Raw genomic sequence first — 71,940 nt, 5'->3', positions numbered from 1 at the left:
GTGGCTGCCCTAATTTTATGCGTTATTTCTAGACGGATTTATCTTCCATGCATACCCTTAGTAAATAAACACTTCCTTTACTCCCCAGTCCTTTTCCCCCAACCTGAAGCCCTGGCCTCCACACTGTCTCCTGGCTACCTCTCTTCTCCCTACTTCCCACTCCTTCAAAGTTTGGGCCAAAGTAACTTCCTGACATAGTTCCCACAATTCTGTAAGTGGCCTTCGTTTCTGCCAGAGTAGATGGGAGAAAGGCCGGCGTTCTTCCCTTCCTTTCCACCCCTGTTCTCCAGCCATGGCTGCTGGCATCCATCCTTGGTGCCACCATCCCCCACCATAGTTGTTGAGGCTCGGCTCAGAGGACACTTTCTCTGTCACCCTCCCCTGGTCACCCACCCCTCCCCGGTGTGGCCTCTGTCACATCCTGCCTAGGACGGTATGCGCATGCGCATATGCACATGCGCGGTACCACAACGAATAGTAAACTTCGGTCCTGAAACGGTGTCCGAATTTATCTGGGCGTCTTTCTCAGTGCCTGGCGCAGGTAGGCCTGCTATAACGGTCTGCTGAACGAATGAATATAGGAAAGAATGACGAATGACTGCCTTGACCCTTCAATTCAATTTGGTCCCTTTTCCTGATCCTCTGTCTTTATTTCTTGTCTTTTGGCCTTGTTAACGCAAATTGAGGTGATCAAAGATTTCAAACACACACTTCTCTCCCCCCACTAAACTTTGTGCTGCTTCTTTAATTCTCCTACAAGTGCAAAATAATAAATTACTTGAAATTCCGAACTGTTACGATTTGGTGGAGAGTAAGGTAGGAGATGGCAGTGAATAAGGAGCGCTCGTGCTAGTCTCAGCTGCAAGACTGGTGTGGTGTGAACTTGGAGAAGTCGCCTAACCTTATTGGGTCTCTGTTTCCACTTCCGTACAATGAGGGGATTGGACTGCCGCAAAGTGATTCTCGGGCATGGACCTTGGACCCCTCAGGTTGCGTCCCCAGTCAGATTTCTGCTTTTATCTATATTCCAGTTGCTCAGAGCACTGTAAGATTTCGATAGGTTTAATAGAAGAAAAAAAAAGCAGAGGTGGTTCCACTACTAAAAAAAAAAAAAAAAAAAAAATGTTTGGATACTATACTACATTATCTCTAAGGTTCCATACAGAATTCTAAAACTGTGTGATTTTAAGAGCGCATGAGAAAAGCTTTACAAAAATTAAAATGAAAGCCTGAAAGAGAATTATTACAGGAATTTTTTAACCAGAACTATTTATGGTACTTCAGAATATAAAACGTTGAGGCTCTTTTTAAATTGTTCTTTATTATTTTGCAAAAACAGATGAGCTTATTTGAAAATAATGTATATTCTTGAGCTGTCATCTTTCCAGGCATGCTAGGTTTTTTCCCTTCATCCATTTCAGCTACAAAGACAAAACCTCCCTACCTACAGAAGGCTGGGTATGGACTTGCTAGTTTCGTGTGATAAATTTAGTACAAAGTTACACCTTCAAAAACATATGAGTCAGTACTTAGGTGATTTCAGTCATTCATCTTTTCTCTTTTCTTGAGGGAAAATAAAGCAAACCAGTATACTCACACCTAAGCTATTGAGAGAAACACTTTGCCCAAGTTACAAATGAAAACATTTTTAAAAAGTCACGTCCTTAAAGAATTGTATACTTTTCATTCTTATAATCCAATGATAAATTGTACTTAGAAAAAAATTTATAAAACTATATTTGGAAGAGGTAAACTCATAAAGTCTTTACATCAGATTGGGTGGTTTTCCTGCGATACCTGTAGTGTTGTATCAGTTTTCAAAAAAAAAAATTCTTCTGGAAAATTCAGATTTCATCTGTCATAAGACCACAATGCTGTCTATTCAGTTTGTGTATTCTTTGCACTTAAAACCTTTGGGCCCAACTGAAGAGAAACTTAAGAAAGGTCAGAAAGCAAAAAAGTTCCCTTAATTATACCTGGGAGTAAAAAGCATGGTAACAAGAAAATGTGACATGTAATATGGCCCTTGTTAATCGTTAACTCTTTGAGTTGGACCTGGCTCCTTAAACAAACATAACCACGGTGGGATGGGTCCTCTTTCCCCTGTAGACCCAGGCTTAAGAACTAAGCTGGAGGATAGAGGCGGCCTCTTCCCCAGACTTAGAGAGTGGACTCGCAGCAGGAGGGCTTTCACTGTCTCTTCAAACAGGAAGGGAAGGGATCATGTTACTTCAACTGCTATTTTCACATAAAGAAGGCAGAGAAGGGGGACCGGTTCTGTAAATGTCTTTCAGATCAGAGGGTAGCTGACCTGGCTTTCTCAGCTGTTACTTTGCTTGTTTAACTGACCCGTTGTCTGAACAGGTGTGTGGTACAGCAAAGTGTTGCTTAGGATAGCTGGCATAACTTTCTTTTCCGGGCTAGAAGTAGACCACAACATGGCTTGTCCAGGAAGATTCTGGAGTCTGAACTCTTGAAGGGGGAAATGATGCTGAAACCTGAATTTTTTTTATAGAAGGCAAAAATTATTTTTGAAAAGGTGAGTGGGTGGCCTCTGATGGTTGTACTGTATTTTGGGAATGATGTAGCCTTTAGAGTTTCCAAATAACAAGTTTTTTTCTTTTTTTTAATATATAAATTGGATAATTAAGATTTACATTTTTAAGAAAATTAACATTATGCTAAGTGAAATAAGCCAGACACAAAAGGACAAATATTGTATGATTCCACTTATGTGAGGTACCTAGAATAGTCCAATTCACAGAGACATTAAGTAGAATGGGGGTTACCGAGGACTGGGGCTGGGAAGGAATGGCGAGTTGGTGTTTAGTGGGTTTGAGGATCATGAAAAAGTTGTGGAGATGGATAGCAGTGATAGTTGCACAACAGCGTGAATATATTTAATGCCACTGAACTGTGCACTTAAAAATGGTTAAAATGATAAATGTTATGTATATTTTGCCCAATTTTTTAAAAAAAATTAGCTATCATAAATATTGTTCAAAGACATTTTTATTATAAGATATACCAAAGGAAGCCTGTAGAAATTTGGTTCAGTTGACTTGGAGATTAGCATGACTAAGACAAAACCAGTGGCTTGGTTTTGTTTTGCTTTTTAAGTGAACTGAGTCTTCGGGTAATATTTTTTACTTCATAGAAGCTTTTCCACGTCCCATGTGTTCGAGGCATTGTCTCCTTGAATTTCTAGTGAACCAGATGCCTTTTATCTCTTTTATGCTTTATGTGCTTTACATTTAATTAACACTTCTAAAAATAATTATCAACTTGACGTTAATCATATATACTTTACCTCATCAGACCATCACAGCAAAATATCCAACGTATTAAATTCAATAGTTATTTTGGATCCATGGTTGGAAGACAGACTGTCTCCTGCCTGTTAGCCATTGATGACGATTTGGGGGGATGGCAGATTTACACCCAAAGACTTCTTAACTAGCTGTGTTTAAATCATATAACTTTAAAAATTCATAGTGATCATCTAGAGGTTATTAAAACCTAAACATTTGAACATATTATTATTTTCTACAAATTTACACCTTAATTTAAAGGGATTGTTTTGAGTGAAACTTTATTTTAATTAAATTTGAGTTTTAGAACAAATGTATTCTTTTATTTTCTTCAGTTTAGGCAAACTGGACCCAATTTCCCTTCCTGCTTCCCCTGGTGATTTTATATACACCAGTTTTAAGAGCATGGAGACTCCCTTCTTCTGTCCTCTTCCTCCCTCCCCAATTAAGAAAAAGCTTTTTGCAGTCTAGGATCAAATAATCTAATTTCAATTTGTAGTCAAAACATCTTTGAACCTGACAGAGGTAAGATCTCTTCCTAAAAACTAAAACTCGCTTCGAAAATTAAAATTAAGACAACCAAATTCGAAGGAAGCAGAAATGCTAAGTCGTAAGTAATTTCTTTTGAGGAGCAGTCTCCCCTTTATATGTATTTTTCCCCCTGTGTTTTATTTACAATTTAAAAAATAGAGAACACTGTTGCAACCCAGACTATACATATATATTCTGTTCTATCGTATCCTGATTCCTTTAACCCTTTTAAATACACTTTTAATGAGCACCGAAGGATGCTGACAAAGGTTGAAAACGCTAGCGCTCTAAAGAGGTTTGCTTGTTTTCACTGAGACCTAGCTCTTGAGTAAAAGGGTTGAAGTTGAAATTGGGTTCCCTGAACTGAGAGAGGCTCCCTGAATAAAAGTGTCTTGGCTAATGTCCTTTTTTATGGTTTATTTTAGCAGTAGCACCAGGCCTCCCCCAAATGTTTACAATCCCCTGTTTGGGTAGAAAGTTCATGCCTTCGAGCATCCTTAGCCCCTGGTTTACAGAGTGGTGAGGTAGTTTGAATGAGTGTCTAGAGTACAAAGGTTATGAACTACTTGTAACAACTTCCAGAATAAAAGCCCCTCTTTGGTTTCACTGCAGAGCTTGATCATTGGGTTGGTCTCTTTTTTTTTCATGGAGACTAAATTCTTGGATCACAGGTCATCTGCTGGAAGCATCAGTCTGCCTACTGCTTGGTGAAGTGGCCCGAAGACTGATAGTGTTTCAGGTAGCTGTCATTATTCGATTGCAGCAGACAAATACAGAACAAGAGCATCTAAAAGTTTTTACACAAACAATTATGTATAGAGAAAACTGAAGGAAGACACAAACTCAGATATTTTACAGAAAGGTTTTTAAATGTTTTTTGACCAAGTAGATGATTTGCCTCTTATTCTTCTTATAAATAATTTAAGATCTTTTGTGTGTATGCCTGGTTATATTTTTGCTCTAAACTGAAAATCAAATTGCTACTTGTTCCCTTCTATCTGTCTGTCTCTCACTTAAAACTAATTCTGAATTGTGCTAGTGGGAGGGGAGTGTGTCTTCAGTTCTTCAGTGGTATTCAGTTTTCTTTCAAGATATTCTTCCAAGAATATGTTAAGTATTTAAAAGACTATTAAGTGAATAATAAGCATAGCTCTTCAACTTCTGTGCTTTGCAAACCAGTATATGAAAGACTTGGACATTTCAGCCTAAGAAGATAAGTGTCAGATTAATATATAAGCTTTAAGAAGATAAGGACCACGTGCATTTTAACTTCTTCAGGTAGAGCTAAGAATAGCTACACGAAGCTTAATCAATTATTTTATGCTAATTGTAATGAATCATACCTGTAGTTTCTAAGGAGAAAGGAGAGAGAAGCTTAGTTTAATGCTTTTCAAACTTTTCTATGCCAAGAAAAGGTATACATTTCTTTTGTCTTTATGGGACGAGTGTTTATGTGTTCCTTTATAAGCAAAAACACACTACTTACTGATCTTTTCACAGAGGAGACATATATTTTGAATTCGTAGTGAAGATAGGGTTCTGACATCTCCATACACACCATTTTACTTAAGATACTACCATAAATATTGGCACGTGGTTTATACGCTTAGAACAAAATATACTGAAATGATCCCTACTTCTTTTGGATTTGTGACCTGGGCTTCATCAGCTAACCAGCACTTCTCAGTCCTGGATTATCTGAGCCAAGGAAGGAAACCATTCACATCCAGGATGGCTCTGCCAGGGCTTCCCAACAATGAATGGGTTAGGACTTGGTTCACCGCACCCAAACTGCTCACCCTCCCCTGGGCGTGGGTACCTTTGCAGAAGGGGTTGTCGTGAAGGATGATCTTCCCACTCAGCACTTCTTGGTTCAAAACATGCCATGGAGTACTGTTCAACAGTTATAAATCACCGCCAGTTGAACTTTCCTAGTACTCTGGCGGGTAGGAGACTGGGCGGACAGCCTTAAATATATATCAAGTAATACCCTACTCTGCAGTTTGCTGAAACAAACTGTTTTTCAAAAGAATTTTTTTTCATTTAGGTATATTTTTGTGAACAAAATGCTATTGTTACATTGGGAGGGTACATACACACATGTCCTGCATTATTATATATATGGGATGTTTTATTAATCTGGTTAGCAACCTGGTTCACAATTATGAGTAGTTGTCTATACATCTTTTATATTTTATTTACTTGTTAGAACATTTTAAGTGCAAAATGTTTGTCATTAGGATGTCTGAAATCTTAAAAAAGAAAAGAAAAGAGAAGAAATATGTGTCCCTTTGAAAATCCTACAGATTAGATTATCAGCACAGCTAATACTTCAGGGACCTTGTGTCTCCCTAACTTGCCAATATCTATTTGTTGAGTGTTGCAAGAGTTTGCTAATTAAACAATTCAGGAGGTGTTTTGAGTGGAGTTTGTGGACATTTCACCAATTAAACAATTTATTGCTGCAGTTGAAAAAAGTTAGCTGGTGTTTATTAACTAACTTTCTTGCCATGTTTATGGAGAATCATTAGTGCAACTTCTGGTCCCCTGACTCGCTTTTAAAGGGTTCATAGTCATTATTGACACTTTAGTTGCCAAGGTGCCTGTTATCATTCCAAGCACAGCCAACACTTTGCTGAATTTGCAAATTTAAGTTAGGTCATAAGACTCTTTTGACTGAGAGGCCAAATAAAATTAAATCTGTATATATGAGAAGAGGATTGGGTGAGGGTCATTCTTAAGAACAAACATCAAATTTTTCACTCAGGGAAAAAACTCGATGTTTCCGATATAAAGGTAGAAATTGTATTTAAGATGAAAAGAAGACCCTTTCAAGCTAGGAATGTCCATATCATAATTCTTAACAGATGAAGCTACCAAGCAGTTTTGTTTCATTAGTTAAGTGCAAACTTCCATCACCAACTCTGTTGTCACAGCCCAGCAGGATTTAGGACGTTGGCTTCCTACTCCAATGTCCAGTGAGGGCTCAGCAGTCACGTGGAGAAAGCACAGGGCATTTGGACTGGCCCACAGACCCCTAAGGGTTTAAGGGTGGTTTCTCGTCTCTACCTTCCTGCCGCCACTCCTATACAGGTGACTGAACTCTAACTAATTGGCCATTCCTAAAATGCAATTAGTAGGAATATTAATCCAGGCTTGACAAGAGTGGAAAAACTGTCTCATTCAGCAGATACCATATCTAATCTGCTCCAAGGTGTATAAACTTGCTTGGGCTTGAATCCCTTAGACCTAATAGCCCGTTTTATCAGCCGTACATGAACCGCTCAGAAGCAACAAGAGAAGCTCCTGCAAAGGAAGTGGGTTTGAGTCTACTTGCCCTTTGTTGTGGTCAGTAAAGGAACTACTTGTGCTTTTTAATTAGAAGGGTGGGACCAGAGTCTTCTTAATTGCAATTTGAGCTATAATGTAAAACATTTAAAGAAGAATAATTTTTTTTTTAAGAAATTCATTTACATTCTCTCTTTTCTTTGAGTGACTTCTCATTTTACATGTTTTACTTAACCCCTCCACCAGAATATATTCAGCTTTCTCACCTCGGAATACATTTGTGAAGCTGCAACGCTGCTCGTGTTGCTTATTTAGTTTGTGAAGGTGCCCAAAGCGTGCAAAGCCCTGGCTGGTAAGAATGCAGAAACGCTGGGTGTGCCCTTTGTTCTTGGAATGGGGATTCAAAAGTGCCCACAAAGTATGAATTCAGCAGTGCACATTTGGAATAGTCAGAAAGGGTTCATCAAAAATTGCAGACAGCTGCTTGTGCTAAGTAGGATTTATCCTTAGAACTAGACAAGGAAATTTGTATTTCCTGTTTTAATTAGAAGGGACTTTCACAACATAAGAATAAAAGGCATGGTTTACCCCAGAGACACGCATCTGCTTTATATAAAAATAAATGCATTATAAGTGTGAGAAATTGCTTGAAGATGGCCATGATGTTGAGAATATGCTGTGTATTTACTTTATAGTCATCTGAGGTTTTCTTTTCCAGTAAGGTTAAGAACCTCAAGAATTTTTATGAGTGGTTTAGAGAAAAGCATGTTCAAGCACTCTTGTTAAAGTTATATTTGCACAGAAAGGTGAAAAGAAGCTTTTTACCTCATACACCTGCCAAATATATTCACATAAAGGCAGCTTTTTCTTGTAGACCTTGAGAGGAGGCAGTGGTTCTTAATTTTTCACCACAATTGTTGGTTTGGGATGCATACTGAATAGAGTATAAGTCGATAGGAATGTGTGTGTGTGTGTTCTGATTTTGTAGGATGATTTACTGGTTTGTTGCACAATATTGATTTTTCTTTTTAATAAATCAGCTTTACATATATCTATGCCAAATTCACTGTGTTACAAAGAAAAACATGTCAAAGAACCATTTAAAATCATTTGGAGTGACAGGATTCCTACCAGAACCATAAATCGTCTTTTAAAATGAAACTAGATATAATAATCATTTGGTCCTTGGTTCCTGCTCTATATAAAACCCAGTTTTCGTCTCTGTGCTTCTCTTACTCTAAGAAAATATGCCTTAAACCTTAGATAATTTGTTTTCTTTTTAAGTAAACAAATATAAAGGAGATGGGAGGGGCAGAGTGTGCTGAGGCCCCAGGATGGACCTTGGATGGTCATGCCTGGGAGGGCTCTCACAGTCCTTTCCCCAACTCCATCCTTGGGAGTGATGCGGCCGTGGTCCACACACAGGGATGCCAGTGGTAGGGGCACCTGGGGTAAGCTCCTCCCACAGTCATGCATCAGCCTTGGACCAGCGTCCTTCTCTCACGTGAGCCCCTTCCCCTCTTTCTTGCTGCATTCTACCCCAGCCCCAATTCAGAACCAGAAATTCCAGAAACTCTGAAATTCTTTGTTCAGCCCTTGCTGTTAAAAGTAGGTAGAACATGATGCAAATTAATTTATAGTCTTCCTCTCTTGCCGCATGCTGGTTCCTCCTTGGGCAGCAGCACTTCTGGGTTGTATAGGTTTACATTCTTAAAATGCCTTGTGACTTTTCCTCGCCTTGGCCCCTCCTTACATTACATACCGTCGTGCAGCAATATCTGGCAAAAGTTCTTTCCCACTCTCAGATGCACTTCTTAGAACAGCCTCAGGGCAAGTGATGCTGGCCTCCGTTTGCTTCCGTCTCAAGTGAGTAGCTAACCCATCTCTAACTCCATCTCCATCACGTCACTGTTCCTGCTCAAGAGATCACCACGCTCAAAAATCACTTAGTGAACAAAATTTAAATTTATAGCATTCAACTTCTCCATCCACTCATTCAGTAATTCTCTTGTCCAACAAATATTTCTTGAGTACCTACAAGTACCAAGCATAGTTCTAAGTGCTGAGGACTAGAGGTAAAAAGACAAAGAACAAAAGCAAAAAATACATTCTGTAACTTTAATGGGGATTACATTCTAGTGGGATAGACAGATAAATCAATAAACAAACAAATTAATTAATGCAATTCCAGATTTTAATGAGACAGTGATCATGACAGTAGAATTAAAACAGTGCAAAGTGCTAGAGAATGATGAGTTAGGGTGCTATTTCTAGACAAAGGTAGATAAGAAAGCTCTCCCTGAGGAGGTGGCATCTGAGTATAGACTGCAATGAAATGAGTGAGCGATCCATACAAGGTCTGGTGAGAGAAGAGCACAGATTCAAAGGTGAGAATGATTTTGTTTGTTAGAGAAACGGCAAAAAGACAGTGTGGCTAGAGCCTGGAGAACCAGTGGGAGAGTGAAAGGAGATGAGATTTGAGAGCTAGAACGTGGAAGGTCTTGACTATCATGGTAAGTAAGTAGTTTAATTTCATTCTGAGGATGATGGAAAGCCCTTGGCAAGTTTTATCATTGGAATGACATGATCTGATTTATGCTTTACGAGCTCTCTGAATGTTGGGTAAAGAGTGGATGGTGGAGGACAAGACGGGGAGAAGACCATCTAGTAGACTCTTTCAATAGTCCAGGCAAGAGATGATAGTGTCTGGGGCTAGGGTAGTGCTGCTGGAGGTGGTGAGATGTGGTTGAAGGATTTGGGATATATTTGGAGGGTAGAGCTAGTGAGACAGGCTGATGGACTGGATGTGGAAGGAGGGGATAGAGAGAAATAGGGAAGCATAAATGATTGATGATTCCTAAATTTGATCTTGGTGGATGGAGGTGCCACTCACTGAGACTGGAAGATAGGGAGAAGAGTGATTTGGGGAGGGGAAAATCTATTCTATTTTGGTTTGTTAAGAAGGAGACGTCCATAAAACATCAAAGTAAAGATGTCAAGTAGGTTGCTGGTTAGAGAAGTCTGGTGCTCAGTGGAGTGTTCCCAGCTAGAGATCTAAAATTGGGAGTTGTCAGCACGTAGATGGTTATTTAAATCCAAGCATTAGATGCTGCAGCTGAACCCTAGTTCACGCCACCTCTTAAAGGAGGAAGATGAGAATCCAACAAAGAAGACTAGAAGCAGTGGCTAGTGAAGAAAACAGGAGAGTGTAGTGCTTAGAAGTCAAATGAAGAATTTCCTCAAGAAGGAGTGCACCATTGTGTCAAGTGATGCTCATAGATAAACACGATGAGAACAGAGAATTGCCCACTCATTTGGCAAGATGGAAGCCATTGGTGAACATGTGATTTCAAGTGCAATTGTGGGAGTGAAAACTTGATTGCAGTGGATTGGGGAGAAATTGGGATGAAAGAAAGTAGAGTCTGAAGACACAGATGACTCTCTTGTGTACTGGTAATTATGACAGAAGTGGAACTATATAATTGAAAACGATATGCAAGGGAGGCCAGATCATAGACTCAAAATTGGGTGATAAGGGAAGTCAGAACAGGAGATAAATATCAGAGAGTGAAAAAGTAGGGCAACTCATCATTGGGCTAAAAGATCTGATGTGATTTGAGAAATTTTTGGAGTCAGGATAGTAAAGTCAATATCCTGGGAAGACCGGAGAGGAGGAGATTGAGACAGACGCTTGGAGGAAGGATGCTTCTCGGTTATTCATGATGTGATGCCATTAAGTGGACTGGGAATGGGTGGCTGGGGTAGGAATGAAGGCGAGAAAAGATCAGATGATGTCGGAAGTAACAAGAAGTAACTAGCAAGGAAGAAGGGAGCCAGGTGTGAAAGTCAGTAAGAGGGGGATAGACCAGGGGGTCTGTGGATAATGGCAGCGAGCAGAGGTGTGGCATATGCATGTCGTGTCCTTCAACAGAAGGGATTGGGGGTGGGGAGAAATGATCTAGACGCAGTCACGAGAAGCAAGAAGAATCCCAGACTCAATGCCGTAACTGCCCCTCTCTCCCTACCGCCCCAATTCCTTTTTTTGGTTTTCAGCCAGCGTCCTGAGATTTAGCCAGAACGGTTAACTCGTTCGACTAACCTGGACTGATTGCATTCCAGCAATTCATATCCACCTTGTCCTTCAGAACCTGACTCAAGAGTTATCGCCCCAGCCAGATGTCTGAATTCATCTGCCTTGGGTATGATAATTGTGTCCCTCAGCTCAGTGTTATTTCAAATCTATTTTCCATTATGCAGTTAGATTCTGAGTTCCTCCACTTCATCTCAGTCATCTCTAGCAACAAGCACTGTGGTATAAAGACACACTATTTCTTGTTTGAGTTGAGGGTCTTAATAAGGAAATTGAGGCTCAGAGACATTGACTGATGGGCTTGAAGCTTTCAGCTAATTAGGGGCAGAGGTCTTTGTACATTTCAGAGGCATTGGGAGACTTTAATGATGTCTAACAGGCCAATTCAGCCCTGGCCCATCCATGATCCGTTTCTACTTTTTAGAGAATGGACTTAGAATATAGACCTGTCAAAGAAGAAGTGAAGTGGACAGGCTTTAAAGCAGTTTCAAGATATGGTCAGGAGGTGATCGATCTATCCTGATGTACAACTAACCATCCCATGTCATTTTGCTTATCGGATTGACAAAGATGATAGCTGAAAAATGCCAGTATAGGCAAGGGTGAGGGAAAAACAACTATTGGTGAAGTTGTAAATACATTCATCAGTGTTGGAAAGCAAGTGGGACATATATATTACAATTTAAAAGAAAAAAAAAAACTCCTGGCTCCACTGTCTACATATCTTGTTCTTACAACTCGGGCTATTTATAAAGAGGTTCTTGATCATTTCAGATTTAGAGCTAGCTATAGAATCTTAAAAATATATTTTTGCTCCATCTATTGGGACACATCTCTGTAATGCAGTGTTTCTTTTTATTCTTAAGATCTAAGCAGTATCAAGAGTAATTTTCTATGTCTTTTTGTCCTATAGCATTCATTTTCAATCTATTTTTCTTTTCATAGGGAAGGAGGTTTTCATGAGGTTACTCTGTAGCACAAAAGTTCATATCTTGAAACTGATTTTTCCACAGATTTATACTGCAGAACAGTTTGAGATGCATTTCCAGTCCTCCAGATACCACTGCCAGCACAGTTGCTGTTGGGAGTACAAAAAAGCAGAATCTCAACAATGTATTTGTAATGTGATATGTACCAAAAACCTTGGCCAAATCCGGCCATTTCTAAGAGTGGACTAGCTTTTATATGGACTTGCTCTAACAGAAGTTATTCCTGATAGAAGAAGTTAGGAAGCGCTTTCAAGACCGTTTACACCTCCCCACCTCCAACACACATATCTTTTCTAATTATGGGTTTTGACTAAGTTGTGGCTTGCTGTGGTTAATAGGACGGCTGCTAATGTGTTGGGCCATGTTGATTCTTCCCCAGTTGCCTATGAGGGTTTGGTGGGGGGCACTGGGTGGAAATGAATAATCACTGTTGGCTTCTGTTTTTCAAAGTCAAAGGAAATGGCAGGCCTCCTCCTTCCACCCCCCCAAAAAAACCTAATGAAGATGGATGGATTCCCTCCCACCCAAAGGGCGAAGAGGATGCCCTCCGTCCACAATAAGAATGGCAGGGTGATTCTTGGGTCCCGGCAAATGCAGCCCTTTCCTTGTGCTGTTTTCCTGACTGTGGCCGCTGCTCAGCCCCTAAAACCTCTACCTCCAGGTCAGGCTGAGGTTAATGTAAACTAACTCAACACCTCCTTTCCAGATCATTCTTCAAATGGCAAAAAAAAATTACCAGGGGAAATAACATGCTTGGATTTTCCAACGCTGCCTTGTACACCGAGGATTTCACCTCTTGGTTACAGAGCAGGTAGTCTTGGCACCAACTAGAATGATCTAAAGTTGGTAGAGTTTACCTGATCTTAATCTATATTCTGTCTATAAATGTCACGCAACCCCACCTCTGAAAAATGAGCAGTCACATCTCAAAACAAGAACATTAATTGTGGCTGGCATGAGTTTTCTCCTCATTTTCGGGTATTTAAGAATCAGGTTTGATTACCTGCTCTGTGTGATACGTTTTTTCTCTAAAGCGTTACTTATTGCATAAAGATAATATATCCATTTAGTAATTCCTGGTTCCTTGAAAAATAATTTCTAAAAAATAGAAAAAGATGTGAAAGAGTGGCATTATGATCAATCCCAAAAATATTTTTTTGTCGACTCTGGAAATTCCATTTTAAGTGTACTACGTATTGAATCAAGTTCTTGATCAAGTCATTTGTTAGCCTGAGATTAAAAAGATGGAGTGAGGATAGTGGTTGAGAATGGTAGAAGGCAGAAATATGTCAAGAAGCTTTTGTTATGTTGGTTAATTTCCCCCTTGTGTACTAGTCTTATTTAAAATAAATGATCTTTCATCATTGTGGCAAGAGTGTGGCTTGTAGGGATTTAGCCTATACTCTGTTGACTTTCACATTTTAAAAGAGTTCAGTATAGAGGGTATGGCTTTGGATTTAAAACTGTTTGAGAGAATTCTAAGCTCACTCACTTTGTAATAATGCCCTCATATTAAAATTTTACCCCAAATCCAGCATCTGGGAGGGACCCGAATGCAAGAGGATGTACATATCTCATAGATGAAAGGGAGAATTCACTGTCCTATCTAAAAATAGTATTGTGTCTTCCACCAGTTACTATCAGCTGGAGGTAGGATTAAACAGTAGTTGTCTAGGAGGAAAAGACAATAACTGAGTGTGACCATTTCTTCTGTAAGGCTAGCCCAGGTGGTGAAAGTTAAGTATTGTCCTTTGTCCTCCAGAGTTTGCCTCCATGTCTGTTTGGCTCTTCTGCAAAATGTCCTCTGTGGGTGTTGAGCCGTAGACAGACACAATCCAGACCTGTTCGCGGGGCTCCCAGGTTCTTGGTGAGGGGCTCAGCTGGCAGGGAAGCTGCCAGACGGTTAAAACACACAGGTGGTTGTTTTTGCGATGGGTCCAAGTCCAGAGACTTGAAGAGTATTTGCCAAGTGACTTGAATCTGATATTTTAAGGAACATCTGAACATCTGAGTGAACATCTGAACATCTGAGTGAAACTGGAGAAAGGAAGCAGTACTTGAGGGCTTGTCTTCTGAGAGCAGGCAAAGCAGCGTCCATTTATCCTGACCTCTATGAGCAGGAAAATTCTCTCTAGTTTTCCTGGCAGTGGAAGCTTAAGTCGGGTCCTGATGTTTCAGATGTTCCCAGAGCTGGTTCTCCTTAGTGAGAAGGAAAGAATGCTCATTTAGCCTGAGTTCCCACCAATGCAGAATTAAAGCTAGCATTGATCAGGGAACTTCCCGCTGGGGTGGGGTGAGAGGGACAGCAGAGGGAAATAGCCCGTGGTACCTCACAGATTCCAGTGGGTTCTCACTCAGCCCGGTCTCTGAATTGCTCTTTGAACTTGGGACAGTTGCTTAATTGAGTCAGTGTTTCCTCACCTGTGGAAGAGAACTAATGCTTCTTGCTATTGGCCTACCTGGTCCTCAGTAGGACTTCAGCCAGCCAGAGCTGTGTTAATGTGACAAACCTCGCACAGGCTGCAGGGATGGTCCAGGACACCCATCAAACTTATTCTCATCTCCACAGTGCCTGGAGGATGTCCATGGCTTTAAAGTTTTCTGTCCATCTTGTCTATTATTTATTCAACAAGTATTTCTTGAGTATCTACTGTGTTTAGACCTGCCCCTACACAAATCAATCCACAAGAGCTAGACCCTAGAAGGCAGTACATTTTCAGAGAGCATCCTGTAACTTAGCTTCTTTGACAATGCCCTGTGTAGTTAATAAGCTGAAATGAACAGTGGCTAAAAGTCTCGAAGGAGGAGATGGTAACCAACAGTTCATTTCCTATGTGTATCGTTAGCATCCTGCGTCATTGGTAATGTTCAGGTTATTGTGATTATCTATGAAGAGGGCTACACTTCTGCTATGCAAATAGTTTTCAAAAGTCTGTTTTTAATTACTGCACAAAAGTTCATATGTGACTAGGCTGCCTGCCCAATAATATCATGTCACTATGTATTGTAGGAAATGATTACAATGTCATCTGTAGTTTATCAGTTTATTTTAAATAAAAACTGGGTCAATAGGCCTTCAGATAAGAGGTTAGGGTAAAAGAAGATTGAGACTTCATTGCTTCCATAGATTGAGCCTATGACTTCCAAAATCGGGGGCTGCCTGGTAATCCTAATGGATTGACTTCCAAAATTCCTTGTATTTGCCCTGCTGGACTTGTCTCTCTGGGGCTAAGCTGGATCTTAGCTGCAGATAGATATTATGGTTTATATACAGTAATTCCACTTAGTCCAGCTGTAAATTTAAGTCTTTTGTATTACTACAGCATTGAAAGGCAGCCTCACTCATGTCCGTGGAAGGGGTCCTGTCTTGCAGACATGTTTAACAGAAAATCAAGGATTTTCAATTAGTTGGTTGAGAGACCCTTGGAGAAACAGCCTCCCTGCCTAACCACACGTTGGTTGTGGTTTCCGCCTGTCCCTTCCAAAGGGGGCAAATGAAGAGATTCTGTTCGTGGTCATTAGTAGGCAAGCTTTGGTGGGGGCTTTGTTCTTAAATGGGGGCTTTATCTTATCCCTGCTGGTTAAGCCCCTCCATGCACTCCTCACCTGTCATATCTGTCATACATTTAATTCATCACGCTGGGAACAAGAGCTAGCTGATCATGTCAAAAGGCGGGAGGGAGCTGAAGGAGGGGGGCTTGGTCAAGTCAGTCTTAAAACTTTACCGTCAAAGATGATTACCAGATTTTAATAAAGATTTTTAAATAAAATTTTAATCGTAGGCAGTTTTGTAAGGGAGAATTTTCTGCTTCATGATTCTTCCTTCAAAGCGGGTTTTAGGATCTAGAATTTCTGAAACTAGGACATCAAACTCTGTTTAATTTTAGGAATCCAAATTAAAAATGTGATGGGTATTCAAAAAACAGCTCCTCTATCCAATATTTTTAACTTGCTTTTCGATTACCAAAGTAATATTCATTCTTAAAGATTTGAAAAATCTTGAAAAAATGCAGGAAAAAAATGAATTGTATTTCCACCACTTAGTTATAATTAATATTTTGTGTATCTATTTCCAATTTTTTGGATATATATGCAGATTTCCACCCAAAATCATTATAGTAATGTCAGCTATAAATCCAAGTATTTTCTCCATCTTTACACATATTCTGCAACAATTATTTATTATAAAATTAGGGCATGCTTATTGTAGAGTATTCTAACCACACATATGGACACTTACTAAGCACATTCTATGTGCCAGGCTCTTGTATACATGAATGTTCCATGTATATATTAACTGGGTTAGTCTTTACAACCTCTCAATGAACATAGTACAATTATTATTTCCATTTTGCTTATGAAGAATATGAGAAGTAGAAAAGGTAATTACCTTGCCTAAAGTCAGACAGCATGTAGATAGTGGAGACAAGATCTTAACCCAGGCAGGAAGACCTCAGAGCCACTTCTCTTTACCACTACCCCGAACAACCTCGTGGACTTTGCTTGTATAAATAATACATTTAATCTATCCTATATCACTTAATCATTTGGCTTGCTTCTAGTTTTTCAATTTTATAAACAGTGCTTATGTTCAGTAACCTGGTAGGTAATTATCTGGGAACACCTACAATTACTTCCCTAGAATAAATTCCTACAATTATCATTTCTGTGTTAAAATGTATGTGAGTTTGCTTCCTCAAAAAGCTGAACAGAATTACCATATGACAGAACATTTCTACTCCTAGATATACCCAAAAGAATTGAAAACAGGGACTCAGATATTTGTATGTTGATGTTCATAGCAGCATTGTTCTCAATAGCCCAAAGAGGAAAATAATGTGTCCATCATCAGATGAGTAAACAAAATGGCGTATATAAATGGTATATACAGACAGAAAAACAAAATGGAATATTAGTCAGCCATGAACAGGAATGAAGTTCTGACACACACTATATGTGGATAAACCCTGAAAACCCTATGGTAAGTGAAATAAGCTAGACACAGAAAGGCAAATACTGTATGTTTTCACTTATATGGGAAATTGGAATAGGCAAATTCATAGAGACAGAAAGTAGAATAGAGGTTACCAGAGGCTGGGAAGGGGAAGAGTTGGAGGGCGGGTGGGGAATGAGGAGTTATTGTCTAATAGATACAGAGTTTCTGTTTCAGGTGACGCAAATTGTTGGAAATAGCGGTAGTTGTTATACAATTGTGTGAATATAATCAATGCCACTGAATTATACACTTAAATGATTAAATAACCAAGTTGTGGGCTTCCCTGGTGGCGCAGTGGTGGAGAATCCGCCTGCCAATGCAGGGGACACGAGTTCGAGCCCTGATCCGGGAAGATCCCACATGCCGCAGAGCAACTAAGCCCGTGCGGCACAACTACTGAGCCTGTGCTCTAGAGCCCACGAGCCACAACTACTGAGCTCACACGCCTAGAGCCTGTGCTCTGCAACAGAAGAAGCCACCGCAACGAGAAGCCCACGCACCACAACAAAGAGTAGCCCCCGCTCACCGCAACTAGAGAAAGCCCACGCACCGCAACTAGTGAAAGCCCGCACACAGCAATGAAAACCCAACACAGCCAAAAATAAATAAATAAAATTACCAAGTTATTTTATATATTTACCACAATTTTAAAAATGTATGATAAGTTTGTCAAATTGCTCTGAATCACGATTTAGCATATCTTCAGCAACATTATTTTTTAAATTGAAAGCAATACATATATATATACATATATATAAATTATATTTGATTTATTTTGCGTGGGTAAACACACATGGTTCAGAATTCAAAAGGTGCCAAAGATATACAATGAAAACTCTACGCACATGACTAGCCACCCCGTTCTCCTCCCCAGAGGTAATGACTCTTTTCAGCCTCTTGTGTAGCCTTCCCTATGTATATGTGCAGTATATCTTCTCCCTTCCTTTTCACATAAATTGTATCTCATAAAACATTCATGTTAAATTGGTATCTATAGAAACCTCTCCCACTTCATTCACTTTTTAAAAGCCTGGTTAAATTTCCCCTCTCCCATCCATAGTCATACAATTGAACATTGTTATTTAACAGGCTGTATTGAGCTGGGGGTTTGGGCCAAGAGATAGAACCCCCCCACACACCTTGTCTGGAGACGTGGTTCAGTCTCGGGGTAATCTTTCCAACTCTAGATACGATGACAGCCTGATGGGCACCTCCTGAAAAGAGAAGGCAAACAGGCATTTTCTTTCCTCACTTAAAGAGATGAACGTTATCCTCTCTTGTTTGTTTTCTGAGAATAAACAAGTTCTTTAGGAATTGGTGCTTGATGAACGTTCTTTATTTGGCGGCTGTGGGACGTCCTCCGCCTTTGGCCACTGTTATGTCAGCATAGACAGAGCCTTCCTCGACTACAAGGGACTTCCCGTCACTCGCTGATCTTTGTGCCAAATGGGCTGGTGGCACGAGGTTGCCAAAAGCACACAGGAACATGGGTGTACAGATTTCAGATCTGGTACCACCCCTTCCTGTGCTAGCCGAGCATCTAGCCTTTCTCATAAAATGAGGGAGGTGACAGTAGATTCACTTCTGACAGCTAGAGTCTGTTAAGTGTAGAGTTGCTTAGCACAGGATCGGACCAATTAAAAAACGTAAGTCAGGGACTTGATTGTATATAACTCCCAATGATGTCTATATTTAACAAATAAAATAAAGTAACAGTTCCTCAGAATGCATAGATGAGGGTGTTAAAACTGCCTTGTGATGCAGAGCTGTTTTTTTGAAATCACAGTTATCAAAAATTGTTTATAGACTCATACAACTCCGAAGTGGTGTTAAGAGGAAAGAAATGGAAGCATCTTTAGAATTTAGGAAAAATATTACATGTTTCTTCTTACAATGGTGATAGATAGCTAGGCTAACCTTTTTTTATGGTATCAGTCATGGAAAAAAAGCAAACTGGAAGCTGAGCAAAATGCCCCACTTATAAATTCAGATCATGCTCTATCTTACTACTTAGCAGTGACACTACTCCTCCGATGGTTTGACAGCCCTCTCCACTGTTCGAATGCCATGGAGAAAGAGAGACCAGCTTCTCAGATACTCCAAATGACACGTGCCAAACACGTGGAAGGTAAATCCCCTAATTCAGTCGTTCTTCCAGCATTCTCTGGCAGACAGCCAAGCTAAATATTTCTGCTGGATAAAAAATACACTTGTGAGCTACACTTTTTTTTTTTTTTTTTTTTTTGAGCTACACTCTTAACTAGTTGCCTGACTTCAGTGGAAGGGGTTGCCTTAGTGAGGACGATGGGGAATAAGGAATTGGCTTCCAATGCCCTGTGTATGTTTTTTTCACCTTAAAAATTTTTTCTAAACTATTTATGAGCTGTGATTAGATTAACTTATGCTTGAAGGAAGGAGGAAAATTGGAAAATAGATTTAATGCAATTCTTCCTTCTCCCCTCCCTCCAACTCCCCCTCAATTTGCTTTTAACCATTATCTTTTCAGGTTTCCTAGGTGGCTGTCATTTTGTGTCTGTTGCATGTTTTTTAGCTACATAAATTTTCAAAGGCTCTTACGTTTGGTTTACTAAGAGGCCCAACATATGGACCAGCGGGTGCGTGTCAGATGGGGATTATAGTTAATTGTAATTTATGACAACACTGCTGACTTCATTAAGACTAATTAGAGGAGTAGAATTGGGAATCAACTTTCATATATACCCTTCTAATTGTTTTAGATGTTTTTATTTTACATAAAAGATAGGACATTTTTAGTAGCTATAAAAAGGAATACGAATGGAATCATATCATAGTACAGTTTTGTATCCTCCTTTTTTCATCCAGTGGTATATCATGAGCATTCTCTCATGTTGCATTTATTTAAAACCTTTTTATAATGGCCACATCATGTGGCTGTATCATAACCTATCTGGCAATTTCTATAGATATGAATATTCAGGCTGTTTCCATTTTGTCATTATTCTAAACAACATTGCAACTAATATGTTGATATAAATCTGACTCCTCAAATTATTTTCTTGTCGGTATATCTCCATCAGTGTAATCATTTGACCAAAGCTTATAAATCTTTAAAGCTCTTGGTGTATACTGCTGAATCTCTTTCCAGAAGAGTTATACTATCAAAGTATAGTTTGCAAATATCTGGACATTTAGATTTAACTTAAAATGTCAAGAATCTCCATGTTTTTATATTGTTCTCTATGTAAATATTGGTGGCTTTAGCAATATTTGAAAAATTGTTCTATGGCATAGCACTTCTACCATTTGTATTTAGGTCTTCCGCCCATTTTGGGATTGGGTTGTTTGTTTTTTTGATATGGAGCTGCACGAGCTGCTTGTATATTTTGGAGATTAACCCTTTGTCCGTTGCTTCGTTTGCAAATATTTTCTCCCTTTCCGAGGGTTGTCTTTTCATCTTGTTTATGGTTTCCTTTGCTGTGCAAAAGCTTTTAAGTTTCATTAGGTCCTATTTGTTTATTTTTGTTTTTATTTCCATTTCTCTAGGAGGTGGGTCAAAAAGGATCTTGCTATGATTTATGTCATAGAGTGTTCTACCTATGTTTTCCTCTAATAGTTTTCTTTGTTGCTGCATGCAGGCTTTCTCCAGTTGTGAAGAAGTAGCAGGGGCTACTCTTCATTGCAGTGTACAGGCTTCTCATTGCCGTGGCTTCTCTTGTTGCAGAGTACGGGCTTTAAGTGCATGGGCTTCAGTAGTTGTGGCATGCGGGCTCAGTAGTTGTGGCTTGCAGGCTCTGGAGCACAGGCTTAGTAGTTGTGGCTGACAGGCTTAGTTGTCCGTGGCATGTGGGATCTTCCCAGAGCAGGGATCGAACCCATGTTCCCTGCATTGGCAGGCAGATTCTTATCCACTGCGCCACCAGGGAAGTCCCAAATATTTATTCTTAAAACAATCTTCCAGGCTGTTTCTTTGAACAATCATGACTTATATCAATAGGTTCAAACCATCTACATTAAGAATGCATCTTGGGGCTTCCCTGGTGGCACCGTTGTTGAGAGTCTGCCTGCAGATGCAGGGGACGCGGGTTCGTGCCCCGGTCCGGGAGGATCCCACATGCCGCGGAGCGGCTGGGCCCGTGAGCCATGGCCGCTGAGCCTGCGCATCTGGAGCCTGTGCTCCGCAACGGGAGAGGCCACAACAGTGAGAGGCCCACGTACCGCAAAAAAAACAAAAAAACAAAAAAAGAATGCATCTTGCCATCACCATCCATTCATCTTTTAATTCAGACTATGATCAGAATCCAGTCTGGTAAGAGCAATAACATAAAGGCCAACAAATAATTGATACACAAAGATGACACTCCTGACCCATTTTCAGTAGAATGTAGAATTCTGAGTTGATTTTCTGGTATTGGGTATTGCATTGGCATTTACTCATCCACACTCTTGGTGGTGGTTTCCTTTTCCAGGCACAATATTCCTCCATAACTGTAATTAGGGACACAACCTACGGCCACAGACCCAAGCCAGCCTAAGGGACCCCGGTGGTCCTTGGCCTTGCTGCCCCAGTTCTTTGCTAATCTCAGAGGCAGATTGCCTATTACCTGGTGATCAACCCAAGCCATATATTCAGATGCCATTCCTGTGAATGTTCCACAGCCACAGTACATTTCCTTAGCCAGGGGACGATGGGGTAAGACAGTATTTCAAGTGCAGATTTAATCTAAAAGGTGGGCATCTAATTAAGTAAATCATTTGCTTCCCAAACTTGGCAGCACAAGATCTTTAAAACCTAGCTTGCTGGCTCCCATGCCAGTATTCTGATTTAACTGGTGTGAGGTGCGACCTGGCCATCAGAATTTTTTATTGTTCCCCAGGCCATTCTAATATTCAGAAAAGTTTGAGGACCACTGAGGGAAGGCTTTTGTGGGGCATATTATAATGACCTGCTGTCAGTGTGTTCCATTCACTGATGCCTTTGCCTGGGCTTTTGCATTTATGTCCACACCAAGTCATAGACATCTATCTTCTTTACCTACCGTGATGAAAAGCTCGCCTTCATTCTTCTTAGTTATTTCTTTGGGGGAGGAAAAGGGGAGAAAAGTGAGGAGTAAATTCATAGTCTAAAAGGCAGCAGAATAATGCAGGCATATTTTGGGGAGTAATATTTGAGTCTTAAGCAGAAATGCAGATTATAAAGGAGGCGGTTCTGGGAATCGTGACCTTCTCTGCCCTCTCTACACTAAAGTATAGCACACAATTGGGTGTGCCTCGTCTGCCACTAAGGTATTTCAAATTCTCCACGCCCAGCTCTCTGCTTCTCTGTTGTAGAGTTTGAGTATTGGTCCAATGCCAACGGGAAGAGCAGGGGGGAAGCAGAGAGATGGAACAATTCCCTCTTCTTTCCCACAGTTAGTCCCACAGTGAGTCTTTCCTCTGTAACCCAGTTCTAATGAAACTCAAGACCGGATAACCAGATCTCAGTGTGTCCTATTTGGAAACCTCTGCCCAGATGTGTGTGCAGCTTCTCCTGCCGTCTGCAGTGCCGTCTGCGCCGGGGAGCTTCGGGACAACCTTCTAACCATTTATGTCATGAGCCCTGAGGAAACGAGAGCAGAAACATGGTGGGGCACATTTAGCTCTTCCCTGGAAAGGGGATGGTTTCAATACTCTCATCCCAGACAGAATTCCAGGGTATGCTTTGAAGGGAACCTTATGCCAGCAGGCCTTTGAGCTTCCCCGGAAGACTGGGCTTGTGTTGTGTGCAGATTCAACTCCGGTGGGCCGGGGAAGGGGAAGCAGGGCTGGCACAAGGGTGTAGAGGAAGGGAGGAGAACTGGCTGCTGGCTGTTCTCTTCACCATGAGGCAACCAGGAGTAGGCATGCAGAATCCCAGTGGTCAGTGAATTTCTGCATCTGTGTGCATGTGTATCATTCTAAACCCACTGTATCTCTCAGTATCCTTTGGATTGCGTATATTAAGGGCAATATTATAGCCTAGCATATGATCTTCTTCAGTCTAAAAAATTGACGAGGCCATTTTATTGTCCCTGTCTTCAAATCAGCTGAACAGTATTAAGGAACTACTATTTTCATTTATTGTTCTGCCTAGATAACAGGTGGCTACATATCTTACTATTGTTTAAAAATTACTTGTGACTTTTAAGTTTGTATAAGAAGAGAAGAGATTAAAACTTTGTAACTCATTTCAGCCAGGATCTTTGTTTTTTTTAATTTTTGACTTTTTTTTTTTTTTTTTTTTGCTGTGTTGGGTCTTGCTGCTGCCCGCGGGCTTTCTCTAGTTGCGGCGAGCAGGGGCTGCTCTTCGTTGTGGTGCGCGGGCTTCTCATTGCGGTGGCTCCTCTTGTTGTAGAGCACGGGCTCTAGGTGCGCTGACTCAGTAGTTGTGGCTCGTGTCCTAGAGCGCAGGCTCAGTAGTTGTGGCGCACGGACTTGGTTGCTCCGCGGCATGTGGGATCTTCCCGGATCAGGGATCAAACCCGTGTCCCCTGCATTGGCGGGAGGATTCTTAATCACTGCGCCACCAGGGAAGTCCCTCAACCAGTATCTTTGTTAGGCCACCATCAGTCATTGTATACGGAGTCGCAGCCCCAGTGACCAATTGAGAAACGTGACCTGGCCCTTGAATTGACCCTGATGCAAGTCCTACTCCTTTGTCTGCATCCCTCAGGGCCAGGTGTGACTTAGACTTTGGAACTTCTGAGAATTTAGGGTGGTAATATTGATGCATATCCACCCAGTGAGGTGTTCTTATTCAAACATTAGTGTTTCTGAAGCAGAAAACAGCATGACATTTCACTAATTGAGGCAAAGACAACAGGCTGTCTTGGGTCAGCAGGGGTGGGGGCCATGCAAGCGTTTGGGGGAGGGAAGGGCCATGGGCAGGCTGTGATTCAGAGCAATAATTCCAGTAGCAGTGATGTTGATGAAATCCTGGTGGAACTGGAAATGGAGAAAACAATTCGAAGACCATTGTAGTATCTTGGTGATGAGAGTGGATGCATGGTGGTAGGAATAAAAAAGTGAAACAACTTTCAATTTTCAGAGCTTTTTGGATTGGGGGCTGGTAGATAAGATACTATAGGCCTTATACCAGTAACTAGACCAAAAGAAAATTACCCTCTCTGTCTGTGTCAGCTTTTTTCCCCTCTGAAATTAAAAAGTTAGATAAGATCTCTAGGGATTGTAACTTTTCATGGACCGAATGCTCCTAAACTTCAGACTCAAATTACTAATTGCCCACAGCATTCTGTATAATAGTTTAAAAATATATTAATGATGTAAGTTTGATGATTAATAAAGCATGGTATGATATATGCACTTTGGAATACTTCATAGCAATTTAAAATGATGCAGACATGGGCAGATGTTTTCAGTAATAGGTGAAAAAAAGTGGGTTATAAAACTATTTACAATAGGATGTTATTTTAAAAATGATACTTGGATAAACTCAATAATCTACACCATAATGGTTAACAACAATTGTTTTGTTAGGGTTCACTTGGTAGCAAGGAATAATAAACCCACTTAAACTATCTCAGGTATAAAGCCTTTTGTTGAAGATTTATGAACGGGGCACAGCAGATAATCTCATGGCCATCTATCAAAAGCAAATGCAATAAAGCTGCTGTGATATTGTATAAAATATTCATTTCTTTTTTAATTTAACCATGAGTACTGATTCCTTGTGTATTAAAATAAATGGGTAATTTATTTTTAAGTGTAAGTTTTTCTAAATTTCTGAATACTTCCTTTATCAGTATCACTGTTGATTCAATTCTCAAATAGAACCTTAAGAAACATCTTGCTTCTGCTTTGAGTTCTGTTAGTAACGATTTGTTGTTAAATTCAATGAAGGCATCTCATAACTCTACCTCTACCTATGAAAAAAAGGACATATTTTTGTGTGATGCTTTCTTAACTAAGCATAGGTTTTATAGTTTTGTATTATATAATAAATATCCTTTTACCTTTTAGATCAGAATGCTTATTTTATGGAGTCAATATTTCCAGTTTACTAATTATTAAAAATTATTTTTCATAGTTCAGAAGAAATGTGGACAATAAGAAAAAAAAGAATAATGTTTTTAAACCGCAGCATCTTCTTGGTTATACTTTACAGTATCAGCTGCTTCAAAACAATTTATTATCCCAAGAGTGGTGATTTAGAAGAATTCAGTTATTGGCTGATCACCTAGAAATGCTATTAACTCATCTCACTAAATAACTTGCTGGGTGTTTTTATATTCTCTGTGCCCTCTGTAAACACACTGACTTTTTACTCTCATGCTTCCCTCATCAACCCCTCTCTAACATTCCTTGAGCATTTCTGCTCTGTATTTTTTTTTTAAATATTTATTTATTTATTTATTTTTGGCTGGTTGGGTCTTCGTTGTTGCATGCAGGCTTTCTCTAGTTGCAGCGAGCGGGGGCTACTCTTTGTTGCGGTGCGCAGGCTTCTCATTGCAGTGGCTTCTCTTGTTGCGGATCATGGGCTCTAGGCGTGCAGGCTTCAGTAGTTGTGGCACGTGGGCTCAGTAGTTGTGGCTCACGGGCTCAGTAGTTGTGGCTTGTGGGCTCTAGAGCGCAGGCTCAGTAGTGTGGCACACGGGCTTAGTTGCTCCGTGGCATGTGGGATCTTCCCGGACCAGGGCTTGAACCCGTGTCCCCTGCATTGGCAGGCGGATTCTTAACCACTGCGCCACCAGGGAAGTCCTCTGCTCTGTATTTTCTGATTTGTATGCTTACCAAGAGATACTTGTATGTGTTCCCAAACTTGATGATGTTAGTTGTAATTATGTAATTTAATTAAATATTGTATAAACCAATGAAATATAAGTATTAAGACTTGGTTCCATTAAAACCCAGTAGAAATCTTTGGAAAGACTCGATAAATACTAGTTGAAAAAATTCCTATAATTGAAATAGATGTGGATGAAACAATTATAAAATATTGGGGAGGGGATAAATCTAGGAGGATTTTTGCCCTCAGGTTTCTTGGACTGAAAGGCATTGAAGTATGAGAGGGTTTATGCAGGAAAGACACTGGGGACTTCAGAAGGAAGAGGTTCATTCTCAGACAGAGGCCTTGGCCCTGCATCAAAGACAGTAAAATTGACATTCATTGATATATTATCAAATACAATGTTTAAGGTTAGTATTTATTGTTTTTTGTGAGTCTCTGGTTTAACTCTTTATATAATTTTTAAAAATTGGGGAGGCGCAAGATAGAGGTAGGAGGTTAAGGGGAACAAACTACTATGTATAAAATAAATAGGCTATAAGGATATATTGTGCAGCACAGGGAATATAACCAATATGTTATAATAACTATAAATGGAGTATAATCTTTAAAAATTATGAATCACTATGTTGCACACCTAAAACTTATATAATATTGTAAATCAACCATACCTCAATTTAAAAAAATTGATAGAAAAAAATCTGATCTTAGTTGCACTGAATAAGAAACATCAACTGTATTGACTAGCAACTAAATTGGAAAAATAAGTAATTTTGACCATCGTAATAGAACTTGGTTTGAATTATCAGTATCTCTTACTATATCAACAGATCTCATTTGCAAAATTTGTACAAAACAAAATTTTTATAAATTGAGCCATACTTTTAAAGCAAGAACAATTTACTATTTAGAGGAATCCTTCAGTGGCTTCCTTTCTCAAGCAAACTAATTTTCACAAACTCTTCACTTCCTACACTAAATTAGATTTTTAGAAGCTAAAGTAATATTCTAGCCATTCTTTTAGCTCTAGCTCTTCACCACTTCTATATATTTTGAGACAAATGGATTTTTATTTCCAGTGATCTGTTTCTTTCAGAATAAAGACATAATACTTAGCAACAATGACTTCTTGGGAAATCCAAGAGATAAAAAAAGCTTTACAAAGCCTTATATTAACTATTAAATATCCCTGGTTCTGATGTCTCTTCCTTGGCCCTCAGAGGCTATTGTGTTTGTTTTCCTGTAGGATTATCCCCGTTTTAACACACTGAGAATTCTATTACTGTCAGATGCTCATGCAGACTTCTAGTGGAAAGAAGACTATACTTTTAATCAAGTGTAGGCTTTCCCTTTGCAGGTGTAGTTGCAGAAAGCTTCTTTTTCCTTCATCGCCATGCTCCTATTCCAAAAGTCAAGGGAGTTGGTGTAAGACTATGATAAAAATCACTACGGGTAAAATCAAATTAAAGTATATAGAACTCCCAGGCTTCCCTGGTGGCGTAGTGGTTGAGAGTTCGCCTGCCGATGCAGGGGACACGGGCTCGTGCCCCGGTCCAGGAGGATCCCACATGCCGCGGAGCCTGTGCGTCTGGAGCCTGTGCTCCGCAATGGGAGAGGCCACAACAGTGAGAGGCCTGCGTACTGCAAAAAAAAAAAAAAAAAAAAAAAAAAAAAGTATATAGAACTCCAAATGTACGCTTGAAATCTTATGTGACACTAGTATTGAATAATAAGCAAAACATTGGAATTTTGCCACATTTTTGGTGTACAGAGAAAAGATTTTACAACGATAGTGACAGAAAAAAATTAGAAATCATAGTATTTTGTGTAATTTGGAATTAATATTGACAGGACCTGGTGAGGTTGAGTGGTAAAGGAATGAAAGGTTCTAGGTGGTAGTGTTGTTTAGTGGACCTAGCTTGGGTGTCTAGGTCGAAGGCAAAATCATAACCACAACTTGAAATAGTCTACCCCTCACTGATCCCTTTCAAATTAAGATGGCACACAAGTATTTTGTGTAGAAGCATTCAGGAAATTGGATGGTGTTGATTATGTTTACATCAATCTTCCTTTTAAAAAACACAGAAGATGGGACTTCCCTGGTGGTGCAGTGGTTAAGAATCCGCCTGCCAATGCAGGGGACACGGGTTCGAGCCCTGGTCCGGGAAGATCCCACATGCCGCGGAGCAACTAAGCCCGTGCGCCACAGCTACTGAGCCTGCACTCTAGAGCCCGGAAGCCACAACTACTGAGGCTGCGAGCCATAACTACTGAAGCCTGCGCGCCTAGAGCCCGTGCTCCGCAACAGGAGAAGCCACCGCAATGAGAAGCCCGCGCACCTCAATGAAGAGTAGTGCCTGCTCGCTGCAGCTTAAGTCCACCACATACACAGTAAAGACCCAACACAGCCAAAAATAAATTAATTAATTTTTAAAAAACCACACACAGAGAAGGGCTATTTACTTATTAATAGGAAAAAACGAGGCCTTTGTGTCAGAAGCATTTAAAACTCTGTAACACTGGAAAAAATAATCCTAATTAGATTCTTTAGGTCTGAATTAATATTATTTGAAGAAGGCATAATGCTTAGTGAACTATAGTTGAAATGTAATGGTAATTTTAGACTGCATGTTTAAGACGTCAAAGTGTGTTTCCTACACACAATTGATGATATGCAAAATGGCTGCATAACTTATTTATCTTTGTTTTAAACTGCTTGCACATCCTAAAACAATTTTGCAATCAGAATTATCAGCCCACTAAGCAGCAAGGAGTTTGTTTTGTTAATTGCTCTTGTTAAACCTAATTACCATGGGGTGGAATGGCTGTGAAGGGGAGGAAGGCCCAAAGACTGGCAGGGGAAGATTTTAGGGAGAGGTCCAGTGCTGTATGAGCGCACGAAAGCAGACCCCACAAAAGCAGACCCCACAAGGACTAGGTAAATTACTTAGGCCTGGGAAACTGTTACATTTGTTTTTAGCTGGTGAAGTTATTTTCAAGCTCTATTGTCAGAGGTAGGTTCCTCCCTTCTCTCATAAATATGCACATTTCTATGCCTGTGGCTTCTATCCAGAAACATTTTTTCAAGTTCCATGAACAAGGGCTGAGCAGCAGTATATACCTTCTCTAGACAAAGAGAAAGTATCTCCAGAGCCTCTGGCAATGCCTCATTCACAGGTGGGACCCGAGAGCCATTTTTTATCCGTTCATGCAGCGCACATTAGTCAACCATCCAACACACGCCAGGCACTGTGCTGCGTGTTGGGTGCTCAAAGATGCCTGGGATTGCTCGTGGGCCAGTAGGTAGCAGACTGCAGAGACAGGTCCTCACTCAGTGCATGGATTCATTGGTAGAGTAGGAGCAAAAAAGTGGTACACACGAGGAAATGGAGCCTGGAGGCACAGCCCGGCCTGGAAGCCAGGCGTCCTGGCCATGCCTGCCACGGTTACCATCTTCCAGCAGCTCTTTAGCAAAGCGTGTACTTCAATAACCCAATATCGTGTATTGACTGTCGTGCTGGTCTTTGCTGGTTGCGGCCTCTGAAATGAAAAATGTTTCAAAGAATGTCTAAAATTATATGAATGAATGTGTGTGTTTAATATGCATCACAACTTGAAGAATAGAAAAACGCAGTGTTTTTATTTCTAATGGTATTTTGGACAAAGTTCACTCCTAAGGAACAGAGGGACATTATCACTGGAGAAAACTTTCGTCTGGCAGAACCTTTTTATATTAGTGTAAACTAGATGTTAATGAAATAGAGGTCAATAAGGAGATAAACCTTTGATTTGTTTAAATATATTCTGAGTAGAACATCGAGACGAATTGGTGTCACTTGTCTGATGAGTGAAAAGCTTCGGGAGAACGTTGAGTTAAGCAGCGAGGTACTCGTGATTAGTCCTTTCTTGCTGGGTAAATGTGTTTACTTTTTCCACTGGTATTTATACTAGTTAATGTGTTGCACCAGATAAATCTACTTCCTGAGTCCATCTTTCAGCTTGTTCTCCTCCCTTTACAGCTAACAAATGATTTGACTTTGACACAGTTTATCAGTTGAGCCCCTGCTGGGCGCTCCCAGCTGCTGGCTCAGAATACTGCAGAGAAAAAGTGAGTTAGCGGCCATATTTTATTCCCGGTCCCTCTATCCGGAGGAGGGTGCATGACTCAGGGACCGATTCTGATGGCTATGAGTTGTTTGTTTTACCCTCCTGTTTTCAGCCCAAGACGGGCTCGTAATCATTTCCTAGTGGGGTCACTGTAAAACAGCACCCAGTGAGGCAGAATTTTCAATTTTATCAGAAGGGCGAAATTAAACATATTTGGTGACTGTTATACCTCTCATGCTGAAGGGCACTAAAGATGGCTTACATCTGCCAAACACTAAAAAAACTTGTCCCCCAACATGACTGCAATCCCAGAGACTGCTTCTTTTCGCAGGGGCGGGATAGCAAGCAGGTGTCTCCTTCACTTTGTATCAATGCTTCTCAACGTGCCTTCCCACTAACAGAAGGTGATAAACTTGAGTTCAACAGCGTGGGCCAGTCAGGCAGAAATTTAAAGTTTTAATTTTTCACCTTTTTAATATAAAATTTTATTTACAATACTGAAGAACATGATATAATGCACCCTATGACCCAGTTCAACAATTATCAACTCAAGACCTGGATTATTTCATCTGTACCCCAACCTGAGGAGTTTTGAAGCAAATCCCAGAAAGCATGATTTCACCCATAAGTATTTCAGTATGTATATCTGAAATACAAGGATTTCTTTTAAAAACAATCAAAAAATTATTGTATTTTTTAAGGACTGATCACAACGTACTCTTTAGGATACTGACTGGGGAAGGAATAGATGGCTCTAATAAAGATTTTTCAACATAAAAAATAAACCCTAGGGCTTCCCTGGTGGAGCAGTGGTTGAGAGTCCGCCTGCCGATGCAGGGGACACGGGTTCGTGCCCCGGTCCGGGAAGATCCCACGTGCCGCGGAGCGGCTGGGCCCGTGAGCCACGGCCGCTGAGCCTGCACGTCTGGAGCCCGTGCTCCGCAGCGGGAGAGGCCACAACAGTGAGAGGCCCGCATAACGCAAAAAAAAAAAAAAAAAAGCAAAAAAAAGAAACCCCTAAGGGCCAAAATTGTATTGCAAAGATAGTTTTGCTCCTTTCCTAAGTTTCTGGAAGGAGAGCACACACATGCAGGCAGACACCAAACTGGCATTTGAAGCTCTGTTGCTGAGATAGAGTTATATGCTTTGGAGCGCTGGGTGAGAAATGAATGCTTTGCTCTGAGTAGCTGGTGGTGGCAGCATAATTAGTGAGATGTCAGCTACAAATAGAATCACCGAGGCATATGCTCAGCACACATGAGCACTCGCAGATTTGGCAGCCAGCAGTGATCTAACAGTTGGATCCTCCGGGTGCCCCGTGCCACTCGTTGAGTCTAATGCGAAGTGCAGTCTAGTCACTGGTGTGTCCGCGAGCATGATTAGCTGTTACCGATTAGTGAACTGTCTGAGGCCCCAGGGGTATTGATTTGGAGGCAGCCCTCTGTTCCGACACCCCCTCCCCACCCTTCCTCAAGCTATGAGGAAGAGGAGAAAAGTAGAAGAGAAAAAGGGGTCCAGATGGGAAGACAAGAATGCTGAAAAGATCCTGTAGGAAGTAGGTCAGGTACTTTGGAGATTAGAGGAGCGCGCTTCATCCCTGAATGCTGGAACCAGGGACAAGTGCATACAATTAAGAGGCATTAGAACAGCAACAAGTAGCTTGGATTTATCAGCTTTAATTGTCTATTGTCAGGACAGAGCTCTCCTCCCGAGGATCATGGCGGTGGTCTACATCCTAATACTTTTAATGGACCTCCATTGTGGGATTATCTCTCCTAAAGACTGTGCCTGTTCTTTTAAAAGGAGCTGTTGGGAAGCCAGCCTGAAAAACACGAAGCCCTGGCTTTCCCTGTGATTGGTCCCATTCTAGGGTAATGCTGGGTTGCCCTTCTGTCCCCAGGGGCACACCTTAAGGGGGAAGATGCCTATTGAACATTAACCCCTCAGCCCCAGCTTCCCCTGTGTATTTGCAGGAAACAATGGGCTGTAGATGGAGATCAGATAAGCCAGGGCTGCCGGCTTCACAATCTCCACACTATCTTCTTGTTGAAAGGTTTCCTGGCGTATTCTTAGTATTCTTCTGTCAACATCGGAGAGTTTTTCAAAAGATAAGATGTCTATTAAATTAGGTTTGTCATTGTATTGCCTTCCCTTTCCTCCATCACCTCTCAACTCAGGTGGAGAAGAAAGCATTTAAAGGACCACTCACCAGTCTCCAAACCCAGGCACCGAATTAGGCAGGTTTAATTTTATTCCTGTCACCACCAGTTTAGCATTTAAAAGATTCTACAATAGGTGAGTCTCCCCCCTCCCCCTTTCCTAGCCCACCTGTACTTTAGGCCTCACAGGTGCTAAAGCATCCAGGAGGATGAGGATACGACACTCAACAGAGCCAGGTTCTGGTTTTGCTCTCTGTGGGAGCTGAGGCCTGCCTGGGGGCTGGCATCTATCTGCCGGGTTCCCAGCTGTCTGTAAGATCCAAGTATGGAAGGAGGGCCGGCAGGGATGAGCTTCCTGACCTCTGGCCCTCAGCTTCCTCAGCAGGAAAATAAGATGTTGGGCTGGGTCTATGGTCCTCACCGCCGTTGGCATGTGAAATCCCCTTTGGAGCAGAACTGGGGGATGGGGGACATCTTTCTGTCTTTAAACAAATTACAAAGGTCCTACTCCCCCCCACCCCGCCCCGTTTGGCGGGGAGTTCAAAGGATTTCACTATTATTTCTGTCTCTTCTCTCCTAACTCACTCTGGCACATAAAAATCAAGCCTCCGCAACCTCGAATCTTTGCTTAGAAAGGGTGGGAAGAAACCGTCAGTCCCTTTTTTTTTTTTTTTTTTTTGCAGTACGCGGGCCTCTCACTGTTGTGGCCTCTCCCGTTGCGGAGCACAGGCTCCGTACGCGCAGGCTCAGCGGCCATGGCTCACGGGCCCAGCCGCTCCGCGGCATGTGGGATCTTCCCGGACCGGGGCACGAACCCGTGTCCCCTGCATCGACAGGCGGACTCTCAACCACTGCGCCACCAGGGAAACCCTGTCAGTCCCATTTTTAATAAGAAACCATTCTTCCCTGATCCTTTGTTAAACACTCTGGGGTTTCAGGGAAGCAGAGTGTGGCAGGCCCAGCCGTGGGGCATTTTTCCTGTTCCGTGGGGACGGCCCCTGCCTGTGCGGCCTCTCCTGGCCTCACGGCTGCCCTTCTGGCTGCTGCTGCTTCTCAGGGCTCACCTTTGTGTTAAGACAACTCGCCCCTCTTTCATCTTACTCTGCTAAAACATCCTCTCTACAACCATCCTTTGTATTTCCACCTTGGATCCCTACTCCACCCCCCCCCCCTTCGGTGTGGTTTCTTCCTCCCACTGGAAGGTGCGAGAAGCAAACTTCTGCCGTGAGGTGTTCCTTCTCCTATGTGGCAGCTGCTTCTCCTCTTCCGTAAAGGAAGAGAAGAGGTAAGAGGAAGCAGAGTTTCAGGATGGACACCTTTCCCGTTGCTCTCTTTCTCCCTTATTTACAGCCCATATTTTGTCTCCTGTTAGTTTGTTTTATTCCTTTGTCCCACCAAATGCAAGACTAGGAAATGTTTTCTGGATTCAGAAATGATCTTCCTTCCTGTGTCCTTCCCCATAGCCTTTTCAGACATTTAAATCCCTCTCTTGTCTGACTGTTGGATAAAATAGATACATGATGAGGAAGAAACACCGACATTGGACACCCACCTTGGTTTCCCCCCAAATCACATAGAAATGATTATAGTTGCTGCTGTTGTTTATTAAGTGGGTGGATGTCAAACTCAATGAATAAATTTAAAATATGTAAATGATTCAATAAGAACACAAGTGTCTGTCTGCAGGGAAGGCTGACAACACTGAGGTATGATGAGACACAGGTGGTTCTGTAACTACTGCGACCTCGGACCTTGTGTGGGTTTTATAAAGTCCTTTGGATGGCGCTTGCCAGTGCTTTATTCCTAGGAAGGGGAGAGAACTCAGCTTTGGTTCTTCAATTTACTTAATTTTTGTTTCTCTTATTTAAGAATTCAAAATACTGACCTCATTTCAAAACACCCACAGCCCCCTAGGATCACTGACCCGAGGTTTAGGCCCTGAATACGTCTGTCCAAAGTGTTGGAGCGGTGAGCTGTGTCACGGGAAGGAAGCCTTGTGCTATTTTTAAACTGATGCAACCCATCATTGAAACATATCATGCACATATCATACCAGTGACACACACGCTGCATTGTAACATGGCATGTGTCATACATACATTCTCTCTCACTCACACACATCCCTGCCCTTCTTGTCCAGCTTTAAAAAAGGAAGGCAGCCAGCAAACCGAGCACAGTGATTTGAGTTGAAAAGGCTGTTAAAGTGTAAAAACCAAGTGCCCCTCTAGTGCTCAGCATGGCTTTGAGACATGTGGGAGGGCTTCAAAGCCTCAGTGCCCCTCTTTTAGAGCTCAGGCTTGCAGTTGGTCCCCAAATGTTTACCAGCATGAAGATGCCTGACTTACAGGAAGTGGGAAGTGGGTGTTGGGGTGAGGGTGGGGAGTGGGGAGAGGAGGGTGGGGTGTTCTCTTGATGTGGTTAGTCCGTCATTGACCTTGTCTGGGTAGAGCAGGAGTTGAATTAGAAAATGAAAACACGTTTCATTCTAGGCACATTTCATCCCATTTTTTACTTTCCTCAGGAAAAAAATTTTTCTTTTTTTCCCTGAGTCAGGTCTCCAGATTTGGTACTCAATTTCCCTTCGTTCTGCAGTAGTCTTTGCCCACACTTATCTGACCACCTACATTGCAACTCCCGGGCCACCGAGGACTGGGCCGGCCCGGTAGCTGAGACTGAGTATTATAGGCCTGTCGAGACGTTGTGATGATACCATAAAAGGGAATAGATGGGAGTTTCTGAGAGCTGAGCTGTTGGGATCATTCACGATTTGCTGCCATTGTGAACACTTGTAAGGAGAGAACTCTGCCTGAGAAGTGCTGATTAAAAAAGGTAACTGATGGGCTTCCCTGGTGGCGCAGTGGTTGAGAGTCCACCTGCCGATGCTAGAGGACACGGGTTCGTGCCCCGGTCCGGGAAGAGCCCACCTGCCGCGGAGCGGCTGGGCCCGTGAGCCACGGCCGCTGAGCCTGCACGTCTGGAGCCTGTGCTCCGCAACGGGAGAGGCCACAACAGTGAGAGGCCTGCGTACCGCAAAAAAAAAAAAGTAACTGAGGTTGGCTTTTTTTGTGTGTGTGTGTATTCTAACAGGGAAGGAAATAATATAGTGACTAAAAAGGCACCAAGGTACTACTTAGAAACAAGCATTTTGAGACTTAAGATTCCAGACAGTGGCGGCCTCAGCTAGTTCTCTCTGCACAGCTGTACCAGTACTGACATTGGCCTGCTTGTCAGCATTCTAAATGCCACGCTCTGGCCGTCTAGAAGCGGGGAGTGAAGTTTGGAAGACCCCTTCTTCTTCCCCCTTAACACTTTTGTGCTGGACACACCTAGATATGATTGTATGAACACGCTTTTCCTTACCGTGGGGCCTGCTTCCTTTATTCCTTCTTCTGTTTTTGCAGCTTTCATGTTAAATTATATTACGGCCTACCCTTGACTGCTATGATTGCAATAAAAATGGCTGGGTTTGGTGCTTTTGGTATTATCGGAAGGATCTCCTAGTCCAGTTCTCTGGGTGTCTTTTTTCCTTAAAGCTCCACTCCTGGCCTTCTCCAGCTCAGCTGGAGCACCTGGAACTAATTTTAGGGTTGCCTGGCTAAGTCCCACACTGGTATTTGAAGTTTGCATCCTCCTTAGACTCAAGCCCATTTCACCACCGCTGAAGGTGAGTGCAGGCTGATATCAATTAACAGAGAGCTGATTCACTGGCATCTTCCAGTCATTAAAATAAATATTTGGTTTAAAATAGCCTCTTCCCACCTCAACTCTCCAACTTTTGGCCCCTTCCCTTACCCCACCGTGGTTGACTCACCAGCGCTTGCAGGGTGTATGTGGCCTAAGAACAGCGTTTGATTCTAAAAGGGAAGTGAAATACTCTTTAACATCTGCAGGCGAGACTGTTTGAACAGCAGGCCAGCCTTCAGTATGACTACATTGTTTTTTTGTCCATTGTGGTGCTGACTCAGCATCGGTTAATAAGTCCTCTCCAGAAGCCTGGATTTCTCTTGTTTAATTATCATCTTGGAGCTTTCTGAGAACACTTTAAGGAATTGTTCATTCAGTTTTATACCCCTAGCACATCTACCAACTCAAAGTCCTATTTCCTCTAGGTGCTAGCGTCCCCTCTGGCATAAGATGTAACCACAGGTCACCAGGCAGTGAGCGGGGAGTGTGTTACTTATGTCCCCTAGTGGGAATTTAATTGTTCTGTACTACAGAGATTGAGGAAGGACTTTAGACATAAATACCATTTCCTGGCAAGTAATCTTTTACTTCCCACCTACCCCCCCAAAAAAAATTCTAGAAAAGTTTCCTAAAAGAGAGAAAAGAAATTTTAAAGATAAACAGACATATTTTTATGATCGAGCTGGGCTTTTTTTTGCTTTCTTTTGTTTCTTCCTATAAACAAATACTCACATGTCCACTTCACTGTATGACTAAGTTGGTATCATTAGGTGGGGACTGGGTGTGTGTACGTCGGGGTGTGCATGTCTGTCGGGACGTGAGTGTGTAGGCACACGTGTATTTAAAATGTTAGAGAAAACATTGCAGCCTAAGGTTGAAGGAGAGAGATGATTTTAAAAACCACCATGTATAGAAGGCAAGCAGGAATAGTGGGAGACTTGTGTTACAGTGACCTAAACAGTCCTTGTAATGGGGTGTCTGCTCTAAATGGACCCTTTGCATCATTGTTTCTCTGAATTAGACGATTCCTTGCTGAAGGCACAAGACCATTGAAGGAAGTAAAGCATCTGGTTTGTTTTGTAATGAGAAGCAGGAATGCAAGGTCCACGCTCTTAATAATAAACAAACAGGACATTGTATGCCATCATCACAGGATGTCCTTCCTTCAACAGAGGGCTGACTGGGGCTGGAGGAAAAGCCGGGCAGGGCTCCCAGCGTAGAGCGCCACTAATTACTGCCTTCGTCTGCCTTCCACTTGCTGCGATCAGTTCCACATTCCCTTTAACTAGGAAACGATTAATGCTCTCCACTTTGCAAACACACTCCTCGGAAGTCTGCCTGTGGGCTTTGGGGAGGAGAGAAAAGGCAAAGAAATTTTAATCTGTAGGATTATACCTTTTTCCTATTTCCCTATTTACTAAATAATTGAAAGAGGGAAGTCAGTTCTACCAAAGATGAGTTCCCTTTAGTTAGCAGGAGAAATGGAAGCTTTCAAGTTTGCGGGGAGGAAACGTGTATTTCACAGGCAGTAGCTTGAGGACTAGACAGCTACATCTTATTCCATTCCATGCAAAAATAATTGCTCTTTTCACGTGATCTTTTCAAGTAAGTTTTGTATGTTCTGTAACTGGATCTGAGCCGAGGAACCCAAACGATTTTAGGTCATTTTTAGGTTTCCCTGAATTTAAGGAATGTGCGCCCCCTTATAAAGCCGCAGCAGGAAGGAGGGCGGTCTGGAGTCTTTAGAATACAATACAGCCCGAGTAAACGCTGAGGTTAAGTGCCCTCAAAGGGAAGTCAGAAGATTCCGAGTAAATGTTGAAATTCAGATACGGAGGGAGGAAGCTCTGGGCGCTCGCGGGCTGGAGGAAAGCCCTGGGGTGAGCTCTGCACGGCTCGGCCAGGTGTGGCCACGCCCCCACTTCAGGCGGCTGGTAGGAGTGAATCACGAATGGGAAATCTGCGGCAGGGAGGGGGAAAGGGCCGAGCCGCCGGCCGGGTTAACACAGACTGAGCGTGCTGCCGTGACACTCGGCCCTCCAGTGTTGCGGAGAGGCAGGGCAGCGGGCAGCGAGGCACCTGTCCGCGCCGGGATTCGGGACACGGGCGCCAGCCGCCGGAGGAGAGGGGCACCGCCGCGGTCGGTGCGCGCCAGCCCTCGGCTGGGAGGGGACGCGGAGCACATGCGGACTGTGTAGGCATGAGCGACATTTATCTCAGATGTTGGATATTTGCTTGGAAAAACGTGTGGGTACGACCTTGGTAAGGAACTTGATCTTGTTTTTCATTCTGAAATTGATCTGAAAACTTTTTTTTTTTTTCCCTCTCTTGGCTAACGTAGCCGTAGTAGAAACCAGAAGGGCTTCTGCTTTCGGGCGCTTAGTACTGTCAAACATTTATAAGACTTTTTCCTTATGAATCATTAACCCTTTCAGTTCTAGGCGTAATTGTCAGTTCATTGAAATTTCGGTAGTGGCTCCCGCCCACACCCGTCCAACAAAGTAACTATTCCGCGTTGGCTTAAGTTTAAATTTTGGTTTTATTTTAACACTCATTTGGCATCGTGACTGTACATGTTGCAACTACGTAGAAATAAGCACGTTTGTTTAAATCGTGGCTGAGGGAAAGACAACTTCGCATCCGACTTTTTTTTTTTTTTTAAAGAGCATCATATTTAGGGAAGAAATAAAAGAATGGAAAAGCCACCCTGAAGGACTTGGACAGTGTTATGTTTACATTCTAACAAGGACATGTTCTTACATGGAAATGATACCCACGTTCCTACTTCTTCCCCAACCCGTCTGTATGCGAAAACACTGCAGACGTTGTTTACCTTTTTTTTCTCTCTTTCTTTGGCAAGCACTTTTCCTGCGTGTGAGGGGGGATTTGCGGGAATACCCTTATCAGTTTGTAAGTGGAAGCAGAGCTTGTCTTCTGAGTCTTCTATATTTGTTATAACTTTAGTTACAGTAACTGTGGCCCATCAGTGACTTCTGGGAATTCGTACACTTTCAGATTTAAATGGAAAGTGCTATTTGTAGCTGAGGGCTCCTAAAGGAATTCTCTCCAGGGAATTCTATTGAACAGTTTTATGTTTTGTTTTTACTTTTTCAATTTGGCGTGAGATGCCCACAGTCAAAAGAAACTGCGGGGAGTTGCCCCCCCTTCCGCCCCCATCTTTCCTTCTCTTTTCCTATGGTCCAAACGATCTCGGAAAAGCTGCAGCTCAGTGATGCTGGCAGGATGCAGCCCTTTTCGGCCTTCCCTGTGAGAGGATGAAAGAGATCGCGCTGCAGAGGGGGGGAGAGCGAGTTGTTTTGAAAGTTGTTTTGAGTTGGGAGCTGGTGGGAAAGTTCAGTCTTCCCCATTTGGAAAAGGCAGGCTGGGTTCCGCTCCTGCACCACACGCGCTTTCCATTTTTAGCTTCATTCAGAGGCAGACAGAGCTCCTTCCTCTTCCTCTCCTTGTTTGTGACACTTTTCTGAGGCAGCTTTTCCACAGCGCTGAGGGTCTGGCGGCCATGACCCCAGGCGTCCTGGGACAGAGGACTAGGCGCCTCAACGTTTTTCTGCCGTGAGAGGTAAAGCCGGGGATTGGAGGTGTTTCTTTTCCTTTTTTTCACTTTGTCTCCCAATGTGGTTGCCACACTTTTTTTTTATTTTTATTTTTTTTTCACTAAGGATAACATTTTAAAACCTTGCTTCTCCAAGGCAATCTTTATACGGCTTTCTGGCTCTTACTCAACTGTACCAAGCACTCTGCATCTGCTTTGAAAGTCTTCAGACGACTGTATTAGTCATAGCCTCGCTCGGAGGAGCCACAGGACAATGGGGATTAAAGCCCTTTCCTTTCTCTTCCAGGCTGCCCCTAAGTGTAACTCCAGTGCTGTGAAGGTTCCAGGGTTGGCAGAGGGGACTGAGGGGACCATGAAAATGGACATGGAGGACGCGGACATGACTCTGTGGACAGAGGCTGAGTTTGAGGAGAAGTGTACATACATTGTGAACGACCACCCCTGGGATGCTGGCACCGAAGGAGGCACTTCGGTTCAGGCAGAGGCATCCTTACCGAGGAATCTGCTTTTCAAATATGCCACAAACAGCAAAGAGGTAAGCCTCTGGTTTCTTGCTGAAGAAGATTGGCACCTGACGCCAAATCTCCCTACTTGCCCTTGAGGCCTCGTATGTCTGTGAGAATCTGTAAGTATCAGTAAATAACTGATCACTTAATTCACTTCTTTCATTGTTTTCTCTTGCCCTAAGTCCATCCCTTCTTATTCCTCCAGCTCTTCAGTGTTCCATAAGAATTAGTAAACAGTGAAATCTTTTTGCCAAGTTGACACGTCCTGGAAAAGCCGACTTGCAGCATGGGGTGGGTGAAATCGTCAGCAGCTTTGAGAACTCGTCCCCCAGTGTACTAGCTTTTGAGGGAGAGAAACTTTTTCTTAGAAAAAATGTTTGACATGTTTCTTTTGTCTCTTTTTGGTCATGAGATGGCTTTATTTATTTACTTGTTCAACGAGCCAGCTTTATTAGCTGGGTTTCTAAAATTATTCTCAAAACCTTGACGTGTTTATGAACTGAAGTGATGGTATAAACGGAGAAGAGTTTCATGTAAAAGTGCCCTCTGTCCGGATGACTTCAGAGCTAACCCCTGTTTATCTGCGGCAGCTCCTTTGCTCTGACCGGGCTGGCAGGCCAATTTCTTCTTGGCCTCTGAAGTGGGTACACCCTTTGTTGTTTCAAAGGGGCTGAAAACCCAAACTTGGAATGAGCAAAGGATTTGTGTTTACCCTTTTCTATAATGATTGTATCTAGGCGTGATGTTTGGCTGTGAAATAACTTGCAGAACCACCTCTTGTTTTGAGAATTCAGCTACAGCAGCTGCTTTCATTGGTCTACTGCCTGCCGGGCTGAGCTGGAGGAATCCACCCGTCCACAGCCCTGCCATCACAACCATTCCCATAGGTCACTGTCCGTCCTATCACTGCCTTCAGAAAGTCGCGAAAAGGGGGTCATTTGCTGCAGGAGCCCAGAATTCTATACTGGGACTATTCATTACAACCATGTCAAATCACTTTCCTCCTTCCCTAAGGAACAGCATTTGAAGGAGTTGAGAGCCGGTTTGGGAAATACTTTGTCTCTTTCCTGTTTGTGTATCTGAGTTCAGTGTTTTTGGTGAGGGGGTGACACAGCTGTCTAAAATTAAATAGAGCAACTCTGCTTTGGGTTTCATTAAAGCTCAACTTTTTTTTTTTTTTTTTTTCTTTTTTCCTGCTGGGAGAGAGGAGGCTGATTTCGTAGAAAGCAAAATTTAAATTGTATTTTAATGTGAACATTACCAAAAATTTCACGCCAGAGATCGGCCTTAATTACACCTCTTTCTGAAAGTAACACCCTTTTCTACAGAAGGTCTCTTAGTGTGTGGCCCATGGAATCAGTGTAGGATTTGTTTGGGTATTTAAGGTTTGGCTGTGGCTTTATAAGCTGTAGCATTTTTTCCCATATCAAATCTGACCAAATATTGATCTGTTCCCTGGTTTCGATTGTGCTGTGTTGCCCCCTCCAGCCCCTTGGGATTGAAATCGAGACCTCTATTCTGTGGGTCATCCTTGCCCTTTAGTTCTGTAGTGTTCTTATCCTCAGTTTAGCTCTTAGCTTAAGTTTTTCAATTTTCATCATTCTATGTAAAATCATAGCTAAACAGAATAATGCCCTTAGTCCAAGGTTCAGAAAGATAGTCACTTACTTAAGGTATATACTTAGAGCCAGAGCCAGGCCTTGGAGCAAAGTTCTTCAGACTTCCCCAACCAGTGCTACTCGATTGCGCTGCACTGGCCCCTCTTGGTGTCACTGTGGTTTTAGTTATCGTCTTAACATAACTTCAGGACGATCATTTATTAAGCTTGTTTGGGGTTTTTTTCTCTGAATGTGTAACTCCATATTTCATAAATTCAGCACCCAGAAAGCATACAGTGCCTGTATGCCTAAGGAGGGTCCTTCAAAACGAACCTAATAAGAGATCAGCTTTCTCTTATTCTATTTTCCCCTAGAAATGCTTGAAGAGAGCAGTATATCTGTTGTCCCTCATCATAAAAGCGACCAGGAGACCAACTTAAATGTAATGCTGTCTTAAGCTCTCTCTGGAAACGTGTACCTGTTATTCAGTTTCTCCCTCCTTCCTTTTTGCACTTTGGGGAAGGAGAGCTCCCTCCAGGTGGTGAAAGAGCACCGTAGAATTGAGCCATTGAGAGTATGAGAGCTGCACACCAGTTCTAGAACAGAAATCTTCAGGATGGGTGAAATGTTTACATTATCATTATTCAGTTAGTTCTTTCAGTCCCACAAGCCGTGGAAAGAGGAAAAAGGCCTTTGTACGTGTAGTTTTCATCTGACTGATTTATCTTGCCCTTCTTTAAATGTTTTCATTTAAGTAGCGAAGATGTTACCTTATGTACTGGTGTTCTGACATCCTGGGGATTTTTTTTTAGCAAAGACCATTTTTCATTATGAATTTGCGCTATGTGTCAGCACCTTTTTTTTTTTTTTTTTGGTTTAAAAACAAAACATACAAACCATATTTCTGATCTTGACCCTCATTTTTAGATTGGGTTTAGAATCATTCTGCACCTTTAATGAGGCTGTTCTTACTTCCTATTTCCAGAACTCAGACCAAATATAGACATACTATTCAAAAAACTTGTAAAATTTTTTAAACTGCTGGGTTATTCTTTTAGGGGGATTTTCCCCTTGACCTCCTGAAATAATCTTCTGTGAATACTTGAATACAGAAAGATCGATTGAAACACTTCTGTTCTGGAAGCAGTAGCCTGTACTGAGGTTGCTTGAGTTGAATTCAGAGGCTCTGTGGCTCCGAGCCTGACCTCCAGAGTCGTGTGGCAGTGAAACATCAGGCCGAAGATGGGGACTCAGTGGCCATTTTGATTGAAGTCCATTATTCAGCCATCTCTAAAAAGCATCTTGCCATAAGTGCAATTCCCTCTTCATACTGCCTTTTATTGTGGAGACTATGTACCCAGGCATTGCCACATTTCCTTTACTATGAAGATAATTAAGGAGACTTTCCAAAAACATCGTTATCCACTCCACCCCGTTTTTTTAAAAATGGGGTGAAGTACAGGCTGAAGTCTTGATCCAGTGAGTATATACCCACTCATCCATTGAGATGAGCTCTAGTCATCTCAATGCAACTATAATTGTATTCGAAATAGAATTTTAATCGAATGAGTCATTTTTATGGAGGGAGAGGGGAAGAGGTAGCTAGTAATTTAAATGATTTTAATATAATTTGGGGTGAGGCTGCTTATACCACATTTAGACCTGAATGATGTTTCTGCTTGAAACTCACTGCGATGCATGTGTATTCATATATTCTAAAGAGGGAATTTGCTTTAAAAAAAAAAAGCAAATTTGTTCTTCTTACTATCAGACTTTCATTCAGAACCCCCAGTCCACCTATACTAAGTTGTGACATCTTCATTTTGTAAAATGGAAAACAAGCCCTGTTTTTTGTCTGCAAGCCTTGGACTTCAGGGTTTGTTCTGTAACGGAGGCCGCTGACGGATCTGAAGGGGTCAGCCCCACACATAGCACACAGTGGGGAAGAGCGGGCAGGCGGGGAAGTGTTGAGGCCAGTGTCCTCTCGCTGGTGGGTTTATGGGAGGCACGCAGCAATCCGTGCCCAGCAGGGATGCTTTAGGACCCTGGTCAGTTCCAGTGAAGTTTCCTTCCTGAACTAGGTGACCACATTCTTAGTCTTTTTAGCTCTGGGAAATTCAGGGCACATACCAGGTTCCCCTGTATCATAGGCTAGCTCCAAGGATAGAACTTTGTTGGCTAAGATTCACATCTGGATCTTTCCAGGGCCAGAGGGAGAAGTATGACTTGGTCTCCCACGAAAAACTACCCTGGTTCCGATCCCCACTCCGGTTACCTGGCTGAGCACTGGAATCTTAGAATTGGAATCTTAGAGTTGCAGCTCTTCTGTGCTCTTTGAATAATGTCTCAGACACGGATTTGAGGTGAAGGTGCTGATTGTGAGATAGGGTGCTGGACTGGGAATGGATAGAGATGGTATATAAGCTACACCGTTCCTTCCAACCTTGAAATTCTGTGATTTTGTGTCTATTTATTCATATGTGTGAGTTTACATGTACCCAAAGCTCTGTGCATCACACAGCTTAAAATATTAGGGTTCTGTCTCACTTGCAAAGATAATCTAATATTGAGGCTCTTTTTATTTGTTTGGGACATGAGGATTTTCACAGACCTCCCTTTCCTAACAAATTATTCTCCTGTCTGGCCTGCTGAGTTTCATTTGTAAGGTTATCGATGACAAGAGCTACTTCCAGTGCTGTCACACAGCTTCCCCAGTGACTTGCCTATAGCTGTGCTCAAAGGTGTCAGGTGGCTTATGTCTACTTCAGATTCCTTTGTGGGAACAAAATGCTAGTTGACTTCTTCTGGACCATAAGAAAATGGTGTATGTTTCTTAGTGTAAGATTGGTAGCTGAATACCACAAAGCCCGTTGGTTAAAAGAATGGCAATTCAGAAGAAAAACCCTGGCCTCAATGTCATGCTACTTGTTGGTAATCAAGCTCTGACCCCCAAGACACTGTCTGCGAGAGACTATAATTTAAAACAAGGTTGATAAACCAGTTGAGTACCTTTTTTAGAATTACTGCTTTGAAGTGGATATGTTGAAAATATCAACCGCTAATTATTGGCTCACCAACAAATGACATTATTTGTTTTTCCTGTTTGTCATTTTAATATTATGGAATAATCATTCAGATATGAATGCCAAATGATTTGTGTCATAGAAGCCAATTCCATGCATTTTTCAAATTAATTATTTTCAATAATATATCATAAACAATGAGCCTCTGAATAAGTAAGTCTACTTAAGCTTTAGGGTGTATTTTTATCTCAAGACTGTTCTGAAGTACTCCCGTCCCCCAGAGTTATACTGCCAACATATACCAATAATGATGAACTGTTATTGAAAGGGCAGATAGATGTAAATGAGGCAGAGGAGGATGAAATGAACATCTGCTTTTTTCAGCTCTTGCCAGAAATTCATAACGGGCCAAAAATAACACTAGCTCACCAACCTTGTTTCAACTTGTGTTAGATATAGGAAATTTTCTTTTTTTCTGTCTTTCCAGTCTGGGTATGCTCCATTGGCTTGTATATTGAATACTAAATTTTTAAAAAAATTAATTCTTTAAGTCACGTACATGAGAAAGCCTGGTCTGTCACAAGCATGTAGGTATGCTTATTCCATATTCATTTAAACAGAGACAAATTATTGATGAAATTAGTGAGGTGTCAGTGTATATCATAACCAGAACCTTAGATTCCACTGCAGACATTTATTGCTTCATGTATTGGGGCCTACCATTTCAGGTACACAATTATAAAGGAGCCACCAGGGATAATAAAAACTGGAAATAAATATGTTTTACCTCCTTTCTTGGTCCATATCAGTAAGTTATTCAGTAAGTGATTTGTAGGCTGTTTGGAGCAAAAGGAAAATGAAAAGAGGAGAGTGAGTGAATAAAAACCAAAACAAAATGTACTACAAAATGTACTGCAAAATGTCATAAGGGACTATTACAGAGGAGAAGGAGTTCTTTTGAATAGTAATGAATTGCTTCCTGATTCCTGGTTGGTGACTTTTTTTTCAACCCCCCCCCAAAGGAATTTACGACCCAGGAGGAACTGGTATATTTAACATGCTTCTTTAGCAAGGCCCTACAAAGTCAAAATGTGTGATACATCCAAGTCTGAGAAGGTCATTTCCTCAGATCTTAGAACCCACAGCTCTCCTCGGTATAAATTCCACTTCAAAGGAAGACTTTTGACCACTGTTGAGCAGAAGATGCTAGAGAAGAACAAAGTTACTTGAAAGAATTCCCTTCTATTAAACAGAACTTACAAGTTAGAAGAAGACAAAAAAAACCCTCATCTGGAATGAAAAAAAAAATAATATGTTTTGTTTCTGGTTCCTTAGGCCTTTGTGGAACAACCAAAGAACATTATTTTGGTTTCTGAGGTTAAAACTATTTTATTCCCCTTAAGCATACTGTGTTTATGGCTTGAGGGAGAAGAAGAAATAGGAAACTAGGAGCCGGCTGAAGTGGGCTAAACTTGACTGTCTAGTTCTTCAGTATCTGAAACTTGTTCTAATATGGAATGGTTACCCTCTCCGTTCTCGCATAAAAAGTATTAATAGAAAATAGAGGACCCTCAGTCACCGGAGAATGACTGTTTTATACTTGGTTGTGTATTTGCTTATGACCTGCGAGTTTAAAAGATGGTCTTCCCCAAAAGTCAAGCTCGTTGTTAATTATGTAGGCACCATTAATGTCTGCTCTCCATAGTACAATTTCATCATTGTTGGTTATATTACCATTTGACAATTCAACTCATTGAAATGAAAAGATTGATTAATATTTTACAGTTGAACTCATTGTTTCATATGTTTTACCCCCTTTAGGTTATTGGAGTGGTGAGTAAAGAATACATACCAAAGGGGACACGTTTTGGACCTCTAATAGGTGAAATCTACACCAGTGATACAGTTCCCAAGAACGCCAACAGGAAATATTTTTGGCGGGTAAGTAGGGAAATTTTTCCAGACTCATTAAGTATTAGGGGAAAAAAATGAAACTAAAATTGCTGGGTCACTTCCATTTTCAACCTGTCCTGGGGCTCCCCACAAGTATTCAGGGTCCCCATGGACATAGGGAATTCTAAGCAATCGTGATGAACCTGGTTAAATGTTTGGCCTGGGAAACACAGCCTGTAGGTGGTTAGGGATGGAGAGATGGTCTATATGTGAATCTTAATTTTTGCAATTCATTAGAGCTTTGTGATGAAAGGAAAGAGTTTGCTGCTTGCTTCAAGGGTAAGTTCATTTGCATTTCTGTGCAAGGAAGTAGTAATGAGTCACCAAGCCTTAGATTTCACCCCTTGTTGATTTCTTGCTGACTTAACTTTAATTGAATGGACAAGTAATCATAAATGAATTACCTCAAAAATAAATGCCTTTGGGCTTCCCTGGTGGCACAGTGGTTGAGAGTCCGCCTGCCGATGCAGGGGACACGGGTTCGTGCCCCGGTCCGGGAGGATCCCACATGCCGCGGAGCGGCTGGGCCCGTGAGCCATGGCCGCTGAGCCTGCGCGCCCGGAGCCTGTGCTCCGCAGCGGGAGAGGCCACAACAGTGAGAGGCCCGCGTATCGCAATCAATCAATCCATCAAACCAATAATGATGGACTGTTATTGATTGATTGATTGCGGCAAACAAAACATTGATTTTGTTTACGCAGAATAAATAAATAAATAAACGCCTTTAAGGAAGGATGGGTAGAAGATGGTACTAGGGGAATGGAGATGGACCACAAGACTCGTCCTGTTTCAACGCACCTGTACCATGAAACTTTTGGGTTTGATAGTACATAAGTTACTCCCATAGCGTAAGGGAAATGCTTATAATCATTCGGGATGATGAACTTTCCTTTAACATCCAAAGAGTCTGGCCAATCCAATTTCCTTTGGAATATCACAGTTAGAAAGGATCTCACAGGACTTCCCTGGTGGCGCAGTGGTTGAGAGTCCTCCTGCCATTGCAGGGGACCCGGGTTCGTGCCCCGAGCATGTGCTCCACAACGGGAGAGGCCACAACAGTGAGAGGCCCGCGTATCACAAAAAAAAAGGAGAGAGAGAAGCCACTGCAATGAGAATCCCGCACACGCAACGAAGAGTAGCCCCCACTCGCTGCAACTAGAGAAAGCGCACACAGCAAGGAAGACCCAGCACAGCCAAAAATAAAAAATTAATTAATTAAAAAAATAAAAAAGGACCTCACAGGTGAACTAATTAGATGGAATCTTTGAGTAAAAGACCCTGGATTAGGATGAACAGAGAAAAAATTGGGCTGCTTTCCGTTTTCCCATAGATCTCTTTGGGATATTTGGTTTCCTTTAATTAGAAAATAAAGCTACATTTACTAAATTTAAAAGCAATTTTTTATATACATACTTGCACAAAATGTACATGATTACTGGGAAACTGTTACTAAAATTCTTTTAAGAAACAGCTGCATGGTAGCAACAAAAATTGTATTATACTTACTCTGGCCAGATTTACCTAGAATGCTTATATCATCTGGACAAGTATATTTATAAAAGACTTCTATTTGGGGATCACTCAGAAGCTGTTCCTAAGAAACAAGGTTTTGTTTTAAATCTGGGAAGTTTTGTGTTTTAAGAAATGTAGTTTACTATTTTCCAAACAAAAGAGATCACTGAGGATTTTTCACTCTGAGTTGTGTGCTCACAATTTTTATTTAATTAATTAGTCATGCTTAAAATATATTTAATACCTGACTAATAATGGGCAAAATGTAAGTGAGTTCATTTTCCCCTTTACTGCCAATAAAGTCTTCTCAGAAATGAGCCATAGACACGTGTAGTTTTTGGAGTTGAAGGTCGGAATTAAGAAAATCCAGCATAAGTCTCGTTAATTCATGATCCTTTTGAAAAAAAATGACAAGAAATATTTAAGAACGTCCTATCTCTGTCCCAGTTCCCTGCTTCATTGAAGATTCACTCTAAGTAGCTGAAATGCTTTCCTTGGGAGGATTTATTGAAATCGGCCCTTCACATGCAAAGGATATTGTAGGAGATAACTTCCCACATGTTGTTAAAAGCATCCTGATTTTGCTGGCAGGAATATGAACATCTGTTGTGAGGAAAGAAAAAGTTTCATGCAAATTACACAGTCAAAGAAGAGAAGGGATGTTCAAGTTGAGAAACCAGTGACATTTCTTGTAACTGTGCTATGAGTCAGCACGTTTTAATCTTCTTGATAATATATGGAAATGTAGTGAGGGTGACAGGGAGCAGTGTTCATCTGACGTATCATTATTTTATTTTCGTGTGTGTGTGTGACTTCATGGCGTCGACATTTCTGTTTTTAAATGAGCATACAGTAAATTGTAGTCCGTGGAAGGCTGACTGGAATCAACATAGCCGTAGCTTTAGAAAGCAGTTTCCGCCCAGCGAAGAGTGCAAGAGCGATGGAACCCCGTGTTCCTGGAAGTTTGCACATCAGAGTAAACAAACTTGAAAACCCCTCTTGATAGCAGAATTCACCCGGCCTTGTTCCATTTTCTCTTAACAAAACACACCGCAAAAGCTCTCACAAGCTGCTTTGATGAAGCCACATGTATTTCCCCCTTCACAATTTACAGGAAGTTACTCTTAAAAGAAAGTGATTCTGGTGTTTACTGCCCGTGTTAAAGGGACAGAGTTCCTTTTTGTCTGATAACATTAGAGCGAAATACAGAAACATTTTAGAGACTAACATAGCATGTGACTAAGAAGAAAGCAATAACCTGCTGTCCGGTTAGAGCAAAACTTCTGCTATGAACCAGGCCCTATGACTTGGAACCTCTAAGTTGCAGATAACCAGGTATTTCTTATATATGTGTTAAGGATCTCTTAAGTCTGAAGACGAGTTGGGTACATCTTAAAAAGAGGGAAAGAGAGAAAGTTACTGTGGAAGGGCAAGGAGTTTGTTTGTAAAGTTGTTTATAAAGTTTCAGTAAGAATGTATACTTTAAGTTTTCCTATTCTTACCTCTACCTTTTTACCGAGTGGCCTGAGGGTATCTGTTAACCAAAAGCAGTATTACTCTAGGGCAGACTTTGAATTCTTCATTTTGCATTGCCTTTAAAGAACAACATGGTTTCTTTCTGTTCGTTTACCAAAAACACGAACCTTATGGCTCTGTGAGTGGTGTTTTAGCCCAACCACCTCACGGATGAGAGGGTTCCCTCTCCCCTCCTCTGCCTTGAAAGAAAAGTGCAAGGCCGAACACGTTTATCAAGAGGAAAAGTGACTTCTCAGTAGACTGTCTGATGCTGGCTTCTGTCCCAGTGCTCACTTTGTTATGGCAGGTGAAGTTCACCTTGGCCTCACCCAGCATTTCCCCAAAAAGGCAAGCTTCCAAGTATTCATATGAACAAGTGTTCCTGCTGGACTTGGAGGCTTGGGGGTGGAGGATGTTTGCATAGTTTAAGCCTTGGGCGGGGGTGTAGGAAACGGCAAGTACAGAGGCCATAGAAAAAGTTGAGAGACTCGGTTTGACGTACTCAGTCGGGTTGGTCTAATACCCAGTGACTCAAAGCATTAAAAGTCTGCATGATCGGAACTCAAGTTAAGTAGCATTGCCTGTGTGCCATTCACTGTGGCAGCAGAAACAGTACTCGGTGGTTGTTTAGTCCTTCTGAGGCAGCTCCTTAAATGAAATCTTGTGTTTCACTCTTCTGTTACTTTTCCCCAAAAGTGAAAAGACACTAAAACTGAAATGGAAAAGGTAACTGACAAAGTGTCCCTTCCCTGTTTCTGCCCTTATTTCTGCTGATTCAAGACAACTCCGGCTAAACTGATTTCCTTTTCTAACCAGGCAATAAGGGACCAGAAATCAAACTCGGTATTTGCTGGGTTTATTCTCAGAGGTGCCAGGGAAGCTTTTCGTTGCTTTGGGGCTTTCTTTTCCATGTCTGTCTTCTCTTTTGGGCAGATCTATTCCCGAGGGGAGCTTCACCACTTCATCGATGGCTTTAATGAGGAGAAGAGCAACTGGCTGCGCTACGTGAACCCAGCACATTCTGCCCGGGAGCAGAACCTGGCCGCCTGTCAGAACGGCATGAACATCTACTTCTACACCATTAAGCCCATCCCCGCCAACCAGGAGCTTCTTGTGTGGTATTGCCGGGACTTTGCGGAAAGGCTTCACTACCCTTATCCTGGAGAGCTGAAAATGATGAATCTCAGTAAGTGGATGACAGAACAAAAAAATTAGAAATGCCAGTAACGTCAGTTCTGCCCCTTTGCGCTAATAACATGTTGTTTAATTACATGGCTTCATCTGATGGGCCAAGTCGGTGGCTTAAACTAGGGACTGGGAACAGGAAAACAGCTTTTTTTAGTCTCTGTTTCCTATAATGAAACTTGATCATTTAAAAAATACTAAGAGCTACTTTGAATGTTCAGAAAGTTACAGGAAGAAATCTATGTTCAATGCTAATCTATCCAAAAGGGGGCAGGTAGGATTATAATATAATAGAGATTCGTTCTGACATGCCAAGGATGCACGGTATATAGTTCCTTGTTTGTGGCGACTTGTCAGTGCTTAACAAGTACATTGAACTATTGTAGAGATGCACATTTGGTTATCAAGTTATGGTCTGATGTGAAACATAAAAGGTTTCTAGAAAAACTCGGAGATATAATTTTTCAAATCTCGTTTGAATATGGATAACCCTAAAGATTTTATATCTTAGCTTCCTCCCTAATGGTAAAAACCTAATTATCTGATCTCCTGATGAGTATTACAGTAACCACCTATCACTTGATCTTAACAAATTCTCCGTTCCTTAGGTCTGCAAGCTTTTACTTTTTTATTTGGTTAAAGTTGGCTATCGTGACCTCTCTGCAAAACCCTACTTCATTTTAGTCATTCTCAAGTGATCTCTATGAATGATTTAAGATTTACCATAAAATTCCAACCTGTTGTAACTATGGTTGTATATTCTCAGACTGCTAAGTTTTAAAGCAGTTTTTTAAATCAGCTCCTTCTGGTTTAAAAGTTTTGGCCTCTAAATGCTGACATTTTTGTAACCTTTTGTTTTGATCTCATTTCCAACCTAAGGAGAAGTTGCAAAAACAGTACAAAGAATTCCCAGAGACCCTTTAACCAGATTCATCAATAGTCCATATGCTGTCCCACTTGCTTTATCTGGAGGCTAAATTGTTTTAGTGCACACTTTGTCCTTTGAGATGAATGTTAATATTAACATAAATTAGAATTTGACTTAAACTTTAGGACCGATTATTTATCCTAGTCAGGTATGATCCAATTGTACAGCTATTTGGTGCTCATCCCACACTGTCTAGTTCACTTTTGCTCTCCCTGTGATCCCAAGACTATATTTATAGTTTTCTGAAAAGCTGGGGCTATAAAAGCTTAAGGACCTCCACCATAAGATCATCTTTAAATTTGTGTTTGTGGTCCTTACACACACACATATAGTGCACCTTGAGCTTCAGGAAGAAGTCTTAGAATAGTTGGAACAAATTGGCTTACGGCTTGAGTATGGTGGGTATAATCAGGTCCTGGCCAATGGTGGTGGTTCTTTTCCCTTATCTCTCTTTAGCGCTTCCAAGAGTCTCCATCATGTCACTAGTGCCAAGCATCCCAGGAGCCCTTCGGCTATTATACCACCTGTAGGTGCCAGGCGCAGTGGTAAAAGGCAACTTATATTCCGGCAGGACATCTCCCAGGAAGATGTGCTGCTTCCTCCTGACTTTCTCAGCATAGCCGGTCACTTCCTCTTGAGGGTCTCCTCGCACTCCTTGAGCTTCATCATTCACGGATTCAGAAAAAGACTTTGATTTTTTCTTTTTTGAACAGTAACTCCATTTGAGATGACCCACCCTGGTGACTTTGCTCCAACCACAAAGAAGTTTTTTCACATACATCCCTTACCTCCTGCCAGTCAAAGAAAGGTCTTAAAAGGCCTTGCATTTATTCAAATGCTTATTCTTTGTGTTCAGAAGCAACTGTCCTGTATACTATGAAATGACACCTTTGTTCCCTCAAATGTCCCTTTTTGTTTACGCAGAATTTTTTCTAAATGGTGGTTTAACATTTTCAGGTACCCATTTATTGTCCAGTATTCGTAGTAAAGAATGAGAGTTAACGATAGCCAGTGACAGTAAGTAAGCCAAGACTCCAGTTGCCTTGTGAAACCAGTTGTCGTAGGTGTGGTAACTGATGACTGAGATGCTGATCAGGAAAATCTCCACTGTTTCATCAGGCCTAATAGGCAGATTGCGTCTTCACATGAGTTGTATTGGGTTCCATGCTTCAAGCACGATAGAGGCTTGTGTCAGAATCTCCGTGAGGGCTTTAAAATGGCACTGATAGTTCAACTGGTAGAGTTTTGAGGAGAAGAGAGTTGAAGAAAACTGAGGTAAAGAAAAATAAGTAGCCAGAAATCATAAATAGGCATTTTTTAAAAACCAAAGAAAAGGAGTAGGAACTCTCAGGTTTAACTCTTACCCCTCCCAAGTTTTTTTGGTAGTTTTTTTCAATCTATCTAACTAACCCATCTAGAAAACAGTTGACCAGATTATAGACTTCTAAATGTTAATCTGCGTTCTCAGTTTCAGTTGAAAACAGGCTTTGTTTTGCCTACTGCAGAACTTCTAGGTTCTTTCTTGTAGTCTTGGGGGTTCTTATTATAGATCGAAAATGTGAGTCGGCATAATTAAGCCATTCAGAGCCTTCAGAAGCAGTTCACTCTTGAAATGACTCCGTCCGCCTACAGCCATTTAAGATTTAAGAACAAAAACAGATCTTGATTTTCTTTTTCATGTTAACTCAAGCTGCTGCTGAGTGGGAGAGTCAGAAATGACACCAGCTCCACTGATTACTCAGCTGCTGAAGGATGGTTTTCTTAAATGTACCTTTTCACATAGACTCCATGATCGCCACCTTAGAACACCTGAGGGGGGCTGACGTTGCCCTCCGGATATTGTATTTTTATGAAGGCATAAGAGATATCGAACATATATCATGGATTTACTATATGCTAGGCACACTGTGCTCAGTATTTTGCACAGAAAATTATAAATTCCGACTTTCTGGTTTGTTGGCCCAATCGTTAGCTTTTTTTTTAAGTTTCTTTTTTTAATTAATTTTTATTTTGGCTGCACCGGGTGTTAGTTGCAGCATGCGGACTCTTAGTTGCGGCATGCGTGAGAGATCTAGTTCCCCGACCAGGGATCGAACCAGGGCCCTCTGCATCGGGAGGGCGGAGTCTTTCCCGCTGGACCACCAGGCAAGTCCCCAATCGTTAGCTTTGTGGTAGTTCAACAATCGGATTATGGAGGTGCTCAGTAAGAACACCAGGCTAAATAAATAGTAGGGACAGTGCTACGGACAGACGTAAACTTTTTGCTTATGGCTTTAATTTATTGAATTTTAGAACCAAGACAGTGTTGAAGCCAGTAAAGAAAATTAGGAGACTTAGACGTACCTTGCCACATAAAAATGGCAGAAAGTTATGATGGTGAAGTTTCTGTATTTTCATTATTTTTAGGGTGACATCTTTCTGTGGATGCCTCCAAATCATTCTTTTTCACCTCAAAATTCCCTCCTGTGGGTGTGAGATGCCTTGCCTATCAGCTCTCCAACTTACTTGTCTCTCTTCCTTTACCATTTCAGCTTTAAAAAACAAAAGTGACAATTTGAACTTCCTGCCTGCTGAGCCTCACTGAAAGACTGATATTGGCCTGATAAGGGGCTATTTATTTTGGTTTAGTGGCTTCAGAAATCCCTCTCCCTCAACAAGCTTTCCATCACTGCCCCCATCAGCATCTTCCCTGATAGTGTCTGGGCTGTGTTTATTCTGGGGCTGCTGGCTCACCCAGGAGTAACTGATAACAGCCAGCAGAGATAACATTCTCTGAGGGGCTCTCAAACTGGAATCGAATCCCTCAAGCTTGTCAGTCTAGAGAATGGATTTGAAGAATTCAGACTCTGGAGTTCCACAGAGTTCATTTCTAGACCTATCAGGTATCAAGCCTGGAGTTCCTCCTCCGTTAAATCGAACAGGGACTTTTTTAAAGACAGTGAATGATACTTTTACAGAGGCTTCAGCCCAGTCCCCCAAGCCTGTCCTCTTCTGAGGCTAAGGCCACGAGGTCCCTGCCTCTCCTGGCATCTACACACACCGACAGCTGATGCCTATGCCTACGGCAGGTGTGCAGGCTGGAGGGGTTGCCCTCCAACAACCAGAGCTCCGACTAAGCAGCGTGTATTTTACTTTTGGTTTCCAGGGAAGGCTGAGCAGCGAGTGTTTGGTTTTCCCTGCTCTGGCTGGTGTCTTCTCGAAGGCATCGTTTGTTCTGTGTGTTTGGAGGGGCAGTGCTGGCGATGGCCTGGAGAGCCTGTCCTCTCATTGCTGCTGTTCCTAAACAGTCTGTTTACCAAGTAATAATATGCCGTCTTTTGGAATACACGCTATCGTCTTTGGTGCTCTAAGTAATTGAACTGGCTCAGGAAGTGCCAGTTGTGGTCTGGCAGAGATGCCTATGTCACGCCTTGTGACTCCAGGGGACAGCATTACTGGGAGCCTGGTTATAGACCAGAGCCTCAGTGAAATTCTGGTGTTGTCAGCAGATCGAGGGGAAGGGGTGGCATCACATCGCTAATCTGTCTGTTTGGGAAGAGGCAGTTTGAACAGGGTTTTATCAAATTCGTATTAAACAAGAATGGAGGCGAAAATTGATGACTGCTTATTACTTGAAATGAGTCTTAATCTTGCACATCTAGTTCTCAGGGTGTGCTGATTTCCTTTAGGTAAACCGTGAACATGAGAATGACTTTTATTAACCTGTGACACCCCGTCCCGGTATTTTTCCACGCCATTTTCATGGAGGCTCTCCTACTCTTGGTCGAACAGGACTGTCCTATCATGAGGTTTTTACCGTTGGAAACAAAATAACACAAACGGTGCTATTCGTTTTATCGATGCCACCAGTGACCTGGTTTTGCTGAGAAGGAACTGGAGTGGCGAGAGCCTTCTAGAATGAGTGGGCGTTGAGATGCCAGGTGTCCCTCTTGGGGCAGCTGGGGCTCAGGTTTGCTCAAGGAGAGCGCAACTTGGGCAACGTCGCTCCGATTTTCTGTCTCCATCTGAGTAATCACCCTTTCTTTATTTCAGCGCAAACCCAGAGCCATCCAAAGCAGCAGAGCACTGAGAAACATGAACTTTGCCCAAAGAATGTCCCGAAGAGAGAGTACAGCGTGAAAGAAATACTAAAATTGGACTCCCACCCCTCCAAAGGGAAGGACTTATACCGCTCCAACATTTCACCCCTCACTTCGGAAAAGGACGCGGATGACTTTCGGAAAAATGGGAGCCCCGAGATGCCCTTCTACCCGCGGGTGGTGTACCCGATCCGGGCCCCTCTACCGGAAGACTTTCTGAAAGCTTCCCTGGCCTACGGGATGGAGCGGCCGCCCTACATCGCGCACTCCCCCATCCCGTCCTCCACGACGCCCAGCCCCTCGGCGCGCAGCAGCCCAGACCGGAGCCTGCACAGCAGCCCCGGGAACACCGTGTCGCCGCGGGCCCCCGGCTCCCAGGAGCACCGGGACCCTTATGCCTACTTGAACGCTCCGTACGCCGCCGCCGCCGCTGAGGGGCTGGGCTCCTACCCCGGCTACGCCCCGCCCCCGCACCTGCCGCCCGCCTTCATCCCTTCCTACAACGCGCACTACCCCAAGTTCCTGCTGCCCCCCTACGGCATGAACTGCAACGGCCTGGGCGCCGTGGGCAACATCAACGGCCTCGGCAGCTTCGGCCTCTTCCCGAGGCTGTACCCCGTGTACGGCGGCCTCCTGGGCGGGGGCGGCCTGCCTCCCCCGATGCTGGCGCCCGCCTCCCTTCCCAGCTCGCTGCCCTCGGAGGGGGCGCGCCGCCTGCTGCAGCCCGAGCACCCCCGGGAGGTGCTGGTGCCCGCGCCGCACAGTGCCTTCTCCCTGCCCGGGGCGGCCGCCAGCCTGAAGGACAAGGCCTGCAGCCCCACCAGCGGGTCCCCGACGGCCGGCACCGCCGCCACGGCCGAGCACGTGGTGCAGCCCAAAGCTACCTCAGCGGCCGCGGCAGCCCCCGGCGGCGGCGACGAGGCCGTGAATCTCATCAAGAACAAAAGGAACATGACTGGCTACAAGACGCTCCCCTACCCCCTGAAGAAGCAGAACGGCAAGATCAAGTACGAGTGCAACGTCTGCGCCAAGACTTTTGGCCAACTCTCAAACCTGAAGGTAGGCCTGGCGTGGGCCGCCCGATGGCGCGGGGTCAGTCCCCGGGAGTGCACGACGTGCGTGGGTATTTAGTTCACCTCCCGCAGGTTATAACTTGCCATTTCCACAGCGTGAGACCTGGGCTGGGCATGGTCGATGCGGCTTTGCTTTTGCCTTTGCCTTTGCTGCTCTGGCTGCGCCGCTTGGGACACGTTGCTTCCCCTCTCCTGCGTGTCTTGTGAATGATAAACACGTGGGGTTTGCGCTAGAACATCAGTTTCGAGTCCCTGCTTAGCCTATGACTTTTGTTCCTTTAGCTCCAACACAACAGAGTTCTGAAAATCACATCGGGGTTTGATTTGTTCTAAGACTTCACCTTGATGCTTTTCTTAAGAGGTTTGCATCCTAAATGCCCCAGTCCTTGCATGGGAATGTTCGCTTTTGCAGCCAAGTGACAGCCGACCTAACGTGTGTGGCTTCTTCCCAGGTCCACCTCAGAGTGCACAGCGGAGAACGACCTTTCAAATGCCAGACTTGCAACAAAGGCTTCACTCAGCTCGCCCACCTGCAGAAACACTACCTGGTACACACGGGAGAGAAGCCACATGAATGCCAGGTGGGCAGTGTTTTCTGGGTTGAACTTTCGACCTTTGTAGACAGTGTCTCAGGAGTCGCCCTCCCATCATCCCATAGCCCATAGTTTAAACCAGCACAAGAATTCTGCCTTCTTTGGGCTGCTGATGCGCTGAGATGATGACACACCAGCTTCCAGTGGTTGGACAAGTGGTCTGGAAGGGAAACAACACCCCATGGGCAGTGCGTTCCCATTGCCCCATTTGCCTAACGCTGCTGCGAGTTTTTTCACCTCCCAGGTTGCTGGGTGTGGGTGGGCAGCGCGCCCCTCCGCTTGGCAGTTCTTAACCTTCTGGTCTCCCACCTCCCTCCCCTGCCCCCTTCCCCACGCTGCAGGTTTGCCACAAGCGATTTAGCAGCACCAGCAATCTCAAGACCCACCTGCGACTCCACTCCGGAGAGAAACCTTACCAGTGCAAGGTGTGCCCCGCCAAGTTCACCCAGTTTGTGCACCTGAAACTCCACAAGCGCCTACACACCCGGGAGCGGCCCCACAAGTGTGCCCACTGCCACAAGAGCTACATCCATCTCTGCGGCCTCAAGGTCCACCTGAAGGGGTATTGTCCTGTGGCCCCAGCCACAGGGCTGCCTCTGGAGGACCTGACCAGAATCAACGAAGAAATCGAGAAGTTTGACATCAGCGACAATGCCGACCGGCTGGAGGACATGGAGGACAACGTTGACGTGACCTCTGTGGTGGAGAAGGAGATTCTGGCCGTGGTCAGAAAAGAGAAAGAAGAAACTGGCCTGAAAGTGTCTTTGCAAAGAAACATGGGGAATGGACTGCTCTCAGGATGTAGCCTCTACGAGTCAACAGACCCGTCCCTCCTGAAGTTGCCTCACAGCAACCCACTACCTCTGGGACCTGTAAAGGTCAAACAAGAAACAGTCGAACCAATGGATCCTTAAGATTTGCAGAAAACAAAAGGTGTTTTGTCTTTTTTCTTAACTTATGACTTGGCGAGTCAGGGTGCCTGTGGCAAATGCTTGTACATAATTCCAGTTCTGCAAAGCTCTCCTGACGGCAGATGGTTTCCCCTCACCTCTCTGGAATTAACGAAGGATCCCCAAAGTTACTGAAATCTCAGGGCATAAATGAGGGAAAGACAATATATATACATATTATATATACTTATTTACACCCCCATCTATATATTTGAACCTGTGTATTTTGAATATTTGTGTGGATACGTTTGCATAGTCCTCCCATTGCTAAGACTATTGCCTAGTCATAATTATTTTTTCAATAATTTCATAATTTATTATACAACTTATCATTCAAAAAGCAATAATTAAAAAAAGTTTACAATGACTGGAAGAATTCCTTGTAATTTGAGTTGTTCTATCTTTGTCTGGTGGCTGTTCTTTGTAGATAATTTCTGCACATCTGTTTTAAGTACCTAAGATTTAGTAAACAAATACATTACATCAGCCGACCTCCCTCTATAATAATGGTTTGAAAATGAGGTTTTGGTATTGCCATAGTTAGGCAATTGATGTGTTCATTCATAGGACTGTATCATTTGAACAGCACTGTATAACTTGGGGGTATGTGTGCAGAATTACCCAGTAATAACTCTGGTAGAAGAAATAAGAAAGAGAGAATCTTGTATGTTTCTGTAGATAGTTCAGCATTTTCCCCCCTAATCACAGATTTACCAGAAAGGCTACAAGAAGGCTTTGCTAATCTGTCTCCCTCTCCAAAAAACAGGGTCGCCCCACCCCCAAAGTCATGTGACCATTCGGAGTGGCCACGAGACTTTGGCATCCCAATGTATTATCTGAAAATGTGAAGACAAAATGCCATGTTTAAAACCACTGCAAAACATTCCCAAAGCACAGGTGGTTTTGTATGGGTGAGGTGAGGAAGCATGAGTCTGGGTGTTTTTGTTGTTGGTCTTTTTTGTTGGTATGTCAAAATTGCACAAACGTGGTGCTCTACCAGGAAGGATTTGAGTTAGATAGGCTCAGGCCACACTTTAAAAACCAAAAACCGGAAAACGGGTATTCTCGTTGTCTTAGGGTCAAAGCGGGTAATGAACATTCCTATCCCCAACACATCAATTGTATTTTTTTTCTGTACAACTCAGACTTTCCTCAGTATTTGTGTTTTTACATTTTATGGTTAATTTAATTGAAGAAGAAAGGGCATTGCAGAATTGTTCAACAATTACCTCATTGAGTGTGTCCAGTAGTGCAGGAAGTGATGGCTTCTCTGATGATTTGCTACTCAAGAGGAGAGAGCCAGCGTGCACCAGAAAGCTGGAATGCGTCGCATTCTGTCTCCTCTTCTGCTAAACCCAAAGATGACATGTTGGCATTTGAGGTGTAGCGGAGAATGATGTATATTTATAAATCTATTTATACCACTATACCATGTGTATATATAATATATTTATAACCACTTAAATTGTGAGCCAAACCATGTAAATTATCCTTCTTTTCCTAATGGCATAAAAAAAAAAAAAAAAACCCTTTCTGAGACTTTGCTTAATTAGCACTCGATGACCTCACAGTCATATTGGTGAGCTTGGGCACCCCCTTGCTATTGTAAGCGACCCTAAAACCTTGGTGCAAAGGTGGGGACAGCATAACAACCAGGGAGAAAGAGACATACTTTTTTACTATTAAGGACAATCTAAGATGGGGTTTTTTTTGGTTTGTTTTGCCACATTCTGATGATGTGGTCACACCCAAGCCCCAGAAATAAAAATCCCATCGACCACTGCAACTTTTCTCTCTCTTCCTCTCCCTCCTTCCTAAATAACTGATGTATCACTCATCAATCTGGTTTATATATTCAGTATTTTGGTCCATGGCAACTAATGTCAACCTGCAGAAGAGAACAACAAATTTAGGATAATGCAGAGAAACCTAAGAGCCTTACTGATCTGTTCCTTTAAGTAACAAAACTGACAGCTTTTTATGGTATTTTTTAGTCAGTGTTTGACAAACACAGTCCTTAATTGTAGGTAAACCAAAGCATCACATTCTGACGTTGACACCAAATACTTTCTATTCCCAATTACTCATTTGTTCTCTTTCTCCCCTTTCATGCTTTCTCATTAATGGGAATTTTTCCTGAGACCTGCACAGTGGCTTGAGACTTCTTGATTCTCTTTACCTTCTGACTTTCCCTGAGGCCTCTTACATGTGAATGTTGAGCCCACAATCAACAGTGGTTTTTTTTTTTTCCTTCTACTCAAAGTTAAAACCGACCAAAGTTATTGGCTTTTTACTTTGCTAGAACAACAAACTATCTTATGTTTACGTACTGGTTTACATTGTTATTTATGTGCAAATTGTCAAAATGTAAATTAAATATAAATGTTCATGCTTTACCAATGCTTGTCTAGTGTCTTGAGTGAAGGGTGAGTGAACGACACCTTAACCATACTGCAAGGGTGGCCCCAAAACAAATTCTGAACATGACACAATTTGCCTCTATCCTGCCCACATCCCCACCCCGACCCTTCATCCCCCCCAGAGATGATTCCTTAATTTCACCTCCTCTATCGGCGACTGCTCTAACAGGGTTGGTCTCTTGCCTCTCTCATAACTCAAAGATTTTTCTCTTTAATTATGAGCTATAAAAGTGCCCTCTAAGGAGATCATTTCAAGCATTAGCCAGTAAGTAGGGGAAGATTTGTTTGCTTTTGTTGGACTTTTTTGTTTGTTTTACTTTGCTGATGGACGGGGTGGGGGTGGCGAGGTGAGGAAGAATTGAGATCAAGTCCAGAAATGCCGTCCTAGCCTTGATCCAGCGTGTGTGTGTGTGGACCCAGCCAGCTGCTGGGTGAGGGGCTCTGGAGAGCCCTGGGAACCTGAGAAGCATTTTGCCCACTGGTGGTTTCGTTTTTGCTTCAGTAGCCAGCGTTGAGCCCCCCACAGGGAATCAGGGCTTTTGTGCTTCTGCATAGTCTTCCTGCCCTCCATCCCATCGTATCTTCTTCCTTCACATCTTAACTCGGGAAGTAGATTTGCCACTGGTGCATTTAAAGCAAATTTCAAGAAAGCTGTTGTCTGGCCAGCCTCTGGGCATTGTTAGTATGAAGCCCAGGGATCATGGTGGCTTGGCCATGTGGTCCCAAGGGTCAGATGTTGGGAGTGAGTCTACTTGCTCATCCATTGATGTTCCAGTAACTAATCTTTCTCCCGTCACAAACAAAAAGGCACAAATTATTTTGAGTCTCACTTGGTAGATGTGAATAAGAGAGATGCCTGTATAAAAGTGCTACTGCCCTCAATGAAACAACCAAAAAAAAAATCTAAAAGCCCTTTGCAAATGGTTTTCGTGCTTGCCATTTCATCCATTACCGACTTCATGGTACCATGCCCATGCTAACTGCATGTTAAGAAAACAATGCTCCCTACATTTAGACACTCAGAACTGCCCACTTTCTTTTTAATGCTTCTTCTTTATATTCACTTAAACATCTGTGCCAAGAATTTGAAATGCTGCCAACATTTAACTGTGGAGTTAAGAAAACCAGAACCCTATTGTCATAAACGGGCCAAATGGTGCTGGTTGCACTACTAAATTCTACAGAACCATTGTGGTAATAATTTTTCAAAACAAAGCCCAAAAGGAGTCAGAGTGTAACAGTTACTACCATAAATCATAGTTCTTTACTTGGCAAATCATGCCTTTTTTTTCTTGAGAGTTATCTATCTCGGGAACACTTGTGGACTTAGCTGTTTAACGAAACATTACATGAGAACATAATATTCACTAGGAGCTCAAGTCTCCCCGGCTGACATCCACCCTGTCAAACTGAGACTTTGGGCAGCTGTTTGTAGAGCAAGGCAAAAATGAAGAAGCCACCTTTTTGAATCTTTCCTTAAACTAAAAGCCCTGTTCAGAAATGATGCATTCAATTCTTCACCAGAAGAAAACATATAGGATATACAGTTCCATGGGAGTATATGGGCACACATCTCAAATTTTTTCTCTTGAGGGACAGGAAACCAATTTAGGACCCATAAGTTTGTATCAGTGAACTTATTTCTGTGTGTGTGTGTGTGTGTGTGTGAAGCCTTCTTTAAAAGAAGATAATGGGGAAAGGCCAGAGCAGAGAAATGAAAGTAATTAGAGGCACATGGTGGAGGAGTTCTAATGTAAAACCAGGCCTCTGGGATAATCTGGTCTACAAAGGAAGGCTGTACCACCGAGGTTGGCAGCTAAAAACATTAATGCATAGAAGCGAAGTTACACAGAATGGGATCATTGAACCAACTGAAAAGACATTTCTATTTCCTTTATTAGACCATAGAGTTCTTTCTCCATAACATGTCTGTTTCATTATCAGTGTCTGGCCAGAAGAAACTGGATCATCCTGAGCACTGGTTACCTCTTTGGAGTCCACTTCTGGGCATACAGCAGCTGCGAGAACATTTCTTTGGTAAGAAATGTTTCAGGACCCAGGAATAAGCCTCCCATCACATCCTTTTTTAAGCTTCAAGTCCTCAGGACCCCCGAGTCCATTTGCTCAAAGTGCTACTGACAGCTGCTCCTTCAATAAGTGAGAAGTGATTTAATCTCAATATAGCTTTAATCATGTAATTTAGGCCCAAAACAGAGCAAGATTCCAAAAAGTTATTTTTAACCTGATTTATGCAAATACTCCCCATGCCCAGTTTCACAGAATACTATAAACTAACAAACACTCTCCTGGTTTGCTCTTCCTTCCAGGTTTGATAAATAACGGACCAGAGCTGGTCATGTACCCATTCCTTCTCTCTGAATTTAAGATAGAAGCTTTTATTTAGCATAAATGTGAACACAGTCACCTTGTAGTTTTCTCCTACTCCCATCAAGAAAGAAAGAGGAAGTGACAGGTAAATGCCAGTGGGTAGTTTTGGTAAGAAATTCTTCAGCGTGTTAACGAAAGGGGGTTGTTCTCATGGAATCGTGGTACAACTTCCCATCTTTAGGTATCTGAAGAATTCATCTGTGGGCTATGGCAACCAGGGTGAGGAATAGAGCAAAAGAAATGAAGTTAAATCATTAGCAGAAGGGACTTTGGTTTAAATGACAAAAAATAACACCCACCTTTAGGGTTGGTAACACAATGGGTTCCTTTCCATGGGAGGGAGGAAGTAGTCTCCTTGCTGGGAGGGCTTAGAGAGGAGCCAGCTTGTTTGAAAGCACAGGATAAGCAAGATGCCTGGCAAGTCCTTCCCACGTCTGTAATTCAAAGGTTTCTCTCAACCTTACAAATGATGGTGCACCTGGAGACGAGACAGAGCTAAGGCTCTGGTAGAGAACTTAAGTTTCCTTAATGTTCCTGAGGCCTCCTAGGAAACTATTTATATAAATCTATATGGAAGACAAATCTGAAGAGCTTGTCTAATTCTGAGGAAGAGTCCATGACACCGCGAAATGAACTGTGCTGTATATTTTCTAAAATATTTGGAAACGTATTCCCCATTTGAGTTCTTCCCAGGGATTCTGAAAGGGGGTGGAAAATGAGACATGGTACCACTCTTACCTGGCACCCAGCACTCTGCAGAGCAATGTCCAGGCTAGCAGCCCGTCCGTGTAGTTACGCCTTGGGAAGAGAAGGGACCGTCTCCACCCTCCCTCCTTCCACAGCAAGGCTGCCCTATTGGGCAGTACAGTACAAGGCTGTACTATTTCCCATCCACACAGGCAAAGGAAGTGGGATGCACCCTCATCCCTTTCTGTGGGACCCTTTCTTGCCTCCCCAGTTTTAGAACAATTAACGTGAGGGTGATTTGCTGTGAGACTAACCATCTAAAGATCATGAATGGGGTGACTTAAGTCCTTCTTCTGTGCTCCCCAGGCCAGAGTCTAAATATACGCCCAAGGTGGGAACTGAGATTACGTGCTCCTACTCTGCAGGAGAGAGTGAACTGGGGGTTTAGTTCTAGTCCTGGTTCAACGCCTAGTTACCTGTGTACCCTCAAGAAAGTCCTGGATCTTCTTGGGCCTCAGTTTCCTGATCCATAAAATGAAGGAGTCATTCCTACGTTTTCTTTGCCTCTTTCGGAAGTATTACATCTCTTAATATGCTAAAAGTCCATCGTTTTCTCTTATTTCCTTTTGGTTTGTTTTCCTTGGAAGTCTGATTGTTGCTATAGGCAGATATTTGCAATTTAGAGAGCAGATGTCAGAGGAAAATGGAAATGAGGGGCAGGCTTATATGGAAAAAACTATTGTGGCTTCTTTTGGCAAGAGATTGGGCTCGCAAAGGTCCTGCTAATTTGTGAGAATCATGAAATTTCCCTAGGAATTAATATGCTCATCTGAAAGGAATCAAGATCCTTTTAATGGAAATAATGAGTTATGTGCAAATCAAACCTCTGGTCAAGTACCATGAATTCTAGGCTGTTTAGTTTAGCGGCTTTTTGTTTTTTCTTATACATCGTTTTTCTTTCTTTCTTTCTTTTTATGCAAAGGCTTACTTGTATGAAGACTAAGAAAGATTTCATTTTGTTGCCACAAAAAGGAAAGGGGGTCAAAAATATGAGAGCTAAAGAAGAGAAGGTGAGGCCAATCGAGAGAACCCAAGAAGACGTTGAAAGACACATTCTGGTTAGCAAAGCAATGGAGGCCTTGGTACTGCTCTAACGGTTCAAGGTTTAAAAAGGGGAATAAAGAAAAATGAAGCAGCAAGAGGGAGGAGGAGAGGGAAAGGTTAAGCCAAGACAGAAACTGTGAGCAGACAGATGTGAAAGGGGCTGAAAATAAGTGAAAAGTGAAAAATTGCTTTATGAATAAACCGTTAAAAAATAGTGAGTGAAAAAGCAATCGTGCTTCCAGTTATTACTGAATCACCAGCTCGTGGCAGCCGGAGGCTGACCTGAGCTGCGACTCCAGGCTTAACCTATATGCAGCAGTTGGTGCAGGGCTGCTCCTGTGGGCGGACTCCGTTTTCTACTTGAGTGTCAGTTTCATTGTGATTACTCGCCATCACAGACGCATGTGGCCCATTTTACCGCCTTGAACCCAGAAGACATGACTTGATCCTCTCTCCAACCTGCTGACACTACAAGGCAGGCGATAGCTTCTCCGTACATACAGGACACAGGCAAGGCAAGGAGCGAGGGCCGAGGGCCGGGGAGGGTGAGCAGATCTTCTAAGAGAAGTTGATGCGGCCCGAACCCTCAGCCTGCCTCTGCCTTTTTCTGAAAATGAGGCTGTGAGTTCATACTCAGTGATCCTTTTCATTCCTGGTGGTGTGTCAGGGCAGGGACACAGTGGCCGTCCCACAATGTCTTCTGTGCCAAGAGCTGACAGAACAACCTCTCCGGATCACATCAGGGCCCGCAAAGAAAATGCCAATCATAGCAGAACTGCCTCTGCCCCCGCCTACTTGAGGAAGCATTGGGAGCCCTAGGAAGTGAACCGGTTCCACCAGTTGACCCCGCCCTCCGAGCCTCCCAGAAGCGTGAGGACCGGAAGTGTTCGCACCCGCCGGAAGACGGGTCAAGCATCACGAGGAAGGGCTGGTGCAAGTAGTACAAGCCGTCTCCAAAGCTGCAGGGTCGCCCCCCTGCTCCTTCCAGATGTAGAACATACCTCTCTATCGGAGCTGCCTGCGTGCAGCTAACTTTTGGTTCTGTTTCCACAGAAAGGAGGTGGAAGATGGGTGGTCACAAATCCCGAGATAATTTGCTTGCGAGGGCTTCACTGGTTGTCTCCGGTGGACTCCAGGGAGGCGGGTGGCCCGCCAGGGTTCTAGGGGCTGGCAGAAGCCAGCCCCAGGGAACATTTGACTCAAGTGACCCGTGGAGCAGTGAGCCCATGCACACAGCTGGCTGTAAAATCAAAGAATGAGGCCCAATTTTAATGAATCCGTTTCATTTTTAAGAACCAAGGTAAGACTGTAGTTCTGTACATCTGGCCAACGGGGCTGAGGTTTCCTTCAGAGCCTCACACAGATCTTAGTATCTGCTCTTGCTGTTGCTGCAAGAAGTACCTGGCCTTGTGTTGGTGGAAGGTTTAAGGCTTTCGTCCTTGAATGTTTTCACGAAGGAGGAAGGTAGGGATGGGCTTTGAGCATCTCCATCTTAGAAACGGGACTGTCAAAGCATTGAGGGTCAGGAGAGAGGCCCAAACCACCTGACAAGTTTCTGCTGGACCTGGAAACCGAATCCCAGCTTCCTGATTCTGCTTCCCAAGTTAGCAGGTTACACAGCACTGCTATTGCCTAGCGGGGCAGGGCCACAGGAGTCACTGATGCTGTTTGTACTTAGGGCAGACTTGCCAAAACAGCAGGGTTTTACAGCATTAAGTTACTGTCTTTTGCCTTGTCTGGAGCTCAACTCTTAACGAGTTCTGCAGACATTTCAGGAAAGCAAGGTGGAGACAGCAAGCCTTGGGGAACCGTGGCCTACTACGGCCCAACGTTATTCTGAATCCATCCCAGCTCAACACAATTATTAACGTCTCTGAAACCAAGCTCCCTCCAGATGCCCCTTTTCTGAAAGGCTTTCATCACTCTGGGGTTAGCCAGTTCCCCTTCAAAGAGCCAGATTGAGTTGGCAGTTCCACGTGCGTTAACAGAGGGTGGGTGTCAGGCTTCAGTGGTTCTGGGTCAGCCTCAGGTCAGCAGTGCTCCAAAGAGGAAACTGAGGCAGAGAGCACCTCATTCCCTGTCAGGACATGCCTCAGGGACCTGACAACTACAGCTGAGGGGCACAGTGATGCTCAGACAGAAGGCACTGCGCACTTGCAAAAATTCAGCTGCTATTTCAGATAAAGTGGATAAGCTCGTTGCACTTAAAAAGCATGGAGGTCTGTGTTTTCTACAAAGGAGAGGAAACACATAAATGGACATCTTGTCTGCTTCGAGTACACATAAAAATTCTTTTGTTGCTTCTGAGTTTAAGGAGGTATGTTCTCTGTTTTAAGTATTGCCCATATATAGTTAACCAACATACCTGGAGACAGAGATGAAAGTTGAGAAAGAGCAATCTGTTCTACCTTTTTGTTCCCAGGCAGTGTAATCCCAAAAGGCACGATTTCACTAAGAATTATCTGAAGACTTGCAATATACCCACCTGTTATACAGCTTTTGCAACCAACAGAAACCCTGTAGATTTATAGTCATGTTGCTTCAAATTGGTAGTTTTTGTCTTCTCTAGTTTTGACCTGCACATGGATTCCAGACTGAAAATTACATTTATCTGTAGCAAACCATTCAGCCCATCTTAGATAGGTTACAGCTGTTTCAATCATCCCTCCAACTTTAGTGTAATAACATCATATATTATGGTTCATCTACAGCCTGAAGAATTAGGTGCTCTTAAGAGGACTGGCAGGAAAGAAAGAAAGAAAGAAAAAAAAGAAAGAGAAGGAAGGAAGGAAGGAAGGAAAGAAAAGAAAGAAAGAAAGAAAGGAAGGAAGGAAGCAAAGAAGGGAAGAAAGAAAGAAAAGAAAGAAAGAAAGAAAAAGAAAGGAAGGAAGGAAGGAAGGGAAGAAAGAAAGAAAGAAAGAAAAAGAACGGAAGGAAGGAAGAAAAGGAAGGAAGAAAGGAATCTTTTAAGACTAGCTATATAACTTAGACATGAGAGAAGCATCTCTTGAATTCAGGCCCAAATCTTGTTCACATCAGAGGAATGAGTTAGAACGTGATCAGGTGGAGATGAGCATTGGCTGGCAGGGATGCTGAACCCCAGCTCACCATGAGTTCTGCTGAGGGCCACTGGCCTTCTTGAAAACAGAAGCATGTATTTCTTATAGACAAAAACCAGAAAAAGGCAGAGCAAAGTCTGTGCTGAAGGTGCACAGACTTCCTTCCTTCCGTATTTGGGTTTTTCTCCCTTCTAAGGGGTGTTTGAAAGTTTTTCCTGTGCTTCTAACTGAGCAGAAACCACATCACGTCTTTTGTCACCGTCACTGCTCACCACTGGAGACCCTGGTGGTTAGAGAGGGAAAGTCCCTTTCGATGGGGGTAGAGGGTGTTGGGGGCCAGGCAGGGGGGTGGTGGGGAAAGGGGAGAGGGGAGAGGAGGGATCACTAAGCTTTCCTCCTGGCCTCTACATTGTACCCACCCCGGCTGGTCTCTCCAATCCTCCGAGCCGCAAAGCATGTCTTTTAATGCCCCTGATCACCTTGGGGTGATGGAGGAAGAGATCATTCAACGAAGGAAAGAACATCCACTTCCAGAGCTCTGTGGTTCTGGGAAGCCAGAAGAGTGGCCACGGGGACCTCTGTGTAGCCTGAGGATAGCTTATACCTGACTCCTTAGCACCCGTCCCGATGGACAGGTGACATATTGGGAGGACAAGGGGAGAGAGGCTGGGGCACAGCTATATATTTGGTTTGAGCTGTTTTAGGGCAGTCTCTGTAGTGACATTTCTTCTTTCTCTTTTTTTAAATCATGGTAAAAGTACACACAAAATGTACCACCTTCACTGTTTTTAAGTGTACAGTTCAGTAATGTTCACTCTAATCACATTGTTGTGCAAAGATCTCTAGAACGTTTTCATCTTGCAAAGCTGAAACTCTAAGCCCGTGAAACAACAGCGCCCCTTTGGACTCCCCCTGAGCCCCTGTGCACTGACGTGTCTTGATCATGAGTGCTCTTTTTTCAGTTAAATCTATAAACTTGATTTCCGTGCCAAGACCTGTTGCAAGTTCATGCACCAGCCTCCCTGTCTAGGGAGCAGTTCAGATTCACTCGGCCATGAATATTCATCACTCACTGGGGATCACGTTCCCAAATGCTTGTCCTCATCACTCCGGCTGGGCTTCAGCAGTTTATGGACTTGTTATTGGCACCACCAAACTGGTCAGGAATGAAAATAACAATCAACTCCTTAAATGTTTACAAGCTTCCTGGGCTATTGCACATGTAATTTCAAGCTGCCATCTTGTCTCCTCTCGCTCAGTAGAATGGAATGTCCTCTCCAGCAGCTTGGTGGCTGCCGGATCCTGGGGAGGACAAGGACCCTTGCTCCGATTTTCTAATGGAGCCTGGGCTGCAGTCCTCTCTGGTGGCGGGTTGTTTGGGCTCTTGTTGCTCTGCACCACTTCCTCATACAAGTTACGTCTAAACAAATCCTCCCAGTAGGTTGTCCTTGGAGCCAGAGCAGAAGGCAGGTGAGGTACTCTCACTCAATCAGCACGATCAGTTTGTCATTCCCTGAAAATAGAGTCGTCCCTCCAGTCTGTCCAGTCTCCCACCCCCAGCACTTGGTGGCGGGGATGGCGAGGAGGGCACGCCTTGGAGCAAAGCCACATTCCAGGGGGAGGGTTCCTCCCACTCACCGCACTGGACAGGTGTGTTGTGCCTCGTGCCTGTAGCCACCCTTGAAGTGTTGCTGTTACACAACAGTCATGAACTCTGGAATGTCTCTGGTCATTTACAGCGTGACTGGGTCACTCCATAAATGACACGGTCAAGCTTCAAGGCTCAGAATGAGGTTGGCTTGTTTTTCAGTAGACCATTTTCTCCCGCCCAGAACAAAGCTTCCAGGCTTTTACGATGTACTTCTTACTCTGAGACTCCTGAGAATGGGAATTCAGGGGAAAGAAAATACGGGAATAGATTACAAATCACACTCCAGTAGTCCTACGGATGCTTTCAGAACACTCTGAGCAATGTGACCATACTATTTGCAGATAAGAAGCTTTCTAGAAATTAGCTGGGCACTTCTTAGAGTAACTTTTCATCTTCTCTCACTCCTGCCTTGACTTTTTCCTTCTTTGGTTCATTTCCTTCATGAGATAAATGAAGAGAGCAACAGATTAAGGTTCCAAAGAACATAGGATTTATGAGTCATGCCTATTTTTTTCTCTACTGTATTCATTGTAAATGGCATTGTTCCAGTAGAAGAAACAGAAAGTAAAATATGTACCTTAAATACTGATTTTGGTGCTTCTGTAGTACAATAATCATTATGAAAATAATGCCTCATTTGATTTATACTGTATAAGTTACTAGGGTCTGCCACGGCCATTTTCTCATTTTATCCTCATGAATACCTTTTTTTTTTGCGGTACGCAGGCCTCTCACTGTTGTGGCCTCTCCCATTGCGGAGCACAGGCTCCAGAGGCGCAGGCTCAGCGGCCATGGCTCACGGGCCCAGCCGCTCCGCGGCATGTGGGATCCTCCCGGACCGGGGCACGAACCCGTGTCCCCTGCGTCGGCAGGAGGACTCTCAACCACTGCGCCACCAGGGAAGCCACCTCATGAATACCCTTTGAGATGGGTTCTATTATACATACAAGGAAACAGAGGCCCAAAGAGATCAAATAAATTAGGTGATGCAGGGAAAAAAACCCTTAACCCAGTTCACATCGAAAGTACTCCAAAACAGTAACTGTTCTTAAGTAACTTGCTTAATATCACCCAACGAGTAACTATGACCAGAACCTCCCTAAACCATGGCCACTAACTTCTCTCTCTACTTCAGCATAGCAATCTTAGTCCATGAAATACAAGAGATTTAGTTTTAAACATTTTCTGGAACCTCCACTTTATTATGTATTAGCTATAGAATTAGTTTGTTGAGGAGTCACTAAATGTAATTCATACAACCTTGTGGGGTTTTAACCCATTTCTCCCAAGGGGGGGGAAAAAAAAACGCTGGGAAAATCCTCCCTACTGCTCCTCTTATTTTTAAATCATTTTATCAGAATGACTGAGTTTGGGGTGCGGGGGGCATGTTTTAAATTGTGAGGCTTTCAACCTAATAATGAAAGGTAAATCCAGCATTTTGACTCATGCATTCAATCATTTGTTCATTCAACAATATTTATTGCCTGTCTATTATACTTTAAATATTGGGCCAGGCTAAAGTATCCCAGCTGGCCAAACCAGGAATAAACCCAGGAGCAGGTACAAATAAGACCAAGACCTTGATGTCAAAGAGTTTCCTGCCTCTGGAGAGAGAGAGCTATGTACAATTTGATTGATGTTATTGGCCTCTTTCAAATAAATTAGTTCTATTAATAACTGCTAAGAGGGATCAAATTGAATTAGAAACACAAATTCCTAGCTTTCATTTGAAGCATTTAGTTTTATATGTATTTTGGGTATCTTCTGCATATAACTCACCTTTGGCTCAAAAACGATAATTTAAGTAAGAACAGTGTACATCCTGACTATATTTGGGTTTGGATGTCTAACAGAGAATTCCATGTCCACTTCTTACATTTGTACCAGCCTCCATGGGGCAGTGCTAGAACTGAATATCAGCAAAACACATTGTTAAATCGGGCTATGCCTGCAAGGAATTTTTTTTAATTAAAAAAATTTTGTTATACATCAGTGATAATTTCGGAGTTGGTGGTCATAGGACTACAGTATCATTTCTGCCTTCAGAAATGTGAGTTTCTGGATGAGATCATAAACAAAGAGAGCTCTAAGTTGTTTGTTCTTAATATTATATAAAACACACTACGCTGAGATGTGCTAGGTTTAACTTTAACTACCCAAGCATCTCATAAGGATTCATAAAATCATGTCAGGTCATTTTTTTCTTTCAAAAAGATGTATTCCCAGAAAAATAGCAATAATGGG

General features: G+C 42.7%; 1 protein-coding gene across 2 annotated transcripts; it reads left to right on the top strand.

Moving 5' to 3' along the window:
• The first annotated feature begins 37,882 nt into the window (after positions 1-37,882).
• On the top strand, positions 37,883-60,783 carry PRDM1 (PR/SET domain 1). 2 transcript variants are annotated; one of them, XM_027089587.1, is made up of 7 exons: positions 37,883-38,160; positions 39,759-40,007; positions 46,421-46,540; positions 50,513-50,765; positions 55,725-56,830; positions 57,297-57,425; positions 57,779-60,783. In XM_027089587.1, exons 1-7 carry the CDS (start codon positions 38,119-38,121, stop codon positions 58,349-58,351), a joined length of 2,472 nt encoding a protein of 823 aa, XP_026945388.1. In that variant the 5' UTR covers positions 37,883-38,118; the 3' UTR covers positions 58,352-60,783. The 2 variants fall into 2 exon arrangements, with proteins under 2 accessions (XP_026945388.1, XP_026945399.1); XM_027089598.1 differs by lacking the exons at positions 37,883-38,160; positions 39,759-40,007; positions 46,421-46,540 and adding an exon at positions 47,708-50,305.
• The last annotated feature ends 11,157 nt before the right edge of the window (positions 60,784-71,940 follow it).

This window comes from Aethalodelphis obliquidens, unplaced genomic scaffold (genome assembly GCF_003676395.1).
Source record: "Aethalodelphis obliquidens isolate GAN/ISIS:26980383/991018 unplaced genomic scaffold, ASM367639v1 scaffold3, whole genome shotgun sequence".
Lineage (NCBI taxonomy): Eukaryota > Metazoa > Chordata > Mammalia > Artiodactyla > Delphinidae > Aethalodelphis > Aethalodelphis obliquidens.
This window is presented reverse-complemented; position numbering and strand designations above follow the sequence as displayed.

Excerpts from the sequence above, each read along its gene's own strand:
- PRDM1 (XM_027089587.1), top strand. The coding sequence starts at position 38,119 with ATGTTGGATATTTGCTTGGAAAAACGTGTGGGTACGACCTTG. Across the intron at positions 40,008-46,420 it reads ATGCCACAAACAGCAAAGAG|GTTATTGGAGTGGTGAGTAA; the intron begins GTAAGCCTCTGG and ends TACCCCCTTTAG. Across the intron at positions 56,831-57,296 it reads GCCAACTCTCAAACCTGAAG|GTCCACCTCAGAGTGCACAG; the intron begins GTAGGCCTGGCG and ends GCTTCTTCCCAG.